The sequence below is a fragment of the Choloepus didactylus genome, chromosome 6 (genome assembly GCF_015220235.1).
Source record: "Choloepus didactylus isolate mChoDid1 chromosome 6, mChoDid1.pri, whole genome shotgun sequence".
NCBI classification, from domain to species: domain Eukaryota; kingdom Metazoa; phylum Chordata; class Mammalia; order Pilosa; family Megalonychidae; genus Choloepus; species Choloepus didactylus.
The window spans coordinates 82,256,897-82,328,985 of NC_051312.1; the positions used below are offsets into that span (position 1 = coordinate 82,256,897).

The following is a 72,089-nucleotide window of genomic DNA, read 5'->3' on the forward strand; positions in this document are numbered from 1 at the left end:
ACTCTGCTAAAATATGTATGAAAAAAATTTCCTGAGAGGAAGTATTAAAACCTGTCCTTTCATTTGTTGATTCTTGTCATCCTCTCAGGAAATTTTTTCATGATTTATCTTTACATATATTATCTGTCCACCCCTATATATTTTTCTTTAGACACACTGGTTTCTTATATGGCATATCTCAATTTTCCCTCTTTTGTATCTATTATTTTTCTCTATTTGTTTTAATCATGATCTCTGACTTATTAGGGAAAATTTTCTCAAGTATGTCATCTTCCACTGATGTTACTGTATTAACAGCCATGCATTTTGATTTATAGAATTCCAGTTTAAATCCTATACTAATATGTTAGCAATTGAATGTTTTCTTCACCTTCAGCTGTATATTTTATAGTCTGTTCCTGTATTAACTCATAGCAGAGTGGGTCTGGATATTGCCCTTGGAGTGAAACATCCCATTTCACATTTTAATTTTCTCAGTTAATAAGTATTTAACTATTTATGAGTTACTTAATTTCTGAAGTTCAACTTAGTACTAAAATGTGTTATTACCTAAAGATCCAAATTTGTGCCTAATATATTATAACTGAAAGAAATGATAGTTGATATTATTTGTAGTGATATTACCTCATCTCATAATGTTTATATGTTACTTAAATTTTATGAAGGTGTTAAATGCCTCTTCTCATCCTTACCCTGTTTAGTCAGTAAATTTTCTTAGTAGTAGTGTTTTGTACCTATTGTTTATACACAAAATGTAAGTATTCATTTTGTTTCAGAGTTTTTAAATTAAATTCATGTTGTATATTTTCTTTTATTTGGTTGACCTAGAAGGCAATTTATACTCTTAGTTTAAATATGCTAAATGACTCCATATAATACACATGGTTATTTTTATCTCTTTACCTTTCTTGTTGTGCCTATTTGTTGAAGTACTTGTATGGAGGCAAATTCCACCAAGATAGCAACATATCATATTAGATGTTTGTTTTCTCATTTATGAGTCAGTTGGATATGCATGAACAGATTGGTAAAGAAAAAATCTGAGTTTGTTTAGATTTTGTCTGTTTGCTTTACGAGTCTGCACATATTTTACTGAACACAGTAAATTTTTGTTTTCTGCTCTTGGTCATCAGTTGTGACAATAAGTTATTTGAGATTGTTCTTCTCTGCCACAATTCTTTCTCACTTACAGACTTTGTTGCTCCACTGCCAGTGTCAGAAATAAAAGACAGCACATGCCTTTACATTTTTCCCTCAAATTCTACCATTGTTGCCTGGGACAAATATCGTTGTCTGGTGAAAAAATCGAGTTTCTGTCTTGTTCCCACAGTCATCTCTCCATACTTTCATATTCTGTTTTTACAGATTGAAGGATTTGTGCATCTATTTCCCTCCTCATTGCCCTCTAGTGTCTCCACTGTATACACTCTATTCCCTGCATACCACTGCTTCAGTATTCTTGGCTATACAGAGGATTAATAAATAGTAACTGCTTCTTAGGATATTACAATGATTCAGAGTTAATACTACAAAATATTGAAAGCTATGTCTGGCTCATACTGCCTTCAGTTCTTTCAAGTACATACCCAGTGTCAGGATTGTGGAATCCTGTGACAACCCTGTACTTAGCTTCTGAGGTACTGCCACACTGCCCTCCAGAGGGGCTGCAAAATAGTACCTCCTTACCAACAGTGAATAGGTATACCTCTTTCTCCACATATCCTCCAACACTTGTAGTTTTCTGTGTATTTTTTAACAGATGTGTTCACACATCATACCATCCATCCCTAGTTTACAAGCAGTGGCTCCTGGTATAATCACTTACATTTTTGTGGTAGCCTCACACAGTATTGTGCTATCCATTTCTGAACCATACAATTATCTAATTGAATATTTTCTACCCCATAAGCATTGCTTGTGCTCTCTAGCTCTTAGAGTTTGTTCATTATATTTAGTTCATATGAGTGAGACCATACAGTATTTGTGCTTTTGTTTCTTCTGGCTTACTTCACTCAACATAATGTCCCAAGTTTCATCCATGTTGTTGCATGCATCATGACTTTATTTTTTCTTACAGCTGCCTAATATTCCACCATATTTATATACCACAATTTGCTTAACCATTCATCAATTGATGGATATTTTCACTGTTTCCATCTATTGGCAATCGCAAATAATGCTGCTTTAAACATCGACGTACAAATGTCTGTTTGTGTCCCTGCTTTCGGGTCTAGGAACCCACCTCCTATCACAAGCTTTTTAAGATACTCCCCTACATTTTCTTTGAAGACTTTTCTGGTCTAACTCTGATGTTTTGGTATTATATCCATTCTGAGTCTATTTTTGTATAAGGTGTGAGATGGGATCCTCTTTCATTCTTTTGGATATAGATATCCAGTTCTTCAAGCACCATTTGTTGAAGAGGCTGTTATGTGCCACGTGGATTTGGCTGCCATGTCCAAAATCAATTGTCCATAATTGAAAGGGTCTATGTCTGAACTCTCAATTCAATTCCTTTGGTTGGTGTATTTATCTTTATACAATTGCCATAGAGTTTTGAACACCATAGCTTTGTAGTATGCTTTAAAGTCAGGTACTGTGAGACCTCCCATTTCATTTTTCCTTCTCAAGATGTTTTTAGCTATTTGGGGCACCCAGCCTTCCCCCAAAATTTGATTATTGGCTTTTCTATGTCTGCAAATAAATTGTTGGAGTTTTGATTGGTATTTCATTGAATCTGTAAGAAATTTTGGGTAGAACTGACATCTTCACTATATTTAGTCTTCCAAATACATGAACATGGTATGTCCTATTTATTTAGATCTATCTTCCTTGATTTCTTTTAGCAATATTCTGTAGTTTTCATTGTGGGTCCTTTATGTCCTTGGTTAAATTTCTTCCTAGATATTTGATTCTTTTGATTGCTACTATAAATGGAATTTTTCCTTGATTCCTCCTCAGATTGCTGTTTACTAGTGTATAGAAATACTATCAATTTTTGCATGTTTATTTTGTATCCTACCACTTTGCTGAACTTGTATATTAACTCTCATAGCTTTGTTGTATATTTTTGGGAACTTTCTGAATATAGGATCATATCATCTGCAAACAATGAAAGTTTTCATTACTATAAACATCATTATAAACTATTTTTCCATAAGGTTTGGGAACTAGAACAGAATCTGATACTTCCATTATTACCAAAAATAAGCAGTAACTGTTGCCTTTCTGCTGATAGCAATGCCATATTTTGTTTGGTTGTTTACCTTGACTGTTTAGTGAAAGATAATTAATCCTTGAATTCTTGATTAAGGATTAACAATAACTTTCTGCATAATGTCCTTCCATTGATAATATTGCTGCTTTGCTTCCTCACTCCAACTTCATGGTAACCCATGTAAGCACATATTATTTTGACATACACTGTCATACACTGAATGAATGAAAACCATAACCTAATGCAGGAAAACTCTATCTTTAAATTAAATAAAATCCATACAAAATCTACCCTATAAGAATCTTGAAAGCTATGAACTCATAAATAACTTTTTTGTCAGAATCATAAGGTGTCTTACATTTTTATCAAAAGAGGAAAAATGTAAAGCAAAGATTTATAACATAGCAGTAGCATGCTAAGTTAGGACAGATTACACAGACAAAAACTCCTGGTGGTTGAAGTTGTTTTCTCAACAGTGCCCACTGGCAGGTCAGTGGTTGGCATATCAGCACCCAAAACCAATTTAAACTATCAAGTATGGCAAAAGTTCCACCACTTGTCAAACCATGTCACCCTAGATCTAGGTTGAAGATTTTGGCTTTGGTCTTCATTAGGTGCTTGGCCTGTGATTGTGGGCTTGAATCTGGTTGATCTCCATGGGTTGCCACCCCTGCATTCACAGGCAATATTGAGCTCTCATATGATGGGACTACTGACATCCATCAGAATTGCTAGGTGATCTCTGTGGAACAAAAGTAGGTGAATGCTTGCTTGAAAGGATAGAAAGGCAAGTGGAAAGTGAGAACATCAGGAAACTTACCATTAAGTTGGAAGGTTGTTAGACCCATATGTCAGAGTAAAGAATGAATGGAGGTGACATATATTCTCTAGAGCGTCCCTGAAGTGTTAGCCAATTTATTCTCACCCACAGAGTCTCATCTTGCCTCCTTAGTGCTTTCCCAATGGCCCGGGAACCTCTGGGGATTCCAGCTAAGTGCTGTACCCAGAGGAACAGGAAAGCCCTGCAGGTGACCCTGCAAAGGGGCCTGGAACAAAGGGGTGTCATCCAGCCTCCTGTGCATGTTAAGAATTAACCATTTGTGGCAAAATCCCTTGAGCCTCCTCTCTTCCTCTGGCAGAATTACAGGTTTCTCCTCCATGGTCCCAGAAGACCCTGTGAAAAATCATAAAGCAATTGCACAGTGTGTTATAACTATGCCTTCGTGTGTCTGCTTCCTCCACTAGATATAACTTCCTTAAACTTACAGTTTCCCTTATACAAAGAAATTTTTGAAAATTTAATGTATACCCTCTGCCTTCTAGGACAGTGATACTCAACTAGGTATGCATATCAGACATCAACTAAGAGTCTTATGAAAATTGAGATGTCCAGCTTCTACCTCTGACTCATGGAAATACTTTATTCGATATTCTTGATATATTGTTGATATGGCGTACATATATACATCTGTGTATATATATTTACCATACATGGAAATTTTATATACATATATTTCCTCATGATTATTATGTGGTATAAAGATTTTTTACTCTGTGATTTTTTAATCCATTTCTGTTTTTCAGATGTCACATTCACTGTTGTTGAAAATAGGGTTTATTGTTATCCTTAGAGATATATTTCTGAAGCTTTTATTTTTAGAGAAATCATGGTTAACAGAACTTTCCTGCATAAAATTAAGGATTCTCATATACCACCCTCTATTAACTGTTTGCTTTGTTGTGGTACATTTGTTAAAAATAATGAAATCATATTTTTATAATTTTATTGCCAATGTAGTCCATGGTTTTAACCTAGGATTTGCCATTTTTATAGGGTAGTGCCATGGATTTTTTTAAATTTTTATTATCTTACCATATATAAACACAAATTTTCCCTTTTTATACCATGCTCAGAAATGTATTTCAAGGCTATTAATTACGATCATAATGATGCGCTATCAGCATCACCATCCATTATCAAAACATTTCCATTGTTCCAAATAATAATTCTGTACATTTTAAGCCTTAACACTTATTCCCTGTTCCCTCCCCATCCTCTTGTAAACTACATTTTAGATTCTGTCTCTCTGAGTTTGCTTATTCTAATTTTTTCATATCAGAGAGATAATACAATACTTATCCTTTTGTGTCTGGCTTAATTCATTCAACATGAAGTCTTCAAAGTTCTTCCATGTTGTCTCATGTATCAGAAATTCATTTCTTTAAATAGCTAAATAATATTCCATTGTTTGTATATACAACATTTTAGATATGATGAGAAAATCACCTTGAATCAAGGAATTTGTAGGTTAGTGTTGACAAAGCAGAACAAAACAGGACTCCGAAACTCAAGGTTATTTTCATTTTCATTTCACTCTGTGTAAAACACTGTCACATTACTGAATATGAGCCTGAAATGCAGACTTGAACACAGATGGGGCAGGCACAGCCATCAGTGTTTGCAGCTCACAGTGTGATGGACAACACTAATGCCTTACTCTGAAAAAAATAGAGAAGTTATTTCCCCTGGAAATGACATGCTTGGTCATTTTCTGTAGCAACTGTGATTATCTAAATGCTTGACTCAAGTGTTCTGAAACCCCTTTTTATAAACCTGTACCTTGGAGCCAGGAATCCTTTCTAACCATACTATTTTTTGGCTGCTTCTTCGGCATGAGTGGAAGTCAGATTCCACCCTGCCCCACTCACCATCACACCCTCTTACCCATAGGTCAAAGTAACAGCATTCACTCAGCAGTATGGGGACAAGTCACATGAAGAATGGACCTCAGAGTAATTGATATGCCCCATCCTTGTATTTTGATAACCTTAATAAAATATATATGGGGGCTGTTCATATATATATGCATATGTATATATATATATATATATATATACACACACACACAGATATATATGTTATTTTAATAGTCCATTGTATTATACACCACATTTTTTTTATGCATCCATCAGTTTATGGACGCTTGGGTTGCATACATATTTTGGCAATCATGAACAATGCTGCAATGAAAATCATTGTGCAAATATCTGTTTGAGGCTTTGCTTTCAATTATTTTTGCTACATTCCTAGTAAAGGGATTGACAGGTCATATCATAACTCTATACATAGTTTTCTGAGGAATTGTTGAAATGTTTTCCATAGCAGTTGCAACATTTTACATTCACAGCAGCAATGAATGAGTGTTCCTATTTCTTCACATCATCTCCAACATTTTTTACTTTGTTTTTTCAATAGTAAGGCTAAGAATTTTGGTTACTAATTAACATGGAAAATGTGTTATGTTACGGTTGTGATCTTGGCAGTGTAACATGTATCTCCAAATTTATGGATGCACAACCCCATGATTTGATGTCATGAGAAAGTCAAGATTATTCTATTTCACCCTCTTCCTTCTCATGAAAAAAGAAATCAACTAGCATAGCTAGACTAGCATAGAGTAGATGCCAAAAGAAAATAAGGGTACCAAAGATAGTTTGGCAAAAATTATTGTGGAAGGCTATTGTAGGAGAATCCAGTTTCTCTACCAATGGTCACAATCATGTCAATTAAGGGAAACTATTTAGGAAAAATTTTAATTATTCTTCAGCATAGATTAGTATCTCTTTCATTGTGGGTAGAGTGTACATCTCTAACATATTGTTTTTATGCTTGAGTATATGATTTTCTTTCATCAATGCACTATCATTTAGAAAGGTGTCAGAGAGATTAGAAAATCTGTAAGATTAAAAAGATATCTTACAACAGTGTAATTGCAATGCTTGGCTTTGCTTAAACCTTCCTGAAATTTGCCAAGTGATGAGTTTGCCCCAGGTAGCTACTGCTTCTTCAGCCAGAGCCCTGGAATGAGACATATGGAGATTTGAAACTGACATAAACTCTACCTAACCCATTGATTGAAGGGAAATTTCCCCCAGCAATTCATTGAGCAAAAAAAGTAATTATCTTTTGTTCTAAGCATGTTGTATGGTGCTTACTTAAGAAACATTTCTTTATAAAATCCTGGTGAGTACCTCATTTTAGTACTCAGCCTGTCATAGAGAGTAAAAGATTAATGAGATGAGTGCAAATAAAGTGCTAAGATAATGCAAGCAATTGAGAAGGTGTTTCTAAGTAGCAATTTATCAAAAAATCATTCTTATCAGAAATTACAAACCCCTATTCTATTTCATTTTAATTATTAATTTAATCTGGTTTATTGATAGCCTTGATGGATTATTGTGGAACTGTTGGACAAAGAAAGATGAGAAAATATATCTGTCTGGCGAGATGATGGGTCCTGAACACAGGTTATATAAGGGTCACAATTGAACAAACTGAGTTTTAGGTAAGAGTTGGCAGTGTGGAAGTAGTAAGACTGGCACAACTCAGCAGGTAACGCAGCATGGTTGGAATGGAACAAAGTATAAATTCCAGATGTCTGCAAGAACTGAGTGTACTTCATCTGGCTAAGTGCACAGTTTACAGCTTCTGAAGTGAGTCCACTAAAGTGCCTCCCAATATATCATGCTTCTTTCATTTACCTAGTGCACTAACACAGACTGTGCCTACTGAAATTCTATCTTTCTGCACAGCTGAACTACCGTATCCTCCCAAATATCTTCCCCTGTCAACCTAATACAAATTTCTCTCACTTCTGTGAAACCATAATACTGTTTGTGACTTTCATTGATTTCTCTTGGATTACTTTTAAAAGCTTTATGAGAGTTTCAAAATTTTACAATTATGTAATCCCATAATGACCATATTCATGGAAACAAAATATTATTTTTTGATTCTAGATAATCTGTTGGAGTCAGTTAACTTGGAAAATTTGATGAATATTCATTTCCTCTTCTTTCATATATCTCTACATTCTGCATAGGTAAATGCAGAGATTGCAGCCTCCACAGAAATCCATCACCAAATATAAAATATCATCTGCATGCTGCATGTTGGCAACTGGTATATGTGTGCAGATTGTTAGGACATGATGATAATTATTTCATCATCATACTAAAATGGTACTATAAATGTATACTCAGAAACTGAAAAATGCAAAATTAACTCCTGAAAACCTGAGACTGTAAATATAACCATTTATACTTCCTAACATTTGGGATGAATTTATAGAAACAATAAAAAATTATATGGCATATACATTTAACAACAACTACACATCAGCAGCAACAATAATATGTTAGATGAGCTCTGCTATCTTTATCAACATACTGTCTCATTTAATATTTGCTGTAACATGTAAGTAAGGAATAGTATTTAGGAAATCTTGTCTAACTGGTGCATCTCTGGAACTGCTGTTCTGGGTCACTTTCTGTCTTTTATCTAGTATTTTTCACAGAGATTTTTTTTGCCCTGTCTCTCCTAACTGCCATTTTCTCAAGAGCCTCTCATTATATTTCATTCATATCTTTAAGATTGGCTAAGATCAATATGTTTTTAACAAACACAATAGTTATTATGTTCCAGGTGTTTTGATGGGCATTGAAAAAGGTAAAGGTGAAGACCCGCTTCTTAAATTAGTTACAAATTGGTAAAGGTGATAGAATATAAAGAAGTGGCAAATATAAGGTGTAATACAGACTTGCATGAGGAACAATTAAGTAATTATGCACACCATAGGAAGGAATTTCTGAATGTTTTGCAAACAATTGAAAATAAAATTAACAAACATTCGCTTGTCCACGTTTTTGGCATTTAATTGTTTTAAGACTGAGAGTGTCATATCTCCAAAAATGTTTCCGATGACATGAGGACAGAGGCATTTTTAATTATTTATTTGAATGGCTGATCACACACAGATATACACATGCACATACACACACTATTGGCGGTTAGGAGATGCTGACCTTGTGTTTGTGTTTGCATGAGTGTTTATTCTTTCAGTACACTTTAGTCACTGCTGAGCATGCCAAAGTAAATAGCACCTTTGATTGCTTTTTCCTAACTGGACATCTTTATCTTTTAGAGTAATATATTAAAGATTTCAGTACTCATACTTTGCATAGTGTTGCTGTGGTTGGTGTTGATAAAGTTACATAGTTGGTTGTGAAGACATGTCAAAATGGGAAAGGAGGTGGCTAAATTACTTATAAGCATATTGTGATCCAATACCTAATTCTCAAGATATCTAATCTGGAATGATATGTCAATATCTTGAAATTGTATTGGCCTACTGGAAATAATCAAATTATGTTGTGTTCAATTTCTATTCTTCCATTCTCATTTATAGGACCCTATATTTGTGCAGAAATTACCAACTGAGCTGGTTTTTCTTTGCAGCTGAAATTGCCCATCAACCTTGTTTCTCACATAACGTCCCCCGGATCAGACTTCTAATCTGCTGATTCTTCACAGAGTACACAATGGGATTCATTAGAGGAGGAACCAAAAGGGAGACATTGGCAATAATGATTCTAATAACAGGAGAAGCATTTTTGGCAAAGTGATGCAGAGTAGCCAAGGTGAAAATAGGTATATAAAAAATGAGTACAGCACAGAAGTGGGAGGTGCAAGTGTTGAGGACCTTGAGGCGGACCTCGTGTGAGGCAATGCCCAGAACAATTTTCAGTATCAGCATGTAAGACACAGAAATGCACACCAAATTTAGCATAGCTATAAAAACCACAAAAAATCCATAGATAATATTGACTCTGTTGTCAGAACAGGCCAGCTTCATGACATCCTGGTGAAGGCAGTAGGAGTGGGATAAAAGGCTTTTCTTACAAAATTTCAGCCTCTGTAGAATAAAGGGGAAAGGAAGGATGAATAAAATAATTAATCCAGAAAGTACAAGGCCAATTTTAATGACTCTGGCACTGGTAAGAATTGAGGTGTATCTCAAAGGATTATAGATGGCTATAAAGCAATTAATGGACATAATGAGAAGTACTAATGATTCCATAGCTGAGAATCCATGAATGAAAAATGTTTGAGCAAAGCAGGCATTAGGGGAAATTCCTGTGGCATTGAATAAGAAGATTCTCAGCATGGTTGGAAGGGAAGAGATGGACAGTCCCAGGTCAGAAACTGCCAGCATGGAGAGGAAATAATACATAGGCTCATGCAGAGAGCTCTCTGTCTTTATGAAAAACAGGATGGTGCAGTTCCCCAGGATGGCAAGGAGGTACATGAGGCAAATGGGGAGAGACAACCAACTGTGAGCTCTCTCCATCCCTGGAATCCCAATCAGGAAGAAGGTAGAGATTTCCACTTCTGAGGTGTTGAAGGCTGACATTGCAAGCACGTGAGGGAATCAGGATGTGAGAGTCAGCAGAGCCTTCCTGCAGTGGCATAAACAAATCAGCTCAAATGAGTGTGCTTTTCTCATTTGGTAGTTGGAAAGCTGGAGATTCCAGCTATTCTTCTATAATAATGGTTAGGACTGAAAATCTATAAGGTTAAAAAGATACCTTACAAAAGTGTGATTGCAATGTTTGGCTTTGCTTAAACCTTCCTGAAATTTGCCAAGTGATAAGGTTGCCCCAGGTAACTACTACTCCTTCAGCCAGGGCCCTGGAAGGAGACACGGAGATCTGAAACTGATATAAAGCCTACCTAACCCATTGATTGAAGGGAAATTTCCCCCCAGCAGTTCATTGAGCAAGAAAAGTAATTATCTTTTGTTCTAAGCATGTTGTTGAGCACTTAATTAAGCAACATTTCTTCATAAAAGTCTGGGGAGTACCTCCTTTTAGTACTCAGCCTGTCATAGAGGATAAAAAGTTATCTTAGGTTAGTTGTCTTTTTCTTACTCCCTTGTTATGGTTTGTTTGAAATATTTTTTTAAAATTGTATTTTCTTAAATTTTTTTTCGATATAGTTGATTTAAAAAAAAAAAGAGTTAACTAAAAAAATGAAAAAAATATGCAAAGCCCCCTTGAGCTGGTGCAGAATGCAGGGGTATTGGCCTGCCCCACCTCGATGGTCCCTAATGTGCTCACAGACTAGGGGACCGGTGGTTTGATGGGCTGAGCCCTCCACCATGGGACTTGCCCTTAGGAAGACTGTTGCTGCAAAGGAGAGGCTAGGCCTCCCTATAATTGTGCCTAAGAGCCTCCTCCTGAATGCCTCTTTGTTGCTCAGATGTGGCCCTCTCTCTAGCTAAGCCAACTTGAAAGGTGAAATCACTGCCCTCCCCACTACGTGGGATCAGACACCCATGGAAGTGAATCTCCCTGGCAACATGGAATATCACTCCCGGGGAGGAATCAAGACCTGGCATCATGGGATGGAGAACATCTTCTTGACCAAAAGGGGGATGTGAAAAGAAATGAAATAAGCTTCAGTGGCAGAGAGATTCCAAAAGTTGCCGAGAGGTCACTCTGGTGGGCACTCTTAGACACACAATATAGACAACACTTTTTAGGTTCTAATGAATTGGAATAGCTAGCAGTAAATACCTGAAACTATCAAAGTACAACCCAGAACCCATGAATCTTGAAGACGACTGTATAACAATGTAGCTTATGAGGGGTGACAGTGTGATTGGGAAAGTCATATGGACCACACTCCCCTTTGTCTAGTTTATGGATGGACGAGTAGAAAAATGGAGGAAGCAAAAAACAAAAAAAGGCACCCACTGTTCTTTTTTCCTGTAATTGTTCTTTTTCACCTTTATTTTTATTCTTCTTATTATTATTGTGTGTGTGATAATGAAAATGTCAAAAATTAATTTTGGTGATGAATGAACAACTACATAATGGTACTGCACACAATTGAATGTACACTTTGTTTTGTATGACTGCATGGTATATGAATATATCTCAATAAAAAATGAATTTAAAAAAACACACACACACAAGAAGTTAATGAGAAGGGTTTAAGTGCTAAGATAATGCAAGCAATTGAGAAGGTGTTTCTAAGTAGCAATTGTCAAAACATCATTCATATCAGAAATTACAAACCCATATTCTATTTTATTTTAATTATTAATTTAATTTATTGATTGATAGCATTGACTGATTGATTATTGTGGAAATGATGGACAAAGAAAAATGAGATAATATATCTGTCTGGTGAGACAGTGGGTCCAGAACACAGGTTACATAAGGGTCACAATTGAACAAACTGAGTTTCAGGTAAGAGTTGACAATGTAGAAGTCATAAGACTGACACAACTCAGCAGGTAACTCAGCATGATTGGAATGGTACAAAGTATAATTTCCAGATATCTTCAAGAACTGAGTGTACTTCATCTGGCTAAGTGCACAGTTTACAGCTTCTGAAGTAAGTCCACTAAAGTATCTCCCAAAATATCATGCTTGTTTCATTTACCTAGTGTACTAACACAGACTGTGCCTACTGAAATTCTATCTTTCTACACAGCTTAACCACCATATCCTCCATTATATATTCCTCAATCAACCTAATACAAAGTGATCTCTCTCACCTCTAGGTAACCATAATACTGTTTGTGACTTTCATTGATTTCCCTTGGATTATGTCTAAAAGCTTTGTGCGAGTTTCACATTTTACAATGAAGTAATCCTACAATGGCACGGTTTGAGTGTATTGTGTTCCCCAAATGCCATTATCTTTGTGGTCTTGTGTGGGGCAGAAGTTTTGGTGCTGGTTAGATTTTCTTGGAGTGTGCCCCACCCAGCTGCGGGAGATAATTTTGATGAGCTGTTCCCGTGGAGGCGTGGCCCCGCCCATTCGGGGTGGGCCTTGATCCGTGGAGCTATATAAATGAGCTGACTCAAAGAGAGGAAAGAGAGTGCAGCTGGGAGTGATGTTTTGAAGAGGAGCATGCTTGCTAGAGAGGAACGTCTTGGGAGAAAGACGTTTTGAGGCCGGAGCTTTGGAGCAGATGCCAGCTGCCTTCCTAGCTAGCAGAGGTTTTCCAGACGTCATTGGCCATCCTCCGGTGAAGGTACCCGATTGCTGAGGTGTTACCTTGGACACTTTGTGGCCTTAAGACTGTAACTGCGTAGTGAAATAAACCCCCGTTTTATAAAAGCCTATCCATCTCTGGTGTTTTGCATTCTCCAGCATTAGCGGCAGTATTCATGGAAATAAAATATTATTTTTTCATTCTAGATCATCTGTTAGACTCAGTTAACTTGGAAAATTTGATGAGTATTTCATTTCCACTCTTCTTTCATGTATCTCCATGTTCTGCATAGGTAAATGCAGCGATTACATCCTCCACAGAAATCCATCACCAAATATAAAATACCATCAGCATGCTGCATGTTGGCAACTGGTATACATGTGCAAATTGTTAGGACATATTAATAACTATTTCATCATCGTACTAAAATGGTACTATAAATGTATGCTCAGAAACCCAAAAATGCAACATTAACTCCTAAAAACCTGAGACTATAAATATAGCCATTTATCTTTCCTAACATTTGGGATGAAATTATAGAAACAAAAAAACATTATATGGCATACACATTTAACAACTACACATCAACAACAGCAACAACAACAATAACAATAATGTGTTAGATGGTGTGATGGTTAGGTTCATGCGTCAACTTAGCCAGGTGATGGTGTCCAGGTGTCTGGTCAAGCAAGCACTGGCCTAACCATTACTGCAAGGACATTTGTGACTGGTTAATAAACCAGATGGCTAGTTTATTAAATCATCAGTCAATTGGCTATAGCTATGACTGATCACTACAATGAAGGCCTTGTCTTCAGTGATAAGATAATTCAATCAGCTAGATTTAATCCAATGAGTTGAAGACTTTTAAGCAAGACAGATAGAGGACTATCATTTCTTTGGCTAGCCAGCAAGTGATTCCTGAAGAGTTCATCGAACACCTTCATTGAAGTTGCCAGTTTGCTGCCTGCCCTATGGAATTTGGACTCATGCATCCCCACAGTTGCATGAGACACTTTTATAAAATCTTATATTCGTAGATATCTTGTTGATTCTTTTTCTAGAGAACCCTAACTGATACAGATGGGCTCTGCTCCCTTTATCAATATACTGTCACATTTAACACTATAACATGTAAGTAAGGAAGAGTGACATTCCCTTGTCAGAAATAACAATGAATAATACAAAGGATTTCAAATTGCCTCAGGTAATTCTCTGCATTATTTGCAAGCCTAGAACCCTAAAAAAATATTTCTGTACCCCTCTCCAAAGTTATTTATCTCTGGCCTGTAATGAATGACAGCTGCTTTGATTTGTCTACATTGGGATATAACTTTTCAAAGTTGAAAGATATTGGGAACGAAAAACAAGCTGTGTGAAGATGTTTCAAACTTATTAGGAGTACTTGAATTCAGTAACAATTCTATGGAGATTTTACGTTGGGATACATACATATATATGCATATATATATATATATATATATATATATATATATATATATATATATATGTATGTATTTTTTTTTTCTTGAACCTTACCCAAAGCTACTATGAGTTGCAATCATGGATAACTAAATTTCTTCATTTAAATTGTGTTTACTCTGGGAGATATTATGTCAGTCCCTTATCTCATAACTTTTTAAAAAATAGGTTTTTTGAAGTGAACATTTTATTGAAGAAAACTATTTTGACCATGTGCTTTTTCTGTTCTCTCTTTTTTTTCATGATAAATGAAACTTTACTCAAATATGGCTGCCCTTCAGAGCCCCATCTCACTAATAACACCATTTTTAATATACAAACTATGAATTTCCTTTAGCATGGTTTAGAAATGCCAAGGGGTTGAAGGGAATTTGGACTGGATGCTTTATTTCCAGCATTTTTTCCAAGATATCCTACTCATCTTCTTATTGTAGGGCATGGAAACACAAAGGGAAGTTGATGATGAGAGACAATATACATACTGATTATAAAATACATCATTAGAACATGACAATTAAAGTATCCTAAAAATTAGTAGAAGCTATCCATATCTATAGATTAATGCATGTTAAATGTGTCAGACCAACTGGAAATGTGTGTAAATGTTCTCTCTAGATGTAGCACACTGTGAATTTAGTTTCTTGGTGGAATTGTGCTGGTAATCCTGCATGGCACAGGGGAGGGGATTTGCATATGGGATAAAGGTTTAAAATCAAGATAATAAAAGTAAATAAATGTATTAATGTGATAAAAGATTATTAATTATTCTTAAATAATATTAAATTTGAAGTGTACTTAAAATGAGACACAATATGCAAGTTTAAAAAGTCACTAAAAACCAATGTGAGATGTACTTTGGATAAAGGAAGCTATTATGATTTCACTATGTACATCTTCCTATCTCTAAGAGAAAAGAATAGATAATGTGCTTAAGGTGCTCACAGGAAGTAAATTTCACAAATAACCATATAGAGATATGCCATTTTACCACGCTTCATTCATTCCTTCCTGAGAGTTTCTGTGAGGTCACTAGTCCACTAATTCATGCTCTTTGCTGACATATAGTTACTCTGTATTCCATATTTCTGGATCCTGAAGATTTGGGTTTGGTTCTATTAAGTTACACTGCATAATGGTACAGTGACATGCCCCACAGAAAATTAGTTTGTAAACTCCTGAGCAGCCACCCTTGTGTTCTGTTTCACTATTTTTATGTGCACATCAGTTTATGCTGGCAGTAAATGCATTAAGGATAAACAACACACTGCCCTTGATCTCCAGGAATTATAGAAGAGATATGCCCAGATAAGATTACATAAAAATGAGAAAGAACCCTTCAGAAATCCCTATGAACATAGCTGACTTTGAAAATGCATTTTCTCCCTGCACTTGTTTGAGGGTAATCTGCATTTGCAAAGCGTCAAGTCTGATATGGTGGTCTTATATTGCATTCCACAAATAAAAACAGTTTAGAAGAGGAAGAAGTTGACCATTTCCTTAGACATATAGAGGGAGACCTAAATACATTAAGCACACACACATGCATGTGCTCACACACACACACACACAGAAAAAAAATTTAATTGAGCATGATGAACATGAACCAAATTTCCACTTAGAATTCCCTATAGTCAAGCTCCTTTTAGAAACAAGATTTTCACTCTTTAACCAAAGTATCCTTTTCAGGTATTATCACTTCATTTTTCTCCAGAGAAATGAAGCCACATGGTGCCAGAAAGGGAGACACATGGTGAAGGTACTTGGCAAATGGTGCCTATCAGTTTTTTTGACAAATAAACATTAAGGTATGGGAATAAAGAAGGAATAGAGACAGTAGAGACCACACCCCATACCTCAGTGATGCCTTCTGAAAAATGATACATTTTGAATTCAAACTTTGAAAGTTACCAGTAACTATCTTATTTTACATGCAAATTTAGTTCTTTCTTGCAGAGAGAAACCAAGGCAGTTGCAATAAACTTAGTTGTGACCTTCTGGAATACTATCCTATATTCAAATAAACAGACTTAGATATTTACTTGATATCCAACGTTAAAAACTGAAAGCAATTTCAGAGGGCTATTTCCCCCTATTGTAATGGAGCCTTACAATCAGAAGAATAAACATTCAACCCCAATAGGAGAAGAAACTTGGTGATTTGAAACCTAAAATTTCCTCTAAAACTCAGTTGTCCATGATCTGCAGGGTCTTCTGATCTGAAGATCACTTAAAAACATAACCAATGGAAAGTAGAGGTAAAATTACCTTCTTTAAGTTACATTCATATCCTCAAGAATTAAAGAAGACAAGGACCCTTCTTTGAAGTGAATGCATGGCACACATGTTCACAAATCTGCTTAGTTCTCACACCATAGAAATCAGGAGTTAGGTCAGGGGGCATGACCACATAGAGTTTGGCAACAAGAATGTGGACATAATTTGCCAATTTAAGAAGGTGGGATTTTTTTTTGGTTCAAATAGCTGATGAAGGAGAAGAGGTGGGGGGTATACAGAAAACACACATAACTCCCACATGTGAGTTGCATGTGCTCAGTGTTTTGTGATGGCATCTCAAGATGGGAGACAGAACACAGCACAAAAGTTGTAGGCATAGAAGACTCCAACCAGTGCCACATCCAAAATAAGATAGGTAGCCACAAAAATCATGCTGATGGCAGTGATGGGAATGCTGGCACAGGCCAACTTGGTGATGCCCATGTGATCATGGTAGGAGTGGGCAATCATTTGAGCCTCATAGAAGGGTCCATGATGGATCAGGTAGACAATGGGCAACATGAGCAGGACTGGAAACACTATAATACCCAATTCCTGCTGGCTCTTGGGGTGTCAGAATGGTTGTATAGAGGAGTGGTTCACAGATGCCTATGTGGTGGTCAAAGGCTGTAGCTAGCAGAACAGCAGAGTCCATTCCTGTGAAGTTGTGTGTCAGACACTTCTGGGCCATACAGTCTCCAAAACCTATTTCATGTAGGTCAAACAAGAAGATCCCCAACATCCTTTGTGCTGTGAATTTGGGGAAGGCCAGATCTATGTCTAATAAGGTGGTCAGAAGTAGAAAATGGGATCATGCAGAATTCAGTCACACCAGATGATCAGTAGAATTACTGTATAGCCCAGCAGAGCCATTGAATAAAGAAAGCAATAAAGGAGAGAGCTCCAGCCCTGAGATTACCTAAGTTCCAGGGTGCCTGTAACAAGGAAAAAGGTGTCTGGGTGGAAAGTGGTAATGTTGGTATTGAACATCTTGCCATTGATGTGAAGTGGTTGACCATGTCTAGAAGGAATAGAAAAAAAAAAATGGAAAATGTTATCAATGCTTACCTGAAACCTCCTCTAGTAATCTAGATTTCTATCTGTATTTTCTTGTTAGAATGGCTTGAGTTCAAAGCCAGCCAGATATAGACATACACCTTAGGTGGAAAGACATAAAATTTGTGATGAATCTTTCCCCTGAAGATGTGGGAAACAATATCTTATACTCATTTGCTGTCACTCCATCCAAAACCTGGAATAAATTTTAAAACCATGAAACAGATTTATGTTTTTATTGAAATAGTCTTTGAATACAAAATACACGTAATTTAAGCAGACCAACACAGAAAATCACACAAATACAGATACACTTGCACACAGAACATTAACAATACATACAAAAACCTAGGTGTACATAGGTTGTAAAATGATGGAAAATCCAGAAAATTTCTTAAGCTGATACATAGTTAGAATATCACAATCAAAATGAAGTTAACTTTCATTTATTCATTTACTTATAAACCCAAAAAGATCCATTGCACTGAAACTCACACATTAAAATAATTACAGAAGACTGTGAAAACAATAAAACTGGAAATCATCTCCAACAGGGAAATTTCTACCTCTTGGCTAGTGGTATTATGATAGAAGTTAAAGAATCTCCAAGTTTCTTGTAGTTGCCCAATTACCAGAAATATTCCAAGATATCAAACAGTTGTATCCTTCCCACTGTTTATGTGGATGGAGGGAGGGCAGTGAGGAGCTTTGTTGAAAGGAAGGTATTTGAGAGAAGTAAAAACTGTTTCCAGAGACAATTTTAGTATTCACAATTAGCCCAAAGAAATTCATGCTACAGACTTACTGTGTTGTATCTGTGATACTTCTTTATTTCCATTTTTCTTTTTTTTTAAACAGAAAGAACAAGAAAAGCCAAGATGGGATTAAAGAAAGAAGGAGCAGAAAGTAATGGGAAGAGAAGGAAGGAAGGAATAATAAAAGAAGAAAGGAAAGAAGGAAGGAAAGGTCTTAGCTGTAAATGAGTTCAGATAAAACTGTGAAGGAAAACTTCCAAAATGAAACTCTCATTACTTATCCACAGCTCTTTGTATCTAAATTTAGCACTGGAAGTTAAGTAACTGAGTCAGTTAATCCTTTATGAGTGCTTTATGTCTCAGTCTTAAACTAGGAAATATCATAGATAATATACAGGCTTTGGAGATAATTAACTTGGACATATATTTGCAGTTCCACCATTTCTGGCCATGTAACTTTTAGCAGTTAGTAAACTTTGGTAAAGTAAATATTTCTGGAGAGAGATGAAAAAGAGGAAGGAGAGAGAGAAAGGGGGTGCAAGGTAAGAAAGAGAGAAACAGAAAGAGAGAGGCTTGATAATAAAGAAGGAGAGAAGAAAATGAGAAATACCCACTTAAATGAGATAGGTTGGTGAATGCACAAAAGAGTATGACAGACACTCTAAATCCTACTTTAAATTTACAGATTCCAGGAATGAGCCTGACCCTGGCATTGAGGGGTTGAGAATGCCTTTTTGACCAAAAGGGGAAAAGGAAAGGCAACAAAATAAGGTTTCATTGGCTAAGAAATTTCAAATAGAGTTGACAGGCTGTCCAGGAAGTTGCTCCTATGCAAGCTTCAGCTATATATACCAGATGGCCTAGTATGATAAGCCCAAGTCCATAGTAGTCCCCCAAACCTTAAAGAATACATTGATCCTTATCTGAGACTCTATAAAAGTTTCACTCACTAAGTTTATACTTCAGAAACTTAAATCCTCCAGAGAAATCTTATACCAGCTAAGACCCAAAACACAGAGGCAATAGCCTCTTCAAGAAGATCAACCAGATGTGTCCCTTTTTCCCATTATGTTGACATCCTTTTCAACAGGAACAAGTTTGAGCTGTCACTGCCTAGACATCCCTGAATATGGGAACAGTAATTAAACTACAGGAAGGCGTAGCAACAGACAAGATGGAATTTAACAAACAAAATGAATACTGAAACTGTGTATAATTTTCTTTTTTTTTTTAGTTCCTTGGGTACTAGAATAGCTAGAAGCAAAGAATTGAAATGGTGGAACTGTAACCCATGGCATTCTTTGAAATTGGCTCTGTAGCAACTTGTTAAATTGTAATTTGAAAGTTATCATCATTTTTATATATGTTATATTTCCTAATAAGGAAATAACTGAAACTATGGTACTGTAACATAACATTTTTGGAACTTTCCTATATAACTTCTCGTTAAATTGTTAGTTGAAACTTATTACCTTTTGCATATATTTCAAAATAAGGAAATAAGTGAAACTGTGGAACTGTAACCCCCCCAAAAAAAACTGATAAAATAAAATTTAAAAAAAGTTTAAGACAAACACTCTAAATCCTATTTCAAATTTATTGTCTTCAGTGATCAAACAACATATAAGGTCTCCACTGAGTCTCATTGATGACCTGAATTCAATATTAAAGTTTCCATTTTTGCTCTCTGGATTTATTTAAACACTTACAAATGGGAGCCATTATGAATAAACCTTTCTGTCTGGCACATTTATATCCATTTAATACAAAATACAAAAATAAATTTTGTTGCCCATCCATCTTACATGTATTAGATGTTAGACCTTTATCATTCCTTCTTTCGCTAATAATATTTTCTTTACATGGTCATAGATCTGCTTGGTTCTGATTCCATATATGATAGGGTTGAGCACTGGTGGAACTATGATGTAAAGATTGGCCAGAAGAATGTGGATATAGCGGGGGACATTCTGGCCAAAGTGATGTGTCATAAAGGAAAAGAGGGCTGGTATATAGAAGGCAAGAATTACACAAACTTGTGAACCACATGTGCTGAGGGACTGAGTAGTGCTTTACGGGAAGAAAGATGGAAAACAGCACAGAGTATCTGAACATAAGAAAGAGCTATGGCTATAATGTCCAAAAATAGAATAGATATGGCACCTAAGCCATAAATAATATTGATGTTGATACCGGCACAGGACAAGCAAGCAAGTCCCATATGCTCACAATAGGTATGGGGGATGACATGATTCCCACAGAAGGGCAATCGCAGTATGAGAAATACAAATGGAAGATTTACAGTAAATGACTCCACTAATACAGCTAGACAAATCACAGAAACGACCTTGTTGGTGAGGATGGTGCTGTATCGCAGTGGGTTGCAGATGGCCACATAGCGGTCATAAGCCATTGCTAAGAGGACTGCTGACTCCATCCCAGTGAAGTTGTGAATGAAAAACATCTGGGTGAGGCAGGCATCAAAGATGGTCTCCCTGAGGCTAAACCAGAAGATGCCGAGCATCTTAGGGATGGTAGCTGTGGAGATGCCCAAGTCAGTGGTGGCCAACATGGCCAGGAAGTAGAACATGGGCTGGTGAAGGCTGCTGTCAGCCTGAATCACAAAAGAATGGTGAAGTTTCCTATGAGTGCAATCACATACACAGCACAAAAGGGAAAACTGATCCAGATGTGGAATGCTTCCAGTCCTGGAATCCCCGGCAGTAGGAAGGATGAGGGATGGAACTGAGTGTCATTGGGCAGGAACATCCTGCTTGGTGAGGCATAAGCATAAATCCATGATCCTTACATATGTGTGCTGGCCAATCTGCAGATTTGTAGACCTAAGGAAAAATAAGAATGTCAGAAAATTATATTATGTAGAGAGCACTCTATAGTGCTCAGTGCAACAGCTCTGTAAGAATGTATGAAGTGAATTAAAATGAGAGTTCTATATAATGTTTATCTTTGTTAGCATATCTTTCTGTTAATTTGCAATGGCATTGTCATAAATTATGCTAGGATTTTGCTTTTGCCTACTTCATTATTTACCTTCCATCCTCATCAGCAACTGAATAGGAAGGAAAATATAAATTATGACTTAAACCTTACATACAGAATTCCAACCTCCCCATAGTAATTAACAGAAACCTAATCTTACCATGTTCACTGCTTCAGTAAGGCACTTAGAGCCTTATTGAGCAGTGAAATGAGGGAAGCAAAGCCAAGGAGAAGAGTGCCTACAATGAAACAGGTCACAGAAGGAACAGAGCATGTGGAGAGGTAAACAGGGAGCTCCTAGGAAGAAATGGTCAACATTTGCAAGGAAGCAATACTGAGGGCAGGAGATGCTGTTGGCAGGAAACGTTCTCAGAAAGGTCTATAGGAATAGAGGCTTTTTTCCCATAATGTTCTAGAGTAGTAAGATAGTGAATAATTTGGATAGTGGTTAACACCAGGAATGGAATTAGGATTTACTCAGGATGAAAAATTTTCTTCCAACAGCAGCCTGTCTTTTATTAAATACAAATTCTTGTATTCTTAAAAAAAATCCAAGATCAGGAATCTAGACAGTATTCGCAGAAATCCAAGAGCAACACTGTTTTCCTTTTTTCAGCATACAGTGAAATAGATAATCAGTAAAGGGAAATTAACATGCAATTGAGAGTCCTTTCCTTTCCGTGGAGTGCCATGGCAAAATGGCAGTGCAAATTTCCAGGTAGAGGAAATGAGTCCCTGATGGTATCTTCAAAGCTGAACTGACTTAGTTTCTCGCTCAGGAGTCTGCTGAAGATGAGTACTGTGGAATTGAGGTTCGAGTTACATCAACCAGGTCAGGGATCATTATTCTGGCCAGCAGGCCACAGAATGTTCTTGGTGAGAAAGCTGGCCAATTTGGGAATTAACTGCTGTAGTTCAGAAGAGGTTTGCCATCCCCAAGGCAATGTAGAGCTTTATGCTGGAAAGGTGGCTACAAGAGGTCTCTGTGCCCAGGCCCTGGCAGAATCTCTGCATTACAAACCCCTAGGAGAGCTTGCTGTGCTGAGCACCAGCTATGGTGTGCTGCATTTCATTCCGGAGAGTGGGGCCAAGGGCTGCAAAGTTGTGGTATCTGGGAAACTCCAAGGACAGAGGGCTAAATCCATGAAATTTGTGGACAGCCTTATGATCCACAGTAGGGGACCTTGTGAGCCATGTGCTGCTCAGACAAGGTATGCTGGGCATCAAGTGAAGATCATGCTGCCCTGGGACCCCAGTGATAAGATTGTTTCTAAGAAGCCCCTGGCTGACTCTGTGAGCATCATGGAACTCAAAGATGAGATCCTGCCCACCACTCCCATCTCAGAGCAGAAGGGTGATGAGCCAAAGACATCTGTCATGCCCTAACCAGTCCTACTGCATTGTCAGCTGAATCTGGAATCTGAATGTTGCTTCATGAAGCCCTTTAATAAAACTTTTCACAAGGGCACATGACCTGATTTGATGGTATGTCTAGTGTTCAGACTCACTGAGGGTCATGTTAGCCCATGTGGAGTTGGTGCTTAGGGTTGCCTGGGCTAAGATGTTTCATTGCTTTCTCTCAAGCCCTCTTCGTTTGCAGAGCTAACCAGAGAAATAACTAGGGCAGTAAATCTGGAGACAGTAAAATCTGATAGCTTGCAGGGCAATACCTTCATTAACTAATCTGTAGTTCAGTGTTATAGGATCAGAAATGTGTTATATATATATTTATTCCTCCCACACCACCCATGGCACTGGTAATCTCTAATCAACTTTCTGTCTATGAATTTGCCTCTTCTATGTATTTCTTATATGTGGAATCATGATATTTGTCCATTGTGTCTGGCTCATTTTGCACAGCATGAAGTCTTCAAGGTTCCATCCATGTTGTAGCTTGTACCAGAACTTCATTTGTTTTTCAGCTATATGTATGAACCACATTTTGGTTATGCATTCATCTCTTAGTAGGCACTTAAGTTAATTTCACCTTGTGGGCATTGTAATTAATGCTATGAATATTGGCATACAAGTAAGATATTTTCAGGATTACTTTTCTTGATGAATAAGGAAATATGTATTTTATGTAGAAAATAAATACACTGACCATTGTATGTTTGGCAGTGCTCTGCTGTAGGTGTTGCACATTACACATATTCTCATGTAATCCTCAATATCTCTTTACAAGTGTAAAGAAATTTGCTGGTATAACTGAAATATAAAAACATTTTAAAAAGTAGGAAGAACATTGAAATAGTCAAAAAATATGCAGTTCCTAATCAGTAAAGTGAAATTTACTTTAGATAATTGCAAAGCTGATTGCTTAGGCGGAAAAATAAACTACTCTTGATTTTTGAAAGAGGAGCGATGATATGTTCTTACTTGTATATAAATTAATGGGAAATGTATATTTCTCAGTGCAGATAATTATATTCTACACTGGGTCAGAGTCTGAGTATTTAGTAAGTAGAGAGACAGTGTTATGAAAAACCAAGTAGATAGCTTGGGACAAAAATAGAGACCAAGGAAATAGTGTAGATGTCTTCCTTATGTCATAACCATAAATTAAGTGTACTGGTTAAATCAGAAATCTCAGCATCAACCCCCTTCTCTCTCTACACATTTAAAAAAGTACTATTAATTCTAATTCTCTGGTATGTTTAAAATAAGAACATTTGTCTCCATCTCAATGGGACTAGTTCAAGCCATCATTTTGTCTTATGTCGATTACTGCATGGTTATTTCTAGTGCTTTAAGAGCATGAATACTGCAGTCAAATTGTGCTTAAACCCAGCTTTCTACTTTTCTGTTTTAACCTGAAGGAAAGTAAATAACAAGAATTACCTGTATGGAGTGTCATCTTGCACACATAATTTACAGTCCCTATACCTCAGTTTTGTTATCCATATAATAGAGACAATAAAGATAAATAATCCTTAAATCTGTTCTTAGTTGGTTAGTAGACTTATTTTTTTCTAAAATTCACACATTGTTTTCAGATTCAAATCCAAATGCTTTTACTATATTGATGACCCTTCTTAATTGAGATCCTGTTCATTCCCTAAGTTTAGACCTTAGTCTTCTTTCCCAAATATGTATCCCTTGTCTCTTCCCATTCCTGTCTACCTTCTCCTTTCCTTCAGTCCATCATTGAGACCTTGGGATGTACCTGTGAGTTGGGGGACAAGGAAGACTCACAAGTGAGGACCAGGATGGAGTCCTGTGTCCACTTTTTTCTATCTCCTCTATATTTATGAGGACACTGCTGTTTGCCTGCGAGGAGCTTTCAAAAGATAATCCCCTAGAGCCAGTTTCATAAAGTGCAGAAGATCTCTAAGGATCTAGTTTTGAATCTGTTTCTGAATCAAGGAAAGGAAGCCATCAGGGAGACCTGGATCTTTAGGAAATGAAACTAAAAAAGTGAGGTTTCTTGAGTTACTTGTAAGTCTCCAAGAACATTTATTACCTTACTCTATGTTAGAGCACACAATTATTTATGTAATTCATTATCTCACCATCCCAGACCATCATTTAGGGAGGCAATGTAATTTTTTGTTCAAGAATAAGGGCCCTCAAGCCAGACAAATTTTTGCTCTACTTGTGAATCTATCAATTTACTAACTAAGGTGATATTGAGTTTGTTATTTAAAGTCACTACTTTCTTTTGTTTTATTTATTTTTTCTGTTACTCCCTCTTGTTTGTCTGCTTCAAACTATTGCTCATCCATGATTAATCTCAAAATGAAATCATTGACTGTTTCAAATGTTTTTGTTGACTTTTACTGTTATGATTAAATTTCTAAGTATTTCTAATATGCAAAAGTAACACAAAATTTATAATAGACCCCTATACACTCATCAGTAATTCTGAGCATCTAATGTGCATTTCCCTCTCCAACAATAGATCCTGAGGCAGTGATCATTATTATTCCTCTTCCTCCCTTTCTGCTACCTAGGCCGGATTCCCCTTATCATGGCCAGGAAGTGCACCAGCAGGTACTGTCAGGGTGTGGCTGCAATTGCCCTTTCTCTGTTACCACATCATGGAAGAGTCAAGAGTCTCCCGATTGATTTCCCTGAATTTCAGACATATTCCTTTCTGGTCTTCCCATGTAGCTACAACCCTGGCTCTTCAAGCTAAGCAGGTTCAATTCCCACCACCTGAGATTATCGTCTTTATTTCCTTTTTGTTCACTGGTATGAGAACACCAATGAGGCTAAGAGCTGAGTCTTCTATTCTATAATCAAGCAAAAATAAGAGATCTCTGAAGGAATGTAACATCATTCTAGGCCAAATATTTTGTCTAAAATATCTGATATGCAATGGCTGGCATGACCTCAAAAATAGGCACTCAAAAAACAGACCAAAGAGTATGATCAAAAACCAAGAGAGACCACAAACTATGTAATTAGACCACAGGCCATACAGAAAACAGCTATCATAAAGAGATGATATATGTATCAATTATATATTATATCTAGTACATAAAATAAAACATTAAAACATTGGCAGAAATCTGGATAGTATAAAAATAATTTAAATATTAGGCTTAGATTTAGATCAAGAGAAATGTAGTAAAATTGAGTATGAGTCAGAAAACATCTCTAGAAAAGCAGAGGGGGGTAAATGAGGAAATTAAGCAAAAGAATTTCAGAGTAGTGGTGTATAGAGTAAAAATATCTAAACATGAAGTTAGATTTCAGAAAGGAAGGAGGAAAGGAATTGGGCAGGGTATATTGTTGAGAAAAAATATCTACTTTGTAAAAATAATGAAAGACACCAAGTCATTTTCAATACCTGTTCTTTTGTGCCTATTTGTTGAAGCACTTGTATGGAGGCAAATCCCACCAAGATAGGGACATATATTAGATGTTTGTTTCCTCATTTATGAGTCAGTTGGATACTCATGAACAGATTGGTAAAGAAAAAATCTGATTTCATATAGATTTTGTTTGCTTTATGAGTCTGCACATATTTTACTGAACACAGTAAATTTTTGTTTTATGCTGTTGGTCATCAGCTGTGACAATAAGTTATTTGAGATTATCTTCTCTGCCACAATTCTTTCTCATTTACGGACTTTGTTGCTCCACTGCCAGTGTCAGAAATAAAAGGTAGCACATGCCTTTACATTTTTCTGTCAAATTCTACCATTGTTGGCTTGGACAAATATTGTTGTCTGGTGAAAAAACAAGTTTCTGTCTTGTTTCCACAGTCACTTCTCCATACTTTCATATTCTATTTTTACAGAATAAAGGATTTGTGCATCTATTTCCCTCCTCATTGCCCTCTAGTGTCTCCACTGTATACACTCTATTCCCCTACATACCACTGCTTCAGTTTACTTGGCTATACAAAGGATTAATAAGTAGTAACTGCTTCTTAGAATATCACAGTGATTCAGAGAGTTAATACTACAAAATATTGAAAGTTATATCTGGCTCATAGTGCCTTCAGTTCTTCCAAGTACATACCCAGTGTCAGGATTGTGGAATCGTGTGACAACCCTGTACTTAGCTTCTGAGGTACTGCCGCACTGCCCTCCAGCGGGGCTGCAAAGTTCTACTTCCTCACCAACAGTGAATAGATATATCTCTTTCTCCGCATATCCTCCAACACTTGTAGATTTCTGTTTATTTTTTAACATATTTATTCACACATCATGCCATCCATCCTAAGATTACAAGCAGTGGCTCCTGGTGTAGTCACTTATAGTTTTGTGGTAGCCTCGCAAAGTATTGTACTATCCATTTCTTAACCTTTACTGTTAATCTAATTGAATATTTTCTACCCTGTAAGCATTGCCTGTGCTCTCTAGCTCTCAGAGTTTGTTCATTATATTTAGTTCATATGAGTGAGACCATATGGTATTTGTGCTTTTGTTTCTGGCTTACTTCACTCAACATAACGTCCTCAAGTTTCATCCATGTTGTTGCATGCATCATGACTTTATTTTGTCTTACAGCTGCCTAATATTCCACCATATTTATATACCACAATTTGCTTAACCATTCATCAATTGATGGATATTTTCACTGTTTCCGTCTATTGGCAATCATGAATAATGCTGCTTTTAACATCGATGAACAAATGTCTGTTTGTGTCCCTGCTTTCAGATCTAGGTACACACATCCTATCACAAGCTTTTTAAGATACTGCCCTACATTTTCTTTGAAGACTTTTATGGTCTAACTCTGATGTTTTGGTATTATATCCATTTTGAGTCTATTTTTGTATAAGGTGTGAGATGGTATCCTCTTGCAGTCTTTTGGATATATATATCCAGTTCTTTAAGTACCATTTGTTGAAGAGGGTGTTCTGTGCCACATGGATTTGGCTGCCATGTCCAAAATCAGTTGTCCATAGGTGAGAGGGTCTGTGTCTGAACTCTCAACTCCTTTGGTTGGTATATATATCTTTATGCAATTACCATACAGTTTTGAACACCAAAGCTTTGTAGTATGCTTTAAAGTCAGGTACTGTGAGATTTCCCACTGCATTTTTCCTTCTCAAGATGTTTTTAGCTATTTGGGGCACCCAGCCTTCCAAATAAATTTGATTATTGGTTTTTCTAGGTCTGCAAAGTAAATTGCTGGGGTTTTGATTGGTATTTCATTGAATCTATAAGAAATTTTGGGTAGAACTGATATCTTAACTATATTTTGTCTTCCAAATACGTGAACATTTTATGTCTTTCTATTTATTTAGATCTATCTTCCTTGATTTCTTTTAGCAATATTCTGTAGTTTTCATTGTGGGTTAAATTTCTTCCTAGATATTTGATTCTTTTGATTGCTACTGTTAGTGGAATTTTTCCTTGATTCTTCCTCAGATTGCTATTTACTAGTGTACAGAAATCCTACTGATTTTTGCATGTTTATTTGGTATCCTACCACTTTGCTGAACTTGTTTATTAACTCTAGTAGGCTGGGGTGAGTGATCCTGACTATCAAGGGGAAATAGAACTGCAACTACACAGTGGATGTAAAGAAGAGTTTTCCTGGAATACAGGAGATTCCCTAGGACATCTCTTAATAAGTACTACCATGCCCTGAGATTAAAGTCAATGGAAAACTGCCAAAACCCAATCCAGTCAGGACTACCAATGGCCCAGAAATTTCTGGATTGAAGGTTTGTGTCACTCCACCAGGCAAATAACCACAGCCAGCTAAGGTGCTTGCTGAGGGTAAAGGGAATATGGCATGGGTAGTGGAAGAAGGTAGTGATAAATATAAACTATGACCATGTCACCAGTTACAGAAATGAGGACTGTATTGGTATGAAAATTTCTTCCTTCTTTTGAGTGTGTTTGTATTTGTACATAAAGCAAGTATCTTTGTTTCTTCTTCTATCATATCCCCTTATCATATGACAAAAGTTGTATTACTTATGTTATAGTATTTAAGTTTTAGGATATCAAGTGTAAAAGTGAATATTACCCTATTCTTATTATTTTTGTGTGTGTGCTAATGAAGGTGTCAGGGATTGATTTAGGTGATGAATGTACAACTACGTAATGGTACTGTGAACAATCGAATGTACGATTTGTTTTGTATGACTGCATGGTATGTGAATATATCTCAATAAAATGAAGATTAAAAAAAAAAAAAAAGTGAATATTACCCAAGGACTTGCACCCTATTCTGGAGAGATTTAGTGCATCTCCAGTTGTATGAAGGATAGTTGAGTATTGTTAGGCAGAAAAGTGTGCCTGTTATTGTTTTTTATTTAGAGATTAAGCATGGTTTAAGGTGATGTGTATAATTACCAAGTTGACAGGGGTGGACTGTGATGGTTAGGTTCATGTGTCAACTTGGCCAGGTGATGGTGCCCAGTTGTCTGGTCAAGCAATCAGTGGCTTATCTGTTCCTTCCAGGCAATTCTGTGCACTTAAATCATCAGTATGTTGATTGCATGGATGGCTGATTACATCTTCAGTGGTCAAGGGGAGTGTCTTCCACAATGAAAGAGGTTTATTCTAATCAGTTAAAGGATTTTAAGGGGAAGGTGATAGCTTCATCAATCAGAAGGCAGAACCTTCTTTTTCACTTCAGCCACCTTCGTCAGAGTGCCAGTATGCAGCCTGCCCTAGAGAATTTGGACTCATGTTTCCCCACAGTTGTGTGAGACACCTTTGTAAAATGTCATACTGTTTACAGATATCTCCTATTGGGCTATTGTTTGATAATTACTCTCCAACAGCCTCAATTCCACCCCTGCCAGGGGCTATTGAAATGCAAAAAGATAAGAAGTCAGTGAGAAGAGAGAAAGGACAAAATGTAGGGAGGGAAAAAAAAGGCTTTTTTGGAGCCTGGGAATGGACACCTGCTTTTATGTGGCCCTCCTTCTCAGAGCCCAGCTCTTCTTTAGCAACCCCAGCTCCAAAAATTAGTTAATTAATTTGTTAATTAATTTTACAATTCAGGCTGGGTTGAGCCCCTCTTCTTGTCCTCAGCAGATTGTTGTTTTTTTTTCCTTTTTTTTTCCCTTTCAGGGAGCCAACAGCAAGACAGTCTGTGGGATCTGCATGGGGAGGGGTGCCAGACCCCTGGTCGGGGAACTTACAATGTTTGCTTTGATCTCAGTGTTTCCTCCAATTCCAAAATTGTGTCCAATGTGTGACTGGTTACTGGAAACCCCGTTCTTGGGTGATTACTAGCTGCTCTAGAGGAGAGACGAAATTCTGTGCCTTACCACTCTGCCATGTTGCCCCACTAAAAATGGTTGTATTTGAGATTAACCATGCATGAGTGATAGCGTGGAGCAGACAAACAGAGGGAGCAACTGAAAAAATAAAACAAAAATGTGAGTTTCAGTAAGAAACCCAATGTCACTTTAGTTAGTAAATTGGTTATAGCAACAAGTAGCGCAAAGGTGGTCTGAATACAGGACTCTTATACTTGAAGAAAAATTATACTGCCTCCCTAAAAGATGCTCTGGGAAGGTGCAAGGTAAGAAAAGGTTCTTGGAGACTCACAAGTTACTCAAGAAACCTGACTTGTCTGCCTTCATTTCCTAAGGAGCCAGGTCTCCCTAATGGCTTCCTCTCCTTGACTCAGGAACAGATTTGAAGCTAGATCCTTAGTGACTTTGTGCACTTTACAAAACTGGCTCTAGGGAATTTTCTTTTGAAATCCCCTCCTAGGAAAAAGCTGAGTCCTCAAAAAGACCAAGGAGACAATAAAAAACCGACCCAGGAATCCATCCTGGTCTCAGACTGGTGAGTCTTCCTTCTCTTCCAGCTCACAGTTCATTACTGTTCATTCCTAGACTGAATCAACTGAGGTATAGAGACAGAGTACTTCTGGGAAGAGACAGGAAATAAGTGATCCTTGTTATTTACCTTCTTGACAATACAGCAAATAAATAGTGAAGTTGAGTTTTAACACAATTGATCTGACTGCAGGGTTCCTGTTCTTAAACACTTGAAAATACTGTGCTGTAGTCAACCCAACAAATGATTATGGTTTAAACTAGTCCCATGAGAATGGTGACAAATGTAATGCATTTAATGATATTTTTAGATGTGGAATCAATAATATTTTTCTTTACATGGATGGAGAAGGGGAAAAGATGATTCTTAGATTGCTGAATTGACCAAATCATTCAATGGTAATGACATTTACTGAGATAAAGTTAAGAAAGATTAAGTTTGTGTTTAGAAAAGTGAGAACTCATGAATGCAATTTTAGAAATATTTAATTTGTGGTATTTTGTGAACAAAAGTAATGATAATGATTCAGGAGGTATTTGTATATGTGAATATGAAGCTCAGGAATGGTACTGGGGGCTGGAGACAAATATTTAGGAATCTTTAATATAAAGATAGCAATTGAAACAATGAATATAAGATAAGATATTTTATATTGATTAAATTGAATAAGAAAGAACTGGAGCTCAGGCTGAAGGTTAAAAATCACCAGTATGTAGTAAATGGTCACAGGAGGAAAAGTCCTAAAGAAGACTGGAAGTTTGAAGACAGAGAAGTAAAAAGAAAATCGGAAGAATTTAGTTCTATAACATTTAAATTTCTGGAGCATACAAATATGCTACTGTATAACTCTACAGTTACAAATGTCAGGATTTGAGACAATGGTGATATTTATGATGAACCATTAGATCTTGCTATTAAGAAGTGGTGTGTGAGTATCAATCAGAATATGTCATAATTTTGAGAGTTTCTTCTCTCTGGATAACTTCTAAGAATATATTACATGATTAAATACTCAAACTGAGATAGAACTTATTTCACTTTTGGGTGGGATATTGAAATTAAAACAAATGTATTCCTGAAAATTCTGATTTCATGTAATTATTCTGGGATACCTGTCTCCCTTAAATATCCTTTCTTTATATCCATTGCTCAGGTTCAATATAACTTTTTTTTGCATTCATGATTGTGTATGTCTCAGTTTTAAAATGCCTCAGAAGAGTTTCTGACACATAGAAAACATTCCATAATATCCGCAAAAGGAATTAATAATGGATGGATGCCTGAAGTATTAATGAGAAAATAAGAGAGCAAGTTATCTTTGACCTGAGAAGTCTTTATATCCATTCATTAGTTTCATTCTAACTTGTTACTTGATGTAAAGTGTTAGATGATTCTGGGGCTTCAAAAATAAGTGAAATATATTCTATTTACCATTAAGAGACTCATTTTCAGAACATGTATCTGGAATCTTCAGATACATAAACTGTGTATATCATTTGTGTACAGCTTGATGAATTTTTCACAAATAGTTTACACTTCTGTAATCAGTTTCTAAATCAATCTGCAGAATATTATCATCACCCCAGAAGTCCAATAGTGTTGCCAGATCCCCACGAAGTAACGATTATCCTGACTTTTTAGATCATAGATTGGTTTTTACTCTTTTTGAACTTTGTGTAAATGGCTGACTTCTTTCTTCCATCATTATTTTGTAAGTTTCATCCACATTGATGTATGCAGGTGTAGATTATTCATTGACTTACTATGCCACATTCTCATATTGTATTTATTAATTATACTTATGATGAACTTTTTTTGAGTGTTTCACATTTGAAATTGGATACAGCTGTGCAAACATGAATAATATTTGTGAAACTTCTATAACATATATTGGTAATTTGACTTGTAGGGACAGAGAAAAAGAAGGGATCAAGCACATGTGAGGGCGTTCCCCAGTGCCTGAGGTCGATATATCAAAATTTTGCATTGAAGGATACTTTTAAAAAAATCCAGTATTTTCACGTGCTTTTGTTCATGAGAAGCTCGGCCATGCCACTTTATGATTCATCAAAGCAAGATAAAGGGAATCAAGGAGAAAATGTTGGGGTGCTCCTATAGTAATTTCAGATGGAAAGACTACCTCTGAGAAGGTATGAAATTTCAAAATAGTTTTAAACAAAAGCTTGTAGCTATTCTCAGCTATAATTTGTAATTACTGAAGGCCTTCCCATGAGATAGGAAACTACCCTTACTAATCCTCCCCACCTTCATATATTCCAAACAAGAGGTGTACTGCACCTGGGGTTTAACAAAATTGGTTCTTTTGTTATCTTCTAAGGCAACCCATGTATTAATGTCCACAGTGTATACAGATTTATATAGCTGAGAAATCAGATCTTGTTTCTCTCTCTATGTCCTCTATTTCTACTCAAATTATTTGTATTCATTTGGCAGTGTTTGTCTTCCTGTTTCCCTTGGTCTATTCAGACCACTGTCTGACCACCTATTTAATACACTCTGAACCTTGGTAAGACATAATTATATGAGCTGGAGTATATCATTTCACCGTTATTTTATGTGCAAACACAGAACATAGTACCATGCCTTCCCCCTTGGAAAACCTGGAGAGGAATCTTATTTTTACCTTTTGAAAATCAGCTCTTACATCTATTTCTTGAAGCAAATTTCCCATTAAATGAGAACCTGCTGCCTATGTACATAGTGGTAAAAAAGAATGCTTTGTTGTTTATGGCTTTCTGAGAATACTGCCTACATTCTTGAGCTCCAGAGATGCTATTTTTAGGGAAAAGGAGTTTTATTCAATAAGAGACTGACTGCTATTGGGATTTACACTGAGAATTTGTTCATCTTCAGGTTTTTTTTTTGTTTCTTTGTTTTTGATCTTTTTCACTCATAAGTTTCATGGAAAAGTTTCCCTCCCTGTGTGAATCCAACTTCCATTCCTGCTATCATCCATCACAACATCTTTTAAAAGTATCCACAATTCCAATACAAGACCAAAACATTATGGAAATTGCCTCTATTCCTATTTGAATGGCCACAGTGTGTCTACTGCTAATAGTTTCTCCTACTCATAGTTTTTCTTCTCTTTGCCTTTCCATACATATTGTATTGTTCCTAACGTAATTATCACAGACATTCTTTTCCTTGGTTTTGTTTCCTTTATTACAGTGCCTGGATATTACCTTGATATTTCTTCCTGAAATTGTGGTCATAGCTTTGCTCCTCTGGAATCTTCACATGATCAGGACAAAGACTTTTTTAACTACAAGATGATTACACACATGGATATAGAAATACTTTTGAAATATTCCCCTGTCAAATGCTATAAGGAAGGTATATGAACAGATAAAAGAAGGGTTTAGGTAAATTTGAAAATAATTGAATTATCATGCTCCTATTTTCCAATGCTCTTAATTTTTTCTTGTTTCTTTAGATTTTATTCAACTTCTTTGGCATATGTCTTAAACTCCTAAATTCAGAACTACCTCACCTATAAACTAGAGATGGATGTTGCTATTTTTTAAAATATATTGTATTTTGTAGAAAGGGGAAGGAGTATTTTGTATGTGTGTTTAGTTCCCAGAATATGTAGCATTCATTCCTCTTCTATTTCTAATCTTTGATTTCCCCCCCAGCTTCATTTTCTGCATCTTCCATTAAAAGCATTTTAAACTCCTGGCAAGTCTCTTAAACACATTGAAGCTAAGATCAGTTACATTTAAAATAGGGAAAATTAATGTTCTCCTTTGGGGGTGTTGTTAAAGATTAGAGAAGATTGTAGCACCGGTCTGACATAAAGCATTGCAAATTGTAGGCAGTACCTTGATAATTGGTAATTGATACTACTGTTTTCACTACCATTCCCTGTCTTTTTTTGTAACAAATGATCCAATTTTAATTATTTTAAAATGATTTTAATATTTTTGCTTAAATTTTGATTAATCTGTATATTTATTGAATAGTTATTACAAACCTTGTGGGATAATTCCTGTGTGTTGTCATTCAATGAAATGGAATTATCAAGATCATTACTATATTTAGAACTAGGTGAACCCTTAGTAAAGATTGAAGGGGGATTCTGTTAGTCACAGTGGTGATAGTGAGAGAAGCTGACAAATAAGATGAGTGTTAAGGCAAATTCCTTATCTTAATATCAGTGGTAAGACTATTGGGAAGCTAACAGAAGAAAATACCATATAAAATTCTTTATTTCAGTTCGCTGTATAACTGCCTCCTGGGCTTATCCTTGAAATGTCACTTCTCTCTAGTGGCCTGTACACAGTGCATTTTAAGCTGATAGAATTACCTCTAGAAGAGAATTGAACACAACTGTATGACATTCTTGAATTACTTGTAGGTCTACAAAGCTGCAGGATTCTATCAGGTGCCCTGCAGATTGGGTGAGCACACATTTTGAGGACTGTGGACTTATGTGTGACCAAAGAGAATGTTGCTTTCCAATGACACACAGTTCCATCCCTCCTCCTTCTTGCTGCTGGGAATCCCGGGATTGGAAACACATCACCTCTGGATCGGATTTCCCTTTTTTGCTGTGTATATGATTGCATTAGTAGGAAACATCACCATTCTCTTTGTGATCCAGGCTGACAGCAGCCTACACCAGCCCATGTTCTACTTCCTGGCCATGCTGGCCACTATTGACTTGGGCCTCTCCACAGCTACCATCCCTAAGATGCTCGGCATCTTCTGGTTCAACCTAAGGGAGATCATCTTTGATGCCTGCCTCATCCAGATGATTTTCATCCACAGCTTCACACTTATGGAGTCAGCAGTCCTCTTAGCAATGGCTTATGACCGCTATGTGGCCATCTACCACCCACTGAGATATTGCACCATCCTCACCAACAAGGCTGTTTCTGTGATTGTTTTAGGTGTATTAGTGAGGTCATTTATTTTTGCTCTTCCATTTGTATTTCTCATACTGCGATTGCCCTTCTGTGGGAATCATGTCATCCCCCATACCTATTGTGAGCACATGGGACTTGCTCGTCTGTCTTGTGCCAGTATCCAGATCAATATTATTTATGGCTTAGGTGCCATTTGCAACCTATTGTTTGACATTATAGCCATTGCTCTTTCTTATGTTCAGATACTCTGTGCTATTTTCCATCTTCCTTCCCGTGAAGCCCGACTGAAGTCCCTCAGCACATGTGGTTCACATGTTTTTGTAATTCTTGCTTTCTATACGCCTTCACTCTTTTCCTTTATGACACATCGCTTTGGCCAGAATGTTCCCCGCTATATCCACATTCTTCTGGCTAATCTTTATGTCATAGTTCCACCAATGCTCAACCCTATCATATATGGAGTCAGAACCAAGCAGATCTATGACCGTGTGAAGAAAATGTTATTACAGAAATAATGAATGGCAAAGGAATAACACTTAATACATGAGATTAAATATGCAGTTTTATAAATTATTAGGCAGAGAAAGCCCTTTTCATATGAATTATATTCAAATTCGTCTTTGTATTGTCTCCCTTTTTGCCAATTTCAGTGCACTGAATGCTTGCCTGTTTTTCACACCACTTCTGAATACTTTCTGCTGGCTTTTCTTTCTTCATCCTGAATTCCTGTATAATACCATTTTACCAGGTTATGTCATTTGTATGTATTATTTTCACTACCTGTTTGATGATGTTTGTTTCAATCTGCTTGATTTGTATACTGTCAAGTGTCCTCAAGTAGCTGTTTTTGTATTTTGTCTATATTTTAGTTTTTAATAAGTAAAAGAGACTGACAGCAGTAGGTTTAATTCATCTTGGTCATAACTGGATATGCTGCTAATATAGAGTTTTAAATATAAATATAGTGTTACAGTTTGAATAAGTGCTATGTAGAAAAGTTTAAAAAGGGGCATGCAGGATGTTGTGTATTTGGTGGAGGGTATATTTACATGTGGAATTTTCAGGAAAAGAATCAACAGTTTGTGAGAAAATATTTGAAGGCAATGAAACATTTAGCAAAGTAGTTTCTGATGAGTATTTTAGGAAAAAGAAATGGCAAGGCAAACTTTGTACTGTTCCTGAGCTCTGAAAAAAAACGAAGAAGGCGATATGGTTCAAGAAAAATAAGCAAAAGAGAGAATGGTAGGAGAGAATTTCAAGGATATTTTAAGGGACCTGGTTCATGTAGATCCATAAGATAATTATAATCCTCAGTAAGAATGGGAGCCATTGAGGATTTTTTTAAATCATATTTTATAGCTTTATTGAGGTTTGAGATACAGTAAATATAATATATTTGAAGGGTTCAACTTTATACATTTTGCCATATGTATTCACTTATGAAATAATTATAATTAAGATAATAAACATGTCCTTTACCCTCCAGTTTCCCCATGTGACTTTGAAGTCCATTGTTAGAGGGCATGAAAGACCCTTCCCTAAAACTTACCCTCTTTTCCCAGGAGACACTGATTTGCTCTAGTGACTATAGATCAGGTTGAATTTAATATTTTTATATAGATGGAATTGTACAATATGTCTTATTTTCCTGACTTCTTTTATTAAGTATAATTATTTTGAGATTCACCCATATTATTATCTGTCTCCTCAGTTCATTCCTTTATAATGGTGAATAATTTATTATATGGATATGCTAGAGTTTATCAATTCACCTGTTGATAAATATTTAGATTTGTTCCAGTTTGTGAACATTGCAAATAAAGCAGTTCTGAACATTTATGAACAAGACACTGCATGAACATAAGCTTTGAAATTACCCATAGTAAAAATGTAGAGGAATGAAACAGCTTTGCCATATGGCAGGAGTAAATTTACAGTGAAGAAATTTGTCAATTTTTTTTCCAAAGTGATTGTACCATTTACATTTCCAACATCAGTATGTGATAGTACCAGTTCCTCTATATCCTTACCAGCACATGTTATGGTCAATCTTTTTTAAATTTTTGACCATCACAATAGTGTATATTGTATCTTATTGAGGTTTTAATTTGCATGACCTAATTACTAATGACATTGAGCATGATATCATGTGCTTGTTTATAATCTGTATATCTTTTAGTGAAAAGTTCATCCAAACCTTTTGCCCATTTTAACTGGGTTTGTGGCTTTATTTACATAATTTTAAGACATCTTTATATGTTTTCTAGGTTTAAATCTATTATCAGGTATTTAATTTCAAATATTATCTCACAGAGAGTAAAATGCCTTTTCATTTTCTTAACAGTGCTTTGGAAGACTAGAAGTCCATACTTTTTATGAAATCCAATTCATTAATTTTGAACATTCATCAGGCTATTTGTGTCTTATTGAAGAAAATTTGCTAAACCCTAAGTCATAAAGATCTTCTAGTACATTTCATTCTAAAAGTTTATAGTTTTGGGTTGTGCACTTAGGTTCCTGATCCATTTTTACTAATTTTTTTGTGAGGTATAAATATAGATTGAAATTCATTTTTTTGGTGCATGGTTTTGCAATTGTTATAGAACTGTCCCTCCTACACTGAATTAACAATTCAGTTGAAGATAAATTGACCATATATGTTTGGGTCTACTAGTAAACTTCCTATTTTTGTCTATTAATCAAGTTGTGTATATTTATACAACTATCAAAACTGCCTTGATTATTGTAAGATCTCCAAATTTCTTACATTTTTCAAGGTTGTTTTGGTTACTCTAAGTACTTTATATTTCCAATGAATTTGAGAATCAACTTGTCAATTTCTATAATAAAAGCCTGCTTGAAATTATGGTAGAATTTGAATAAATCTTCATATCAATTTTGGGGTGAATTGAAATATTCACAATATTGAGAATTCAGACATCGCCATTATATATCTCTGCATTTATAAATGTCTTCTTTAATTTATCTCAGTGATAATTTTTAGTTTTCTCTATGTAGGTCTTGTGTATCTTTTGTAAAATATATTCCTAAATATTTTACATTTTGAATCTATTATAAATATTTTATTTAATTTTCTAAAAGAATATTGGTAATAAAGGAAGTATAATTTTTATTTGTATATTGACCTTGTAGGTTGTAAACTTCTGAAACTAGCATATTAGTTCTAGTTTCTTTCAGGTACCATTTGTAAGAATTTCTACACAGAAAATCATGTTATCCACAATAAGCAGATTTTACTTCTTTCCTCCAATAGCAATAATATTAATTTCTTTTTACTTTCCTTAATACACTGGTTAGAACCACGCACCCAATGTTGGAAAGATGTGCTAAAAGGAGACAGCTTTCAATTTTTCCATATATTAGAGACAAAATACTGTTTCATCATTAAGCATGATGTAAATTATCTGATTTTTATAGATGCTCCTTTTCAAGTGGAAAGAGTCCCCTTCCATTCCTAGTTTTCTGAAATTTTTATCCAGAATTGATGTTTGAATTTATCAAATGCTTCTTTCTTCACTTAATAAGATTGTTATATGGTTTTTTGTTTTATTTGATATTGTGAAGAAATTGATTGATTATTCAATGCAAAAATTGCTGTTGCATTAATGGGGTCTGCCAGTTTTGATCATGATATATGATCATTTTACATTAATTGAATTCAGTTTGCATGTATTTTGTGTGTGTCTTTATATATAGATATATCTATAATTAAATTCAAGAAGAAATTAGATATTTAAATTTCTTTTTCATATAATACTTTCCTAGGTTTTACTCTCACTGCAAAGTTGGCAGTATAGAATGTGTTTGATTCTTGGAGAGAAAGCATTGAAGGGCAAATAACATGCAGATCACAATAAAATTCTGAGTGAAATTAAAGACTATGACAAGGATGGAAGTAATATAAGCAGACACAAGTTATTTGAAGGGAAGAATTACAGAATATTGATACATGGGTCAGCGTTAGCCTGTAAAATTGTATGCCACCATAATCTGCCTTTAATTAAAATTGTGCAAATTTATAGTAGTGTCATGGAATATGTTATTCTCACTGCATATTCAGTAGCCTTGATTTATTTTTTTAGTAGGCCTCAAAATCTTCTCTCACTCTTAACAAAAAAAACAAAACAAAAAAAATCTGTTGATAGTGAATGTGAAAATTACCAAAAAGAAACACTAAGTTTGAGTTTGGAAGGCTCAAACAATAACTAAAGTAATTACTGTGTGGCAGTTACTTGATCTCAATTCAGGGCACCCAGGGACATGTCCATGCTTAGTTATAGATTCAGAGAATTTATCCACTTTGATTACAATTAAGCCATTCTCATTACAAATAGTCTCACAACCTGGTCCCGAATCTGCTTTGTCTTAATACCATAAATAACTGGATTTTAACAAGGAGGAACAACCACATAGATTGGCCAAGAAGATGTGAATGTAGTGAGGGATATTTCTACTAAACTGGTGAATCATAAAGGAGAAAAATGCTGGTGTGTAGAAGGCCAAGATGACACATGAGAACCACATGTGCTAAGTGTTTAAGCCTGGCATGGCTGAAAGGAAGAAAGAAAAGAGCTCAAAGAATCTGAACATAAGAAAGAACAATGAGGATCAAGTCAAAGAACAGGGCAGTAATGGTAAATAAGCCATAGATGATGTTGACCCCTATACTAGCAAAGGCAAGGTGGGTGATTCCCATGTGTTCACAGTAGGTGTGAGGGATAATGTAATGGCCAAAGAAGGGCAGTTGCTTGAGAAGAGGGCAGAAGGGCATGACAAGGAGTACTGGCCTTCCCACTACAACAGAGACCATGACAGCTACCACTTTGTTGGTGAGGACTGTGCTATATCTCACAGGGTCAGATATGGCAACAAAGCATTCAATTGCCATGGCCAGGAGCACATCAGATTCCATACCAGTGTAGGTGTGGATGAAGAACATTTGGATGAGGCAGCCTTCAAAGCTTCTCTCTCTTAGTTTGAACCAGAATATGGCCAGCATCTTGGGGATGGTAGAAGTGGAGAGGCCTAGATCAATAAAGGAGAGAAGAGCTAGAAAGTAGAACATGGGTTGATGCAGACTCTGCTCAGTCTTGATCACAGTTAGGATAGTGGCATTTCCCACTAGTGCTATGAGATAAACAACAAAGAAAGGGAAAGCAATCCAGATGTGGAAAGTTTCCCGACCCGGGACCCCCAGTAGCACGAATTCTGCAGGGTGTGCAGCTGTGTCATTGGCAGAGGACATCTTGCTGAGGGCTCTTGGAGAATATCCTGATTTCTTCAATATTTCTGGGAAAGAAAAAGTGAATATATGGTGGTTGGATATCATACACATAATAGCTTTCCAATGAAAGTGTCATGAACATAATGGGAGTTAGGAAACAATTAAATATCAGCAACATTCAAATTATGCTCTATCCTACTTGACAGTACCATGAGGACTGTGGAGGGACAGAAGCAGCCCATTCTGGTACTGTGATGTGGAAATTCATGATGTATTTATATTATTTTACTGGGTAAGTACTCATCTCTCTATACTAGCAACTGAAAACTATTTCATTAATCATAACTTTTGTTAAGTACCTTCAAGTTTCCTTTTTTAGTGAACCATGCAGAGTCGTAAAATTAAACTTCCCAAAATGTTGTGAAATGAGGGCGAAATATTGACATGAGATAAACTTTGAAATTATAGAAAGAAAGTAACCACTTATCATTTTCACTTACCTTTGTAGGCATTGCTGCTCCTTCTATTCTTCTTCATAAATGTGCATTGATCCCTATCTGCAGTGTACCTATGTTTAATGCTTTGACTAATAAATTATCATTAATATTTTACTACCATATCACTCAAAAAACAATTTAATTCACTATTAGAGACCAGAAAACTATTTAGTTAAATTCAGCATTCATGTATGATATTTTAAAAAATCTCTCAGCAAACTTAGGGAAAAAAAAGAAATTGTTCAGTTTGATGAAAAGCATTTTTGGAAAACCTACAGCTAACATCATCCTGAATGGTAAAATGCTAAAACTCCCCCTATTATTAAGAAAAAAGGAAAGACAATGATGCCAGTATAGGTGAATATGCATATGAAAAATCAACCTTGATTTCAAGCTCTCAAAATAAAAAAATTTAATTTCATATCTACTTAGATAAAAAGGCTTAAACTCTGTCTTCAGTGTAAAATGAAAAGGAATACCCTGAAAATCTGTAGTAAACAACACTTTATTTTCTAAATAGCAATCATCATAAAATTGATCTATTCAAGGTCATTATATTTAAATGTGTTGCCATAAAAATTAACTTGGAAGGCACAAACTGGCAGAAATATCCATATTACTTATTTCTGACAAAGGACCAACTGAAGAATACTTACCAGTAAAAAAGAGAAAGAAGCCTTGACAAAAGAGATAAATAGACTTAAATGGACACTTTGGAAATGAAAATATACAGATGTAAACATTCACATAAAATTCTCAGATATTAGTCATCAGGAAATATAAATTAAAACTGCAATGGTAGATCTCTACTCATTCACAAGAATGGCTCAAATAAAAAAATGACAAAACCAAATTCTGACAAGGACATGGAGCAGTAAGATCTCTTACATTGACAATGTGAATTGAAAATAGTACAACTTTGGGAAAATTGGTAGTTTATTAAAGATTTACTCCTATACCACAAAAACCATTATGCATAAAAATTCAACCCCTTAGTGTTTAACCAGCAGAAAGTAAGACATGTGTACCTATAAAAATTGTACAAGGATAGTCATAGCTGCATTAATCAGAATAGCCTCATAGTATAAACAACCCTAATCTCCATCAACAGATGAAAAGAAAACCAAATTTTGGAATATTTACACAACCGACATATTCAGTAATAAAGATGGACCAACTACTGACACATGCAACAACGCAGATGAATCTCAAGATCATTATGCTGAGCTGATGATTGATTTTAGTTACAGAAGAGTACATACTATATATTTCCATTTATATGAAGCTGTAGAATATGCAAAAAACCAATGTTGAGAAGTTTCAAGTCAGTGATTACCTGGGGGTGTAATGTGAAGCAGAGATTTACTGGATTGCAAAAAAAGATTTCTTGTAGTGATAGAAAGTTCTGCATCTTGACAGATGCGAAGGCTATTTAGGTTATCCATTTATTGAAAGTAATCAGTTAAGATTGTGCTTTTATGTGGATATAATTTACTTAAGAAATGAAATCTGAGCCTGGAGAGAATAACAGAATATTTATAGTTGTAGAAATTGAGTGATGGATGCATTATGGTGCCACTTTGTTACTTTGTGGGTTTGAGTAAATGTGTGTGTATGTTTGATATTCTCCATTACAAAAAGGGTATAAACACTAAAACTAGGCCAAATTAATATATCTAATATATTTTAATCAAACATTATAATTCCATTTGATTTAAAAGACATATTCCATTTGGGGGCTTATGGAAGAGATAGAATATTTAATTTGAATACAATGATAATTTATATCACTCAATTACTACAAAAAGCCAAGAAGTATAAAATCTCACTACAGTATTTCACAATCACATTCAGAGAGTGTAAGATAAAATAAATAGCCTTTATAAAGGTAAACTATACAGCAGTGACTTCTGTTTTAAATGAGATTTTGATTGTATTCTGAATATTTTCCATGTTATAGGTACTTTTCAGCTTTTCAGTGAAATGGTAAATATGGTACATTCTTTATGATCATTTGAAATAAGTTTATTGATAATTGACATTCTCTAAATAATGCTGAATTGGGTAGCAGTACACAGACAGAATACCAACATATTATCCTAAACAGTGTCCCATTTTTTCAAGCGTTCTTTATAGCTTATTATTTATTTTACATGTATTAGACTATTATGCCCCACTAAACATTTCCAAATATAATTATTCAGTATATCCAACCAGAGTCCATATTACTATAATATTAGAATCTGAAACTAATTTAAGGATTCCAAAAACCTAATCAACTGGGAATGCCCCAATTGGAATGGACACCAGAGTCCATTTTTTTCTCTATTTGAGAGCGGAACACTTTTGTTTTTGCTTCATTTGATGGAGATTTACCCAAGAGAAAGAGTCTGTGAAAGAAAATAATTATTGCCAATGGTATGCAACAGACATTTCATATAAATATTCTCATTCAAATTTCATAATAATCTTATGATATGGATGCTATTATTATAACATTTTTATAGGCAAGAAAGCCAAAGTTTAGTCAACTTATCATAAATTTAAGTTGTTAGGCTAGAATTTGAACATGGATCTGTCTACCTAGTTCCAAATCTCTTGACCTTTTGGCAATAGTGCTTTTTCATAAGTATATGTCAAAACAGGTAGTACTTCTAAGGTTTAAAAAAATGTCTTGTATTCATCATATCATCATTGCACAGTTATTTAAAGCCTGTAGACCCAGGAAAAATTAGGAAGTAGTTTTGTGTAATATAGTAAGTTTAATGTGTTTAATTTTCTTTCTTCCTGTCTGATTTCCTGAAGTGTTCAGCAATCAATGGCTTAACACTGAAAAGATTTATGGATGACACTGAAAGTAGAGGGAGAAGGAAGGTTGGCAGTGAGATCAGACATTGTGTAAGGTAGAATTGCTGAGGTCTAGAGGTGATCTGAGGGCCAGAAGGAGGTGATTTGTAAGAGGGACTTGAGAAGGACTTGGCAACAAGAGAAAGAAAAGCAGGCTAACTTTTGGAGAACACATCAAAGAAAGGAAGTGGATTTTAGAAAGCTGTTTGGATAAAACATACTTTCTGGAGTTAAAATGTGGAAGGTACATACTGATATTCCCTAACACCATGTATCATCTCCCAGTTCCTAATTTGCTGATGTTATACCTAAGTGATCCGCTTAGAAACCCACAGGCATCACATGCATGTAAGAAAGGACTCTCAGTTAGTGAAAATTTAAACTAAAAGGGTGCCAAAAATATGAGAACATTAAACTTTTGAGGGCCCCTGGTCAAACCTTGAACAAGTAACAAAGTTATCTAAAACATTATTAAGGGATTAAGTCCTCTCATTCATTTTTGTGACTCTACCAACATGAGTAGACTATTATCCGTTCCAATATTTTTCAGTAGAATAGCTCTAATTCAAAGTTTAAAACCCTTTGCATACCTCGAATAATAATTTCCAACATCTATAATTTAAGACATGCCAGTAATATATTATTATACTAGTTTTATGAAGAGCCTTGCCAGAATCAGAATCATAACATTCTCAGCACAGTACTCATGACAAACATCTTCTGATATGTTAGTCTACAAGATGAACCAGCCTTTCTTGCCATTTATCATAAGTTGTAAAGCTATAGATTTAATTGAAGGCCCCATGATTTGCATGGTTTCAGATCATGATTAGAAGGTAGATTCTCTGCATAGACTGGCTTTACCAACCAATGTACATTTGGTGTCATAATCATCCATGGAATCTTGTCTCTCCATAACACAGCCCATCAGTCTACATGTGGCTGATCATGAATCAGTTAGTGTGGTGTTTGGGACCATCACTTTGGACTCAGCAACCATGGGTTTATGTCCCACCAGCCCCACTTACTGATGACCTTAGTCAATTCACCCCCTAAGCTTTATTTAGCTTTGCTAATATTTAAATTATTAGATAATCATATTATTAAACTAATGTGGCTCTTTTTGAAATTAAATAAGATATTCCTTATGATGTGCCTAACAAAGTATCTTCCACATTGTTGGTTTGTAAATATTAGCTATAATAATTTGTCATTAATATTATCCATGGATGTGACTCTTGGTTCTCAACATTAAACATATAACCTTACTAATAATGTATGCATGAAATTATTTTCCCAGAAGGTACAAAAGGAACTGAGTCACCACCATGCAGTTCTAAGATTTTGTAGATGTCCAGGTTTGTATCAGAATAGATGGCTGTGTTTTAAAGAAACTTCATAACATTCCAAGCACACATTGCACATGTAGTTAGAAAAAGGGTGGCAAAATGTTCAGGACTCAGAGAATTCATAAATCCTTCATAGATATCAATTTATTAAAGGCAGTAAGCCTGGAGTGAATATACAAATATACAAATCTATAAAAATATATAAATATAAAATCAGTGAAACTTCAACCTGAAATATGGAACATGTTGGTTAGAATTGAGAACAAATTGGAACTTTGTAATTCAGTGTAATTTGCATGTATGTTTCATTCCATCTTTGAAAAAGATGGTCACATATACTGAATATGAGCCTCAAATGCACCTTTTGACATAGGTGGAACAGGTCCTGACATCCTGGTTTGCAGCTCACAGTGTGATGGACAACCCCGATGACTTACACCTAATAAAATGTAGAATCTGTTGCATAGAAGTCACTCTACTGACCACCACATTGCTCTCCATGGCACATTCGATGGTTCTGGGTTTTGGGAACTTCTCCAGGCTCTAATCTGCATGGAAGGTGCACACATAGGCTGTGTGGGGCTCCCAGTCTATGGTGGTAGCTGCAGTAAAGAGCACCTGGCACTTTCCTCCCAGATACATCTGTAAGTGGTGCTACCTGATGTTCCTTCCAGAAACTGTTCTCTGTCCACAGTGCTGGGCTGTCCCAACTCTCTGAGCCTTCCTGTGGGGGGCATCCACAGGAAGCATTAATTATGACCTGGGTTCCCTTCTCAGGTAGAACATTCTGCCTGCTCGGTTGGGTCAGGCTGGCTTCTTGCCCAGACCCCTCTAGAGGAACACTTTATGCAGAGGTAGCTCCCCTGGGAAGGACATGCTGGGACATTAGCTCCAGCAACAGGGAATGAATGAGCTTGTTTTAAGCATTCTGATGCCTCTCAGGTTAAACCTGCATTTGGGGATGGGAATCCTTCTTGGCCCCCACCTGTTGGCTTCTTCCTTAAGGTGGACAGAAATCAAATCTCTCCCCACCCTCTGATCACATCCATCTCCCCTGTTGGTCAGAGTAACAGCATCATCTCAGCTGTGTGATGAGGAGTAACAGGAGGAATCAACCTCAGGAGAAATTATTAAATGATACTGCTTGTCTTTTGTAATTTGACAACTTGCTAAAATATATACAAAAAAAATTTCCTGAGAGGAGGGAATCAACATATATGTCTTTTCTAATATTAAACCTGTCCTTTGATATGTTGATTCTTGTCATCCTCAAAGGAGATTTTTTTCATGATTTATTTTTACATGCATTTTCTCTCCACCTCTCTATATTTTTCTTTAGGCACACTGATTTTTTATATGGCATATCTCAGTTTTCCCTCTTTTATTTTTATTTATTTTTCTCTGGTTGTTTTAATCAGGATCTCTAACTTATAAGTGAAAATTTTCTCAGGTGTGTCCTTATCTTCCACTGACATATCTGCATTAAGTGCTATGCTCATAACTTTATAGAATTCCAGTTTAAATCTTAAAATAATATGTTAGCAACTGAATATTTTCTTCACCTTTGATTTGGTATTTTATAGTCTGTTCCTGTATTACCTCATAGCAGAGTGGTTATGAAATTGTCCTTGGAGTTAGACACCTCATTTGAAATTTTAATTTTTCTCACTTAATAACTGTTTGACTATTTGTGAGCTACTTAATTTCCAAACTTCAATTTAGTACCAAAATATGAACTATTAAAAGATCCAAATTTGTGCCTGAAATATTCTAACTGATAAAGAAATGGTAGTTGATGTTATTTGTAGTGGTATTGCCTCATTTCATAATGTTTATGTTATTTAAATTATATGAGGATGTTAAATGTCTCTTCTCATCCCTACCCTGTAAAAGTGGTTAAATTTTCTTACTAGCAGCGTTTTGTACTATATTTGTACACAAATGTATGTACTCTTTTTCTTTCAGAGTTTTTAAAATAAATTCATATTGTAGAGTTTAGTTTATTTGGTTGAGCTAGAAGGTCATTTATATTCTTACTTTAAGTAAGCTACATGACTCAATAGAATAGTCATAGTTATTTTTATCTCTTCACATATTCTATTTGTTCCTATTTGTTGAAGCATTTGTATGGAGGCAAATTCCACCAGTTTAGGGGTGTATTAGATTTTATGTTTATTTTCTCATTTATGAGTCAGTTGAATACTCATGAAAAGATTGGTAAAGAAAAGTCTGAAGACATACAGATTCCATTTTCTTTATGAAACTGCACATATTTTACCGAACACAGTAATTCCTTGCTTTCTGCTTTTGGTCATCAGCTGTGACAATAAGTTTTATGAGATTGTTCTTCTCTGCCACAGTCCCTTCTCACTTACAGGCTTTGTAGCTCCACTGTCAGCATCAGAAATAAAAACAGAGCACATGCCTTCATGTTTTTCCCTCAAATTCTACCATTGCTGGCTTGGAAAAATATTGTTGTCTGGTGAAAAAATGTAGTTTATGCCTTGTTTCCACAGTCACTTCTCTATACTTATATATGTATTTCTGCAGATTGAAAAGGATCTGTGCCTCTATTTCCTCCTCATTGTCCTCTAGTGTCTCCACTGTATACACTCTACTCCCCTCCATACCACTGCTTCAGTTTCCTTGGCTATACAAAGGGATTAATGAGTAGTAACTGCTTCTTGGGGTATTAGAATGATTCAGATAGTTAATACTATAAAATATTAAAGCTATGCCTGGCTGATATTAAGAGCTTATATGTGTTTACTATTATCATTACACTAAACCATTTTATCATCTTTATATCTTTATGTGACTTTTCATGCAAATATTTCATTATTAGTCATCTAATCATCGATATTTGATTTATGGGAGTGGAACTGCCCAAATTTTCATGTTTTTTTGTTTATTATGTCTTGTTATTTTGTTTTGATTTGTTTTACTTTTTTTTCTCACTAAGATAAATGAAAAAATGAAAGACCTCATATTTCAGCAATACCAGGACAATCTAGGCTACCATATAAAGTAGTTAAATTTTATATAGTGTTAAGTTTTCATCATGAAGCTTTGGCAGAAGTTGCATATTTTTGTTTGGTTGTTTGTTTAAACAACATGAATTTATTGGTTCATGATTTTGAGGCTAAGAAAAGTCCAAAATCAAGGCATCATCAAAGCAATGCTTTCTCCCAGAAGACCATGGCGTTCAGGGGCTGGCTGCTGGTTGTCCTTGGTCATTGACTTCTCTGTCACATGGCAATGCACGGGGTGGCCTCTCCTGGCTTCTCTTGTTCTTTTCTGGTTCCACTGATTTCAGCTTCTGGCTGCTCCCTCTGTGGCTTCTTTCTGTCTTTCACTCTGTTTATAAAGCACTCCAGTAATCTGGTCAAACCCAACCTGATTCTTTGGGCCACACCTTAGCTACAGTAATATCTTAAAGAGCTCTTATTTACAATGCATCCACCCCCACAGGAATGGATTAAGTATAAGAGCATGTTTTTCTGGGGTACATAGCTCCAAGCCACTACAGAGCTGGAAAAGTAGAAAGTGGTCATTAAACACAGATGAGTTAATTGCCCACACAGAGAAGCCAAAATTATTTACAGCAAAATTATTAGCAATGATAAGCGAGTTTATAAGTTGTATGGATAAGTTTACAATTATTTATAAATGAGTGACAAATTTGAGTGAAATTTTTTTCTCTAAGAGATGACTGTGTCTTTTTTTCTTCTTTAAGCTGTTAATGAGTTGCATTTATAGATTTTTTTGTATTAAATTACTTCTTTGAGTATTTGAATATCTTTTATTGAGAACCCATTTTTGGTTGATCTTAATCTGTAGAGAACCTGGAGGCCTAAGTTGAAACTTCTTTCTTTGAACAATTAGTTACATTTGCTTCTGGTGGGAGTCGGGGGGCACCGATGACCAGGGAGCACTTTGCTGCCTTCAGGGTCTGAGGTTGGTCCTTAAACCTCTGACTGAACTCTCTGTACTGGTTGCTTGCAGGAGGCTTCGGAGCCCATTTATGGAGCTGATCCTGGCTTTGGCCTCAGAGGCAAACTTCTTACATGTTAGTTTACTTTTTTTTTTAATTCAGTTTTATTGAGATATATTCACATACCATACATCATCCATGGTGTACAATCAACTGTCACACTACCATACTATAGTTGTGCATTCATCACCCCAATCTATTTTTGAACATTTTGCTTACACCAGAAAGAATCAGAATCAGAATAAAAAATAAAAATGAAAAAAAGAACACCCAAATCAACCCCCAATCCCACCCTATTTTTCATTTACATTTTATCGCCATTTTTCTACTCATCCATCCATACTCTAGATAAAGGGAGTGCAATCCACAGTTTTCACAATCACTCTGTCACCCCTTGTAAGCTACCTTGTTATACAATCCTCTTCAAGAGTCAAGGCTACTGGGTTGGGGTTTGGTAGTTTCAGGTATTTACTTCTGGCTATTCCAATATATTAAAACCTAAAAAATGTTATGAATATGGTGTGTAAGAATGTCCACCAGAGTGACCTCTCGACTCCATTTGAAATCTCTCAGCCACTGAAGCTTTATTTCATTTCATTTTGCATCCCTTTTTGGTCAAGATGTTCTCAATCCCACAATGCCAGGTCCAGATTCATCCCCAGGAGTCATATCCTGTGTTGCCAGGGAGATTTACATCCCTGGGAGTTAGGTCCCATGTAGAAGGGAGGGCAGTGAGATCACCTTTTGACAGAAGGTATTTTATAATCATTGAATGAATAGAAAAATTCAAAGCAACAATGCCAGTGTAGGTCCAAATCTACAAAGTTTAGCATAAAGCTGCACTATGCAATTCCATGTTATATATCAAAAAAGCCTGGCCTTAACTTTCAGCTTTCTTTCAACTCCTCTTCATATTCACATCCTCTCATCTTCTTTCCTCTTCCCTCACAGTCAGATTCTTCATATCATTAGCACATATATCTGCTTCATCTTTGAAATGTTAAACTCGAAACCCTCAACATGAAAAGGAGAGGAAACCTGGTGATTTAAGACTTAAAAGCATTCCCCACAGCTTGGTCATCCAGGATCTGCAGGGTTCTATGATCTGAAGAGCATTAAGAAGAAAACCAATGGAAAGTAGAGTTAAAATTGCCTTCTTTATGTTACATTCACATCCTCAAGTACAAAAGAAAACAAGAGACCCTACTTTGAAGTGAAAACATGGATAACATATTCTCAAATCTGCTTAGTTCTCACACCAAGTGTAGTAGGATTGAGGGCAGGCAGGATGACCACATAGAGGAGGGTATATAGAAAACACACATGACTCCATCATGTGAGCCGCACATGCTCAGTGCTTTGTGAAAGCCTTCTTGAGATGGAAGACAGAAAGAAGATAGGAGGATGTAGCCATAGGAGATTCTAACCAGTGCCACATCCAAAATAAGAAAGGGAGCCACAAAAAGCACACTGATGGCAGTGATGAGAATGCTGGCACAGGGTGACTTGGCAATGCCCATGTCCTCATGGTAGGAGTGGGCAATAATTTGAGCCTCAGAGAAGAGGACATGATGGATTAGGTAGAGAATGGGCAGCATGAGCAGGACTGAGCACACTGTAATACCTAATTCCTGCCAGCACTTGTAGAATGATTTGATAGTGCAGTGGTACATAGATGCCTACATAGGGGTCAGAGGCTGTAGTTAGGAGAACACCAAATTCCATTCCTGTGTAGGTGTGTGTCAGAAATATTTGGGCCCCACATGCTCCAAAACCAATTTCATGTTCATTGAACCAGAAGGTCCCCAATATCCTGTGCACTGAGGACATGGAGAGGGCCAGATCTATGGCTGATAAGATGATCAGAAGTAGAAAAGGGGATCCTGCAGAGTTCAGTCACCCTGATGATCAGCAGAATTGTAGCATTGTCCAGCATAGCCATTGAGTAAACAAAGCAGTAAAGCAGAGGGATACAGCCCTGAGAATATTCAAGTCCCAGGTTGCGTGTAAGGGAAAATGTGTCTGGTAGAAAGTGGTAGTGTTGGTAGGAACATCTTGCCACTGATGTGAAGTAAAAATAGTTGACTATTTTAAAAGGAAAAAAACCCAACATGCGAAGATTTATGAATGCTTATCTCAAAACTCCTCCAGTAGGCTAGATTTTTATCTCTATTTTTCTTGTTAAAAAAGCTATTGCTAAAATTTGAGTCCAAACCAACCACATGGAGGCATACACTTTAGGTGGAAGGGACATAAACTTTATGAAGGGTCACCCCTTGAAGATGTGGAAAATGATATCTTATATTCATTGTCTGTTACTCAATAGAAAACCTGGAATATATTTAAAAAAAAAAAACACGGAGATTTATGTTTTTATTGAAATAGTCTTTGAAGACAAAGTACATCTTATTTAAACACATGAACACATAAAAATAGAAATACAGGTACACATAGAACATGTGAATACATATAAAAATATAGGCATACATAGGTTGTAGAATGGTAGAAAACCCAGAATAATCTCTTAAGCTGATACATAATTAGTACATTAGTATCAAAATGAAGAGATATCTTTTATTAATTCATGTTCACATTTACTCATAACTCCCCACAGACACACTGCACTGAACCTCAGATATGAAAATAATTGCACAAACTTGGGTAAATGCTAAAATGGGAAATCATCTCCAAGAAAGAAATGTCTATCTCTTTGCTAGTGGTATTACAATAGAAGTTAAAAGAATCTCCAAATTTCTTCTGGTTGCCAGATTCCTGTGCGTATTCCAGGGTATCAAACAATTCTGCCATTTCTCTGTATGTGTGAGGGGATGGAGGGATGTGAGTAGAATTGTCTAAAGGAGGATATTTGAGAGAAGTAAAGACCTATTTCAAAAGACAATTTAGGTTGTCACAATTAGGTTGAAGAATATAATTCTCCAGACTTACTGTGTTGCACTTATGATATTTCTTTCTTTCTATCTTTCTGTTTTTATACAGAAAAAAAAACTAGAAAAGTGAAAATGGGATTAAAGAAGGAAGGAGCAGAGGGAAATAGGAAGAGAGGAAAGGAGGGAATTAAAAAAAGGAAGAATGAAGAAAGAAATGAAGAATGATGGGAGGCAAGCAGGCAGGTAAGATGAAAGGAAGTAATCAGGAAGGCAGGAAGGAAGCAGGGAAAGAAAGAAATAAAGATCTTAGCTCTGAGTCCAGAAAAAAGTGAGAAGAAAAATTCCCAAAACAAAACTTGATCCACAGTTATTTATATCTAGATTTGGCACTGGAAGTTAAAGGGAATAAGTCAGTTAATTTCTATGAGTGCATTGGTGTCTCTGTCACAAAATAAGAAATATTTTGTCGTATTATCTCAAATAATAGCAGACGAAATTGCAGCCTTTGGAGGTAACAAACCTGGACTTTCATCTCAATTCCACCATTTCTGGCTTTGTAACATTTAGCACTTAGTAGAGTTTGGTAAAGAAATGTTTCTGGAGAGAGAGAAGAAAAGGGAGGAGAGACAAAGAGGGGGATGCAAGGTAAGAAGAGAGAAGCAGAAAGACAGGCTTGGTGATAAAGAGAGAAGAAAATGTGAAATACCCACATGAATGAGACAGGTTGGCAAATGCACAAAAGAATATGACAAACAGTCTAAATCATACTTTAACTTTACAGATATCAGTGTCCAAAAATCATATATAAGGTCTTTTCATTGGGCTCTCATTGATTATATGAATAGAATAATAAAACTTCTGTTTTCAATGCTTAGACTCATTTAAATACTTACAGATGGAAGTAAATATGAATAAGACTTTCTGTTGGTGGATCTGTATCTGTTTAATATAAAGAGATTTTTCTGGCCCAAAGACCACCTATTTCATCTGTATTAGCTTTAGTTACTTCTTTATTTCAGTAATAATATTTTCTTTACATGGTCATAGATCTGCTTGGTTCTGACTCCATGTATGATAGAGTTGAGCATTGGTGGAACTGTGACATAAAGATTGGCCAGAAGAATGTGGATATAGAGGGGGACATTCTGGCCAAAGCAATGAGTCATAAAGGAAAAGAGGGCTGGTACATAGTAGACAAGAATTACACAAATGTGTGAACCACATGTGCTGAGTGACTTGAGTCGGGCTTCATGGGAAGGAAGACGGAAAACAGCACAGAGTATCTGAACATAAGAAAGAGCTATGGCTATAAGGTCCAAAAAGAGGAAAGATATACCAGCTAGGCCAAAAATAATATTGATACTGATACTGGCACAGGACAGGCAAGCAAGTCCCATGTGTTCACAATAGGTATGGAGGGTGACATGATTCCCACAGAAAGGCAATCGCAGTATGAACAATATGAATGAAATAGAAGAAATAAATGATCTCACTGACACAGCTACACCAATCACAGAAACGAACTTGTTGGTGAGGACGGTGCTGTCTTGCAGTGGGTTGCATATGGCCACATAGCGGTCATAAGCCATTGCTAAGAGGACTGCTGACTCCATCCCAGTGAAATTGTGTATGAAAAACATCTGGGTGAGGCAGGCATCAAAGATGATCTCCCTGACGCTAAACCAGAAGATGTTCAGCATCTTCTGGGATGGTAGCTGTGGAGATACCCACATCATTGGTGGCCAACATGGCCAGGAGGTAGAACATGGGCTGGTGTAGGCTGCTCTCAGCCTGGATCAAAAGAGAATAGTGAAGTTTCCTATGAGTGCAATTACGTACACAGCAAAAAAGGGAAAGCCGATCCAGATGTCAAGTGTTTCCAGTCCTGGAATCCCCAGCAATAGGAATGATGAGGGATGGAACTGAGTGACATTGGGCAGGAACATCCTGCTTGGTGAGGCAGAAGTGTAAGTGCACGGTCCTTACATATGTGTGCTGGCCAATCTGGAGCTTTGTAGACCTAGGGAGAGAAAAGAATTTCAGAAAATTGTATACTTTCTCTTCATCAGTTAATTCACACAATTAGAAATGTATTATATAAAGAGCACTGTAAAGGAGTGGCATCTAAATGCAAGGAGTCTGGAAGAAATTATGAAGTTGATTAAAGTGAGAGTTCTATACAATATGTTTATCTTTGTTAGCATACTTCTTTCTGTTAATTTGCAATGGCCTTATGACTAAATTATGCAAAGATTTTTCCTTATTACCTACTTCATTACTTACCTTCTGTTGTGATCATCAACTGAATGGGAAGGAAAATATAAATTATGCCTTACTCATGCCTTAAAAAGACAGCTCCCACCCCCACAGAGACATTCACCCACCACCTAATCTCACCATGTCCACAGTTTCAGTAAGGCATTTGGAACCTTGTCAAAGCAATGAAATGAGGGAAGCAAAGCTAAGGGGAATGTGCCTGTGATAAACAGGTCACAGAATGGGCAGAGCACTGTGGATAGATAAACAGGGAGCTCCTAGGAAGAAATGGTAAACATTTTCTAAGAAGCAATACCAAGGGCAGGAGGTGCTGTTTGCAAGAGACATTCTTAGAAAGGTCTATAAGAATAGAGGCCTTTTTCATAAATCTCACCTTGTAATAAAATAGTGAATACTTTGTAGAGTAGTGGCAAACTTTGGAAAGGAATGGATCCAGGTTTTCTAAGGAGGCAAATTTTTGGTGAATTATCAATATAAATGCCAATAGCAGTCTACCTTTTATTAAATATAATTTCCTGTATTCCTAAAAAATAATATTCTAGATCAGGAATCTAGACATTATTCTCAGAAATCCATAAGCAACATTTTTTTTTCAGCATAAACTGAAATAGATAATCAGTAAAGGAAATTAATATGCAATAGAGAGTCCTTTCTATTCAGCAGCTTGCAGCAGCAAGATGACAGTGCAAATTTCTAAGAAGAGGAAGTGTGTTGCTGATGACATCTTCAAAGCTGAACTGAATGTGTTTCTCACTTGGGAACTATCTGAGATGGCTACTGTGGAGTTGAGGTTCAAGTTACATTAACCAGGACAGGGATCATTATTGGGGCCACCAGGACACACAATGTTCAGGTGGGAAAAGCCAGAGGATCTGGCAATTTGACTGCTGTAGTTCAGAAGAATTTTGGCTTCCCAAGGACTGTAGAGTTTTATGCTGAAAAGGTGGTCCCAAGAGGTCTCTGTGCCCTTGCCAAGGAAGAGACCCTGTGTTAACAACTCCTAGGAGGGCTTGCTGTGCTGAGCACCAGCTATGGTGTGCTGCTTTTTCTTACAGGGAGTGGGACCAAGGCTTGCCAGGTTGTAGTATCTGGAAAACTCCAAGGACAGAGGGCTACATCCAAGAAGATTGTGGACTGCCTGATGATCCACAGTGGGGGGTCCTGTGCACCATGTCATGCTCAGACAGGGTGTGCTGGGCATCAAATTGAAGATCATGCTGCCCTGGGATCCCAGTGGTAAGACTGATCCTACCAAGCCCCTGGCTGATCCTGTGAGCACCGTGGGACCCAAAGATGAGATCCTGCCCATCATTTCCATCTCAGAGAGAAGGGTGGGAAGCCAGAGAGCCTGCCATGCCCCAACCATTCCTATTGCATAAAAGGCTTTCCTTGTCAGCTGAATATGTAAACTAGATGATGCTTTATAGAGCCTTTTAATAAAGCATTTTACAAAGGCACATGGCCTGATTTGACTGATGTCCAGTGTTCAGACTCTGAGGGTCATGTTGGCCCATGGGATTATTGTGCTTAGGGTCATCTGGCTTAAGAATTTCTGTGCGTTCTCTGAATCCCTCTTGGTTTGCAGAGCTAACCAGAGAGGCAGTAAATCTGGGGAAAATGAAGTCTGAATGCTTGCAGGGCAACACATTCTTTAACTGACACATAGTTCAGGATTATAGGATCAGAAATGGGTTGTACATATATATATTATTATTTTTATTGTAACTCCCCATCACACCTTCCCAACCCCCAGCCCACCCCCAGCCCTTTGTACACTCTAATCAATTTTCTATGAATTTGCCTGTTCTAATATTTCTTGTAAGTGGAATCATGATATTTGTCCTTTATATCTGATTGATTTCCCACAGTGTGAAGTCTTCAAGGTTCATCTGTGTTGAAGTGTGTACTACAATTTCATTTCTTTTTGCAGCTGAATAATGATTCATTGTATGTATCTCCACCATTTTCTTTGTGCATTAATCTGTTGGTGGTTGCTAAAATTGTTTCTGCCTTGTGAGTATTGTGACTAATGCTCTGAATATTGACATACAAGTAAGATTCTTTTAGGATAACTTCACATGATGAGTGAGGAAATAAGTACTGTATGTTAAAATAAATATACTGGCCATTATATTTTGAGCAGTACTATGTTCTAAGTATTGTACATAACACATGTTCTCATGTAATCCTCAACGGCTCTTTACAAGTGTAAAGGAAATTTGCTTGTGTCACTGAAGTATAAAGAGCATTTTCAAAAGTGTAAAGAGCATTTAAATTGTCAAAAAATATGCAATGGATAATCAGTAAAGGGGATTTTATTTAGATGAATGCAAAGCTGATTGCTAAAACAGAAAAATAAGCTACATTTCTGAATTTTTATAAGAGGGAGTGATAGTATTATATTCTTGTTTGTAGATTTATCAACTCAGATAATTATATCCTACAATGGGGCACTGTCTGAGTATTTAGTAAGTAGACAAACAGTGATATGAGAAACCCAGTAGAACAGCTTGGGAGAAAAATAGAGACCAAGAAAATATGGTAGATTTCTGTCTTGTGTCACTATCATTAAAGAAGTGAACTGGCTAAATCAGAAATCTCAACATCAAGCTCTTCCCTTTCCACACATCAAAACATACTTTTACTTCTAATTCTCCAATACATTTAAAATAATAACATTTGTCAATGGGACTAGTTCAAACCATCATTTTTTCTTCTGTTAGTTACAGCATGGTTATTTCTAGTGCTTAAGAGCATGCATTCTGCAGTCTAATTGTGGTTAAAACCAGTTTTCTACTTTTCTGTTCTATCTTGAAGAAAAGCAAATAACAGCATTACCTTTAAGGAGTGTGATCTGGCAGAAGTAAGTTAACATGTCAATACCTCAGTTTCAACATCCATAAAATGAGACAATAAGGATAAATAATCCATAAATCTGTTCTTGGTTGGTTAGTAGAATTATTGTTTTTCTAAAATGCACACAGTGTTTTCATATTGAAATCCAAATTCGTTTGCTATATTGATGGACCTTCTTAATTGTGGTCCTATTCATTCCCTAAGTTTCAGACCTTAGTCTTCTTTCCCAACTATTTATCCCTATCTCCTCCCATTCCTGGCTATCCTTTCTCCTTCCTTTAGTCCACCTTTGTGGCCTTGGGATGTACCTGTGAGTGGGGAGGCAGGGAAGACTCACCAGTCTGATTCCTGTCTCCTTTTTTTTTTTTTTAATCTATCTCCTCAGTCTTTATGAGGACTTTGCTCTTTGCCCAGGAGGAGCTTTCAAAAGAAATTTCCCTAGAGCCATTTTTGTAAAGTGCACAATATCTCCAAGGATCTAGATTCAAATCTTTTCCTGAGTCACGGAGAAGAAGACATTAGGGAGACCTGGCTCTTTAGGAAACGAAGGCAGTCTAGTGAGGTTTCTTGAGTAACTTCTGAGTCCCCAAAACCTTTTATTATCTTACTCTATGTTAGAGCACACAATGATTGATGGACTTCATTCTCTCACCATCCCAGACCATCATTTAGGGAGGCAGTGTAATTTTTTGTTCAGGAATCAGGGCCCTTGAGCCAGATGATTTTTGCTCTGCTTGTCTATCAATTGACTAAGGTGATCTTGGGTTTGTTATTCAAATTCACAACCTTGTTTCATTTATTTTTTCAGTTGTTGCCTCCCTTTGTCTCCTCCACACTATCTCTCATCCATGGATAATCTCCAAATGCAATCAGACTATTTCAAATGTTTTATTGACTTTTACTGTTGTGATTAAATTTCTAGGTGTTTCTAACATGGAAAAGTAACAAAAATATATAATAGATCCCTATTAGTCATTAAAATTCTGAGCCTGCTCTACTTTGCTTAATTTGTTTCAGAAAACTCTACCTATTCCATGAAAAATAAAATAACTGCAGTTGCAAGTATGTCCCTTTGAATTTTCCCCTTTCTTCCTCTGTGGAAGTAATAGCTAACCAAATAACCTAAAAGTTGACCTCATCTGAATGCACCCAAATGGTATGTTTCTTCCCATATTTGTGCAGTTCACTTATCCTGGAATATTAATCTAACTTCATTGTGCTCCTTACACATCCTCCAAGTGTTGAGTTTAAATGCCATTTTCTCATCGACCCTTTCTGGCAATTCAGTCTTTGTTACAACTCCTTAAGCATTTAATGTTTAGAGGGAAGCTATTAACTTTGCCCAATTTCCTCTAAGTCCTCACAATAACTTCCTGTTGACAAATTTTGATAAAACAAGAGAACAAGTAATATATCTAATATATAAACCATATCGAAGATAATATGATTTAGTCCTGAATGTATCATATATCCCTTTGTATAAGAAACTGTGAAAATGAAACTGTCCAGACAATTAAAATTAATCTGAATAAATTCATTGATCTGATGAATTTTGTATGACATAATGATGGACCTTGGAGGGAAGACATAGCAAGACTAGATAGAAAAGGATCTACTCATTTCTATGATGGGAAAACAATGAGCTTGGATTCATCTGGTTGTGAATAATGCCACAAGGAAGAAGTGCCCTAACCTGGGTTTCACAGCAGGAAAAGGAAAAGATGGGGAATACTTATGATTTCTTCCTTTCTTAGGATATAAAAACCCAGGGAGAAATGGAAGGAAAAGGGGACTTATTCAGAGAACAACCAGGGATTATGGAGCTGGTGATAGCTAGATTCAAATGATTGCTTGATCCATGGTGCTCTCCTCTGAGAGTTCTTCTCAGGATAATATATAGGGCATAGGCAGTAGGATTCAGGGAGAAAGTTGGAGGAAGGGAGTGTTTTGTTCAGGGGGACCTGACTCCAGTTGATCAAAGGTCAGCCCATTGATACAATCATCCCCAGACTTTCTGACTGCTCTTGTTTAGGCACTGGGAGGAGTCCCAGGATCACGTCAACCTGGGGTCATGAAGGGTAAGGCAAATGCTGTGAGAAGAGAACTATGAAGGGAGAAGGAACCAGTGTGAGTCAAAAGCTAAAGTTTGGCGCTATCAGGTTGAATTTGTGTGAAGTAAAATGGAGCCCATGCAGATTTTGTTGCTACAACAGCATGTGGGAGAATGGAGAGGTGAGAAAATAACTAATAAATAGTGTAAGAAGAGTGTCTGATATAATGCATGCCTTGCACACTAGCTTCCTTCTAATGCTGCATTTTGTTGCACATATTAGAGGAGGCTGCTTGGGTGTGTGTGTGTGTGTGTGTGTGTGTGTATGCATTTGTATGTGTATACAGACTACCATCTTCTATTTTTCAAGAGAGAAGGGTCAAATATAATGAGTCCCAGAGATTCCTTAAAAGTGGCAAAAAATGTAATCACTGAAGAGTAGAGTCAGAAGTCTAGGGAAGCAATGGGCAGTTCCCACTCCAGCAGTTGATCCTGAGGCAGTGATAATTATTATTCATCTACCTGCCTTCTGCCATCCACTACAGATTTTCCTTACCACTGGACAGGAAGTGCACCAGCAGGTACTGTCAGGGTGTGGCTGCTGCAATTGCCCATTCCCTGTTATCACATCATGGAAGAGTCAAGAGTCTCCCCACTGATTTCCCTGAATTTCAGACATGTTCCTCTCTGACCTTCCTATGTAGCAACAACCCTGGATCTTCATGGTAAGCAGGTACAATTACCACTACCTGCGATTATTGTCTTTATTTCCTTTTTGTTCACTGGTATGAGAAGACTGATGAGACTAGGAGATGGGTCTTCTTGTATTGTACAATAAAACAAAAATAAGAGGTTTCTGAAAGAATGTAACATCATTCTAGGCCAAATATTATGTCTAAAATGTTCAATATATAATGACTGGTGTGACCTCAAAAATAGCCAGTCAGAAAAGAGACAAAAGAGCATGATCTGTACTCTACTCAAACACAAAGAGAGAAGATTTATGGGACTCGGATTCTTTCCCACTGAAATAAAGTCATAGTTGTCTCTACAGGACAGCTTAAAATGTTTCATGTTTCTTTTATTAAGATTCAAATATTTTATGGAATAACATCAAAAAAAAGCATGATCCAAAACCACAAGGAACAACAAACAATGTAATTAATCCCATAAGCCATACGAAAAACAGCTATTATAAAGAGACTATACATACATAAATATATATATATATAAATTATATATTATATCAAGTACATAAAATGAAACATTAAAACATTGGCAGAGATCTGGCACAAGAAAAATAAAGGAAATATTGGGAAAATATTTGAAAATAGTCTTTTTAGATAGATTTAACTACAGATTAAATTTAGATCAAAAGAAAATTAGTAAAATTGAATATAAGTAAGATAACAAACTCTGGAAAAGCAGAGAGGATAAATGATGGAAATTAAGCAAAAGACCCTTAGAATAGTAGAATATAGAGTAAAAATATCTACTCAAAAACTAATAATTCAAAAAGGCAAGAGGAGGGGGAATAAGGCAAGATATATTTATGAGAAAAATGGCTATTTTTCAAAAATAATAAAAGGCACCAAGTCATTTTCAACAACCAATACAAATTTGAAGTAGGATAGTAGATAAGACCACAAAAAAGATAATTAACATATGGTAACATGGAAAAAGAAAGAAGTAGAAAAAGGAAAAAACAAAGAATAAGAGAATAAGTAGAGCTTTCTGAAACAAATTGAGCACAGTGTTAGCATCTGCTAAAACTTTCTTATGAGTATATAGTGATCTATGATGTATTTGTGTTACTTTTGCATATTAGAAACACTTAGGTATTTAATCACAGTAGTAAAACTCAAAAGATTTGAAGGAGTCAGTGATTGCATTTTGACATTAACTATGAAGGAGCAATAGGGTAGGAACAGAAAAACAGAGGGAGAAACTGAAAAAATGAATAAAACAAATTTTCAAGTTTAAATAACAAACCAAATGTCAGGTTAGTAAATTGATAGAGCAACAAGTAGAGTCAAGACGGTTTGGCTCAAGGGCCTTTATTCTTGAACAAAAATTATGCTGCCACCCTAAATGATGGTCTGGATGGTGAGAGAATGAATTCCATCAATCATTGTGTGCTCTAACATAGAGCAAGGTAATAAAAGTTTATCGGGACTCACAAGTTACGCAGGAAACCTCACTAGTCTGCCTTCATTTCCTAAAGAGCCAGGTCTCCCTAATTGTTTTCCCCTCCTTGTCTTGGGAACACATTTGAAACTAGATCCTTAGAGACTTTGCACACTTTGCAAAACTGGCTCTAGGGAATTTTCTTTTGAAAGCTCCTCCCAGGCAAAGAGCGAAGTCCTCATAAAGACTGAGGAGACAGAAAAAACGGACACAGGAATCCATCCTGGTCCTCAAGACTAGTGAGTCTTCCTTGTCTCCCAGCTCACAGGATGATTATTATTCATTCCTAGAGCACAATGATGGACAAAGATAAAGAGTTGTGATAGACAAGAATGGGAAGAGACAAGGGATACATTTTTGGGGAAAAGACTAAGGTTTGAAGCTTAGGAAATGAATAGGATCACAATTAGCTAGAGCCAACTAAAATAGTAAAAGCATTTTTGGATTTCAGCCTGAATATATTCAGTATGCATTTTGGAAAAAATTAGTTTTTCTGCTAACTAAGGAATGCTGTATAATATCCTATCTTTGGGATATGGTTCAAAGTGTTTAAAAATATCTTTTTCAAAATTAATAAATTTTAGGGTTATTTACTTTTATCATTTATATTTTATCAATAAATGAACTGAGGTATAGAGATGTTAAATTACTTGTGGGAGGACACAGGCAATAAGTGATCCTTGCTATATACTTTTTTTTGAAAATAGAGCAGATAAATTGTGAAGTTGAGTTTTAACACAATTTTTCTGACTACAGAGCTCCTACTCAAACATTTGAAGGTAACGTGCTATAGTTAACCCAATAAATGATGGTTGTTTAAACTAGTCCCATGAGAATGGTGACAGATGTAATACATTTAATGATATTTTTAGTTGCAGAATCAATAATATTTTTCTTTAAATGGATGGAGAAGGGAAAAATATTATTCTCAGATTGCTGAATTGACCAAATTACTCAATGGTAAGGACATTTACTGAGATAGACAAAAGTAAAGTAAGATCAAGTTTTTGGTTAGAATCTGGTGAAAGGCGGATCAGAAATGCAATTTTAGAAATATTTAATTTGTGATATTTTGTGGAAAAGTGATTAAAATGATTCAGGAGAAATTTGTATATGTGAATATGAAGCTTGGGACTGGTACTGGGAGCTGGAGACAAATATGTAGGAATCTTCAATATAAAGACTGCAATTGAAACAATAGATATAGAGGAAATTTTCAGTAGTGATAAATTGAATGAGAAATAACTGGATCACAGGCTGAAGGTTAAAAATCACCAGTATTTAATGAAGGACCACAGGAAGGAAACTCTTTAAAGAAGTCTGTGAATATGAAGTTAGAGAAGTAGAAAGAAAACCAGGAGAATTTAATTTCATAGCATTTAACTTTCTGAATCCTACAAAAATGTAACCCTACAGTTAAATTGGTGACATTTATAGGGAAGCATTAGATCTTGCTATTAACAAGGTCCATTGATGTTCAAAAGTTTTCAATTTTGAGAAGACCCATTTATCTATTTCTGTATTAACTATATTTAGTCTTCTTATCAAAGAACATGGTATGTCCTTCCATTTATTTAGGTCCTTTTTGATTTTTTTTTAGCAATGTCATGTAGTATTCTGTGTGTGATTCTTTGCTGTCTTGAAGAATTGTGACTTTTATTAATATATAGTATCCTTCTTTGTCTCTCTTAATTGCTTTACATTTGAAGTCCAATTTGTCCAATATTAGTATAGCTACTCCTGCTCTTTTCTGGTTGTTGTTTGTGTGAAATATCTTTTTCCACACTTTCACTTTCAACCTATTTTTTTTCCTTGGGTCTAAAGTGTGTCCCTTGTAGACAACATATAGATGGGTCTTGTTTTTTAATCCATTCTGACAGTCTATGTGTTTTGATTGGGTAGTTAAATACATTATTTTGGATTTCATATGACATATCTTTTTTTTCCTGTCTTTTTATGGTTACTCATTATTCTAGTTTCCTAATGCTGCCGTTTTGCAAAACACCAGAAATGGATTGGTTTTATAAAGGGGGTTTATTTGGTTACAAAGTTACCATCTTAAGGCCATAAAGTGTCCAAGGTAAGGCATCAACAATAGGGTACCTTCACTGGAGAAAGGCCATTGGCATCCAGAAAACCTCTGTTAGCTGGAAAGGCATGTGGCTGGTGTCTGCTTACTCCCAGGTTGTGTTTCAAAATGGCACTCTCCAAAATGTCAGCTTTGAATGGCAATCTTCAAAATGTCTCTCTAAGTGCTCTCCAAAATGTCACTCTTAGCTGCTCTGAGTTTCTTCTGTTTGCCAGCTCTTTTATATGGCTCCAGTGATTTAATTCAGACCCACCCTGAATGGGTGGGGTAACACCTCCATGGAAATTATCCAGTCAAAGGTTTTGCCCATAGTTGATTGAGCCACATCTCCATGGAAACAGTCAATAAGTTCCACCTAATCAACACTAATTCATTGGCCCCCAGAAGGTTCCATCAAAGAACATAGCATTTTGAGGGACATAATACATCCAAACTGGCACACTCATAATTTTCACCTCTGCACTATTCTCCAAACCTCTCTCTCCTGTCTTTTTCTATCTGCCTGTAGCACTCCCTTTAGAATTTCTTGCAGAGGTGGTCTCTTCTTCATAAACACTCTAATTGTCTCTTTGTCTGAAAATATTTTAAACTCTCCCTCACTTTTGAAGGACAGTTTTGTTGGCTTTAGAATTCTTTGTTTGTAGTTATTCTCTATCAATATCGTAAATATGTCATAACACTGCCCTCTTGCCTCCATGGTTTCTGCTGAGAAATTGGAACATAATGTTATTGAGCTTCCCTTGCATGTGAAGGATCACTTTCCTCTTGCTGCTTTCAGAATTCTCTTTGTCTCTTTGACAATCTGATTACAAAGTGTCTTGGAATAGTTCTGTTCAGACCTATTCTCTTTGGGGCATGCTGCATTTCTTGGACTTGTAATTATATTTCTTTCATAAGAGTTGGGGTATTTTAAGTGATTATCTCCTCCATTATTCTTTCTGCACTTTTTCTCTTCTCTTTTCCATCAGGAACATGCATAACACCTCATTTTTTTTTTTTTTTTTTTTTTTTTTTTTGCATTTCATGTTGTCATTCAGTTCCCTGAGACCCTGTTCATATTTTTCCATTCTCTACCCCATCTCTTCTGTGTAAGATTTCACATGTCATGTCCTCTACTTCACTAATCCTTTCTTCTGCCTCTTCAGATATGCTGTTCTATGCCTCCATTTTGTTTTTTATCTCTTCTGTTGTGCCTTTCATTCCCAAAAGCTCTGCCATTTGTTTTTTCAGTCTTTCAGGTTTTTCTATATGGTCACCAAATTGTCTTCTTTATATCATTCATCTCTTTTTCTAAATTTTCCTTCAACTCATTGATTTGTTTTTGAAGGTTTGTTTGAACATCTTTAATTAGTAGTTTCAACTGATGCATCTGATTTGGAGTGTTAGTTTTTTCCTTTGACTGTGCCAAATCTCAGTTTTTCCTTGTATGGCTCATGATTTTTTGCTAGTGTTTAGGCATCTGATTTCCTTGATTTGTTTGTTCTGGAGGTCATTTTATCTCTTTTACCCAAGGTTTTCTTGTTGACTCTGTTCTGTATCTGTTCTTTGACATTCAGTTCTAGACCTCTAGCACAGCTTCTGTTTAATTGATCAGAATTTTTCATCTCTTATATTTCTTGTTCTTTCCTTGCCTGTATGGAAGTTTTCTTTTGAGGAGGATCTCCCCAGATAAGATCTACCCAAATCAGATTTTCCCAGAGAAGACAAGCCCAGGACTCAGGAAAAGCATGTAATCAGTATCAAGAGTCCCTGGGGAAGAGACACAGCAGGGTTCTACTCTTTCCTGTGAAGCTTCTTGACTTTGTGCTTTTTCTATCCTGCCCAGCAGATGGTATTTCTCAGTCTGCAGTACCCTACTCATATAAAGGGGTAGGATGCCTTTAATTCCTAGCAAAACCTGATCTGTCAGGGGCATAGTTGATACAGAGGCTGAGAGAGAGGGTACACTTTATCTGTTTCTGATTCCCAGCCCCTGGGTTCTGAGTTATTGAATGAGAGACACCACTTGTACAAGCCCTGCCCTCCCTTCCCTTGGAAAGATACACCTTCAGGGAATTATCTCCTTTACTGGAATAATACTTTGTTTCTCAGACATTGCTTTACTCTTCCCTTGCTTAGGGCAGTGCTAACAACTGAATTAGCCTGCTGCTTTCTTTATGCTAAAAAGGAAAAATAAATAAATGAATAAAAATGAAAAAATCCTTCAGAGCCAGTCCCTTCTCCCAGTTAGCCAATCTACATCCAGAGTTGCTACCTGGCACTATGTGCCCTTTTTCTTAGGGCACAGCCCTTTTCTAGTATTCTTCACTCAGGCAACTTGAAACACCTATTTTTTTCAGGAGTCAGCCCTGCCTCCTCTGTGCTGGGGAGAAATCTCATCGTTCCTTTCATGCTTTCTCCAGATTTATCTGTACTTAGAGCTTCCTTCCTAACCCAGATCAAATTCCACAGATTATCTTAACTCTTTATCCTGTGCCTCAGCAGAATTAGTTAATTCATACTCTATTTTCCCATATTTCTTTAATAGCATTCATTATAGCTTTCCTAGGTTGCATTTTAGCATAATGCCTTACAACTAATAAAATATAGAAATTATTCTGTAGATGTCACTCTACTGATCACTACATCAGTCTCCCTGAACTTTCCATGGGTCTGGATTCTGGCTACTCCTCCAAGCTCATATCTGCCCTGAAGGTGCACCACACAGTGTCTGGGGCTCCCAGTCTATAGTGGTAGCTGCAGTAAAGGGAACCTGGAACTATTGTCCAAAATATATCTGTGATACTACCTAATGTTCCTTCTAGAAACTGTCCTCAGTGTCTAGTTTGCTGGGCTGCACCACGTATCTGAGCCTTTTGTGGGGGGCATCCACAGTATTATAAACTATGGCCTGGGCTCCCTTCTCAGTGACAGTGTTCTCCTGTTTTTGCAGGGTCAGGGTGGCCTCAGGATCCCTCAAAAGGAAAACTTTCTGTAGAGGATGAAGCTCCCCTGGAAATGCCATACTTACTCATTTTCTGTAGTGACTGGGAATATCTAAAAGCTTGAATCAAGTGTTCTGAGGCCTCTAATTTTAAAACTGCATCATAGAGCCAAGAATCCTTTCTAACTACACTATTTTTTGACTACTCACACAGCATGAATGGAAGTCAGATCCTGCTCTGCCCCCACTCCCCTATCACTCCAACTACCCCTGTGTAATCAACAGCAATACCTCAGCATTATGAGGACAAGTGACATGAAGAATGGATCCCAGGATAAATGATATGCCTCATTCTTGTATGATGATAACTATTAAGATATGTATGAGGGCTGTTCCAAAAATTATATGTGTGTGTGTGTATTTTAATATTCCATTGTATGTATATACCATATTTTATTTATCCATCCATTGATGGACACAGGTTGCTTGTGTCTTTTGGCAATTGTGAATAATGCTGCTATGAACATCATTGTGAAAATAGTTGAGTCTCTCCTTTCAATTACATTTGCTACATACATAGTAGAGGGATTGCTGAGTCATATGACAACTCTATACTTAGTTTTCTGAGGAATTGCTGAACTGTCTTCCACAGTGACTGAACCATTTTACATTCCCAGCAGCAAAGAATGAGTGTTCTATTTCTTCACATCCTCTCCAACACTTTTGAATTTGTTTTTTATTTTCTTAATAATAAGGCTAAGAATTACTATTAGTGTTACTAATAAACATGGAAAATGTGTGACATTATACTGGTGATCTTGGCAGTATGACATGTATCTCCAAATTTATAAATGCACAACACCGTGATTTGGTGTCACTAGAAAGTCAATATTATTCTGTCTTCACCCTCTTCCTCCTCATGAAAGAAAAATCAAGTTGATGGCAGACTAGCATAGAGTAGATGTCAAAAGAAAATGAAGGCACCACAGACAGTTTGGCAAAAATGATTGGGGAAGGCTAAAGTAAGAGAAGCCAATTTCTCTACCAATGGTCGCAATTATGTAGATTAAGGGAAGCAATTTAGCAATAATTGTAGTTATTCTTCAGCATAGATTCATAGATCTTTCATTGCAGGTAGAGTATATATCTATGACATTGTTTTGATGTTTGGCTATTGATTCCCTTTGACCAATGTACTATTAGCATGAAAGGTGTAAGAGAGACAAGAAAATCTGTAAGGTGAAAACAGATACCCTACCAAGTATGATTGCAAGATTTGGATTTGCTCCAACCTTCCTGAAATTTGCCATGTAATGAGTATGCCCTGGGGAGCTACTACTCCTTCAGCCAGGGTCCTGGAATGAGACATATAGAGATCTGAAACTGACATAAAGCCTACCCAACCTACTGATTGAAGGGAAACTTATCGCAGCAATAAGGTGAGCAAGAAAAGTAATTATCTTTGTTCTAAGTAGGTTGTAGGGGACTTACTTATGCAAAGTTACTTCATAAAAGTCTGATAAGTACCTCCTTTTGGTATTCAGCCTGTCATATAGGGTAAAAAGTTAAGGAGATGAGTATTACATTTCTAAGACAATGCCAGCAATAGAGAAGGTGTTTCTAAGTAGCAATTACCAAAACATCATTCTTCTCAGAAATTACAAATCTCTATTGCATTTCAGTTGAATTATTAATTTAATTTCACTGATTGATGCTTGGCTATTGATTTCCTTTGGCTATTGATTTCCTTTGACCAATATACTATTAGCATGAAAAGTGTAAGAGAGACAAGAAAATCTGTAACCATTGGACCATTGGACCAAGAAAATGAAGAACTTTTATCTGTCTGGCAAGACAGCGGGTCCAGAGCACAGGTCGTATAAGGGTCACAGTTGAACAAACTGAGTTTTAGATAAGAGTTGGCAATGAGGAAGTAATCAGCTTGACACAGCTCAGCAGGTAACACAACATGATAGGAATGGAACATAGTACGCCTTCAGATATCTTGAAGAACTGAGTGTCCTTCATCTGGCTAAGTGCACAGTTTACAGCTTCTGAAGTGAGTCAACCAAAGTGCCTCCAAAAATATCATGCATTTTTCATTTATCTAGTGCACTAACACAGATTATGCCTATGGAAATTCTGTCTTCCTGTACAGCTTAACTACCATATCATCCATTATATCTTCCGTAATAAACCTAATGCAAAATGATCTCTCTCACTTCTAAAACCCATAATACTGTTTGTGAATTCTATTGATTTTCCTTGGATTTCTTCTAGAAGCTTTGTGAGATTTTCAAAATTTTACAACTAAGTAATCATACCATGGCATATTCATGGAAACAAAATTTTAGTTTTTCATTGTAGATAATTTATTAAAATCAGTTAACTTAGCAAATTTGATGTATATTTACTTCCCACTCTTCTTTCATATTGTCTCTACAGTCTGCATAAATGCAGTGATTGCTGCCTCCACAAAAATCCAACATCAAATATTAAATGTCATCAGTATGCTGCATTTTGGCAACTGATATATATGTGCAAATTGTTTGCACATATTGATAATTATTTTATCATCATCCTAAAATGGTGTCATAAATGTATGCTCAGAAATCCAAAAATGCAGCATTAACTCCTGAAAATCTGAGAGTATAAATATAACCATTTATGTTTCCTAACATTTGGGATGAATTTATAGAAACAAAAGAAAATTATATGGCATATACATTTAACAACCACCACACATGAGTAATCATAATCATAATAATACCATGTTAGATGGGCTCTGCCAGCTTTATGAATATACTATATCATTTAATAATCACTATAACATGTAAGTAAGGAATAGCAACATTCACTTGTCAGAAGAAAAAATGAATAATAAAAAGGATATCAAATTGCCGCAGGTAATGCTGTTCATTATTTGCAAACCCCAAAATCTGAACAAATATTTCTGTCTCCCTATCCAAGGGCATTTTTATTTTTCCTGTAATGAATGACAGTTGCTTCGATTGGTCTCCCACTGGGGTTATCACTTTTTGAAACTTGAAAGTTTTTGGGAACAAAACACAAGCTATGAGAGCATGTTTCAACCTTGTTAGGAGTGATTGAATTCAGAAACCATTCTATGGAAATTTTACATTGGATTATATATTTTCTTTTCTTTCTTAAACCTTTCCTAAAGTTACTATGAGTTGCTATGATGCATAACTAAGTTTCTTCATTTAAATGATGTTTACCCTGGAATTATGTTGTTCCTGGAATTATAGTATGTTGGTCCCTTACTTCATACCTTATAAAAAATCAATTCTTTGAAGTAAACATTTTATGAAGAAAGCAATTTTATTAAGTGCTTTTTGCTGTTCTCGTTTTTTTTCCATGAAAAATAAAACTTTACTTAAAAATATCTTCCCTTTAGAACCTGATCTCAGTAAGCAGAACAGCATCTTTATTACTGGAACTGTAAATTTTCTGCTGCATGCTTTAGAAAGGCTGCGGAGTTGAGGGGAATTTGGACTGGGTGCTATATTTTCAGAGTTTTTGTCAGGAATTCCTACTCTTCTTAGTGTAGGGCATGGAAACAAAAAGAGAAGTTGATGGTGGGAGACAATAAACATATTGAATATAAAATATACCATTAGAACATGAAAATTAAACTCTCCTGAAATTTTTAATAGAAACTACCCATACTTGTAGAGTAATGCATGTGAAATGTGTTAGGAAATGTGTGTAAATGTTCCCTCTCAATACAGCACACTGTGAATTTAATTTCATTGAGGGATGGTGCTGGTAATCCTGCGTGTACAGGGGAGGGGATTTGCATATTGGATGGTGGTTTAAAATCAATGAAATAAAAGTAAAGAAATAATTTATTAATGTGAAAAAAACGTTATGAATATGATTTCTTGTTAAATAATATTAAATTTGAAGTGTACTTAAAATGAAGCACAATATGCAACTTTAAAACATCATTAAAAACTGCTGTGAGATGTACTTTGGATAATGGAAGCCATTATGATTTCACTATGTGCATCTTCCTATCTCTAAGAGAAAAGAATAGATGATGTGCTTAAGGTGCTCACAGGAAATATATTTCACTGATAACCACATGGAGATATACCATTTTACCACCCTTCATTAATTCCTTCCTGAGAGTTTCTCTGAGGTCTCTAGTCAGTAGTTCATGCTCTTTGCTGACATGTAATTACCTTACATTCCATATTTTTGAACCCAAAGATTTGTGTTCAGTCCCATTTCATCATACTATATAATGGTACAGTGTCATGGACTATCAGAAAATTAGTTTGTAGACTCCTGAGCAGATACCCTTGTATTCTGTTTCACTATTTTTATGTTCACATCATTTTATGCCAGCAGTAAATGCATTAAAATAATCAACAATCCACCTGTGATCTCCAGGAATTATGAAGGAGATATGCCCAGAAAAGATTACACAAAAATCAGAAAGAACCCCTCAGAAATCCCCATGAATATAGCTGACTTTGAAAAGGCATTTTCTCCCTGCATTTGTTTGATGTTAATCTACATTTGCAAAACATCAAGTTTGAAATGGTGGCTGTCTATTGCATTCCACAAATAAAAACACCTTAGAAGAGGAAGAAATTGACCATTTATTTAGACATATTAGAGAGAGGCCTAAATACATTAAGCACACCACACACACACACACACACATATGCATGAACCCTGACACACACACACACGCACACAGAGAAAAATATGTAATTGAACATGACTCTGATTTCCATTATTAGAATTCTCTACATTCAAGCTTCTTATATAAATAAGACTTTCTTTCTTTAACAAAAGTATCCTTTTCAAGTATTTTTACTTTGTTTTTCTCTGGAAAAATGAAGGCACATGGTGTCAGAAAGAGAGAACATGGTGAATGTTCATGGCAAATAGTGCCTGTAAGATTTTTTTGATGAATAAGCATAAAAGTGCAGGAATAAAGGAGGAGGACTAGAGACAATTAACCCTCCCCACCCATACCTCAGTGATTCCTCTGAGAAATAATACATTCATATTTAAAACTTTAACAATTACCAATAACTCTCTTATTTTACATCAAATTTAGTTCTTTCTTGCAGAGAAACACCAAGACAGTTGCAATAAACTAATTGTGAC

General features: G+C 36.1%; 2 protein-coding genes and 5 pseudogenes across 2 annotated transcripts; 3 read left to right on the forward strand and 4 right to left on the reverse strand.

The window, feature by feature from the left end:
- Window positions 1-9,528: 9,528 nt before the first annotated feature.
- LOC119537132 (olfactory receptor 51A7-like) lies at window positions 9,529-10,470 on the reverse strand. The gene has a single exon (XM_037839716.1). The coding sequence runs from the start codon at window positions 10,468-10,470 to the stop codon at window positions 9,529-9,531; it is 942 nt and encodes a 313-aa protein (XP_037695644.1).
- A 9,982-nt stretch (window positions 10,471-20,452) lies between these two features.
- Window positions 20,453-21,404, reverse strand: LOC119537133 (annotated as a pseudogene).
- Window positions 21,405-22,333: 929 nt separating this feature from the next.
- On the forward strand, window positions 22,334-23,021 carry LOC119536446 (annotated as a pseudogene).
- A 4,274-nt stretch (window positions 23,022-27,295) lies between these two features.
- LOC119536410 (olfactory receptor 52E2-like) lies at window positions 27,296-36,254 on the forward strand. The gene is made up of 2 exons (XM_037839183.1): window positions 27,296-27,319; window positions 35,316-36,254. Exons 1-2 carry the CDS (start codon window positions 27,296-27,298, stop codon window positions 36,252-36,254), a joined length of 963 nt encoding a protein of 320 aa, XP_037695111.1.
- A 3,816-nt stretch (window positions 36,255-40,070) lies between these two features.
- On the reverse strand, window positions 40,071-41,005 carry LOC119537134 (annotated as a pseudogene).
- Window positions 41,006-53,569: 12,564 nt separating this feature from the next.
- Window positions 53,570-54,505, reverse strand: LOC119538244 (annotated as a pseudogene).
- A 1,008-nt stretch (window positions 54,506-55,513) lies between these two features.
- Window positions 55,514-56,215, forward strand: LOC119537135 (annotated as a pseudogene).
- Window positions 56,216-72,089: the final 15,874 nt, after the last annotated feature.

What these genes read in the sequence shown, in the direction of transcription:
- LOC119537132 (XM_037839716.1), bottom strand. Translation starts at nt 10,470, where the DNA reads ATGTCAGCCTTCAACACCTCAGAAGTGGAAATCTCTACCTTCTTCCTG.
- LOC119536410 (XM_037839183.1), top strand. Translation starts at nt 27,296, where the DNA reads ATGCCATCCATCCTAAGATTACAA. An exon ending in CATCCATCCTAAGATTACAA is followed by an intron (nt 27,320 to 35,315) that starts GCAGTGGCTCCT and finishes GTGTGACCAAAG; the next exon opens with AGAATGTTGCTTTCCAATGA.